We start from the raw sequence: 72089 nt of genomic DNA, 5'->3' as shown, positions 1-72089 counted from the left end.
TGTGCGTCCTTTGCCCTCGTGTTTTGGGGCCGTGCCTCACGCACCGCTCGGCAGTCGCTGCAGTCATTCTTACTTAGCGCCCTCCCGTTTCAGCGTCTGAAAAAAAGTGAATCAGTATTTTCTTTAAATCCGGCCTCAACCTTGTAACTCGATTACTGATTTCTTGTCATAAAGGTCACAGTGCTTGGCAGTTGAAGAGGAGTCACGCAAAGAACTCTAGTCGTATCTGGGGTACCCTAAGGGAACTGAAATCTGGTTTCGCAGAATAGAGCGAATAAGGCCGTAGGAAGGGGGCCAAGGGCAATTACTGTCAGTTATACAAGAACACACACGACTTTACTACTCAAACCAATGCACAGTTCCCTCTTTAAAACAACAAAGATCAATCCAGCTGAGGGCCCAAGTAACTTCTGCAGAATAAGTTTAAATGATTGCTTTTCAAACACCAGGATTTAGAATAGCGGCTGAAAGCCTTACTTAAGTAAAATTATGATATCTTCTCCGCTAAAGGCCGAAATAATATTTCAGACCAGATAAGGAAATTGAAAAGATTATGAATTGGTTTACTAAATTCCCATTTCTTTTCCAAAATTTGACGCAGGGTGAATATTTGGTCTATAGTTGATCTGTTCCTCCGAAAGCCGGCTTGGTAATCCCCCACAATTTCACGAACTCTATTCAAACCCTGACATAATCAGTATTATTAAATCACGTAGGCTGCGATGGGCGGGTCATGTAGCTCGAATGGATGAGGGCAGGGCAGCGCGCAGAGTACTGGTAGGGCACCTAGAAGGAAAACGTCCTGTGGGGAGACCGAGGCGTAGATGAGAGGACAATGTGAAGGCTGATTTGAGGAGCCTAGGTATTGAAGGGGAATGGAAGGAAATAGCCCAAGACGGGGACAGATGACGAAAATACGTTGCTGCAGTAATGGACTCTTGAGTCCGGTATGACCAGTGAGTAAGTAAGTAAGTAAGGAAATTCTTTAAAAGGCAAGCATTTACAAATTACGGCTAAAGGCCGTAGTATGGAAAATTCATGTTAATTCTTCGGCTGAGAGCCCAATTTAAAAAGAAAAATTCTTTACATAGTAAAAGACAGACTTTAAATATAAGCCTGTACACAGTACAACAGAAAAACATCTTAAGAAAACTTGAAGTATCATGTCTGCTGAAGGCCCAAGCAATTACTCAAGAATAATTAAAGACAACCTTGACATAAACATTTACAGAACACGGCTGAAGGCCGTTTCAAGAATTCAAGATAATTAAAGAGAAACCTTACAGACAAGGATTTCCATATTAAAGCCACAAATTCTGAAACAAACACGGCTGAAGGCCTAAACGCAGAGCAACAAGAATTTTAAATGAAACATGGCCGAAGGCCTAATCCTAAAGTCGTTATGAAGTTCGGCTGAAGACCATATACAAAACATAAAACAGACAACATTAATACACGGCTGAAAGCCTGGCATAATACTTGCGACCAAATAAAATGACAATCACAAACAACAAACAGTGGTGCTCAGAAGTGTTCCAAAGGTCGGCCTGGGGAGGAAACTCTAACCACAGTTTAGGTGAGGCAGGCAGCCAAACGTAACACTAAACAATCGAGTTGCAGCAGGACCAACAGACGATTGATGAACGAACCAACCGACTAATCAATTACCTTCCACCCGTCCAACAGCACGACAACCAAAGTACCAGAGAAGTCGAGGTTCGCAGCAGGATTATGTCTTAATAATTGGCGTTTAAACACATCAAGGCACAATAAACACTCAAAGATAAAAGGAGAACAACACCAAGTTGTCGAACTACACGCCGTGCTGGACAGCATCAACACAGCGAGGAAAAGACACTGCCACAAAACTACGGTAACGACCAGGGCAGGTAACTGGAACGTTAACGGCCACAAGGCTGAAGATACCGCTGGTACACTTCACTAATAAATTGTAATCATTTCAAAGGTTAAACACCATACAGGGTGACGCCTGCAAAAATTTTCCGACTCCAACACACCATCACGTTGCTGCTTGCGTGGACAGCCCAGGATGCAACAACCAGTAACCAATGAAGAGATGTCACAATGGTTGAGCTTTTATGACCGGTTCACTGATTATTCAACTCCAATATGCAACTCTAATAGCAGTTCTCGCAGCTAGTGCCACACAACTCCGACACCGCGTGCACGCCGCCAGCGGCCCCGGCCTGAATTCACGCCACAGAGACTTCCTCGCTACTCCACTGCAACCGACCAAATCCCACACCACCATGACAGGGGAATATAACTGCCCCACCAAAGAAGTTACAGCAGTACTAGTATCGATAAACATTGCTGCTGCCGCTGACGGATGCAAGTGAGCAACTCGTTCAGATAGTAACTGAGGCAGGAATAAGACGTCACTCGATAGTGACAAAATGCCCGACAGGAAAAGAGGCGTTAACGCGAGCCGACCACGGCCAGGAACGTTATAGGACCTCTGCCTTTCTTTATGAAAAAGACTTATGAAGCAATCTGAGCAGCCACCATAGATTGTTTACAATTGATCCCAGCTAGTAAAATCATCGTATTATCAACACGAATTAGAAAATTATATGAACAAGGCATCTGCAACATGCGAAAAGTGGCAATAGACATTGGTTAATGAAAAATTTGAGGTCTTCCACATGAATAACAAAACAATTCCACCACATTTCTGTTATACCATAAATCACATAAATTTAAAGATGTTCAATTGAACAGGTAGGGATTACAGTCATGAACTGCCACGCAGAAGGTCGTCGGAAAGAGCAAACGAAAGACGACGTTTTATTGGTATCAGACTTAAATTGTACAAGTTATCTTCCCGGATCTTCTGAGGCGTTGCTGGGTGGTATGGGATCCTTACGAGATAGAACTGGCACAGTTAAATAAAGCGCAGCTCGTTTCTCGTTATTGGTAAGGAGTGCGAGTGTCACGGACAGGGATAAGTTAGTTCGGGTGGCAATCTTTAAAACAATGACGATTTTCGTTGCGGCGAGATGTTTTGACGAAACTTCAATCACCATGTCTCTCCTTCCAATGTCAAAATATATTATTGAGAGTCACCTAGACAGGGAGAAATGTCGTATTACCGCCTTGAGCTGCTAATAAAATCCTTCGTTTACACAACCAATATCAATCGTCCATCGTGATAAAGGAAAGGAAATCAGAGCTCGCACTGCGAGATTTAAGTATTCAGTTTTGTCACCAGCTGGTGGTGAGTGGAACGAGAGAGATATACATCGCAAGCGGTTCTTGCAACCTCTGAGAAACTCTTAATGGTGAATCAGAGAGTAGTTATGTAAATATAATTTAGGGAGCTGGTTTCACACAGATCTTAGATATGTGAGAAATATCGTATTACCGCCTTGAGCTGCTAATAAAATCCTTCGTTTACACAACCAGTATCAGTCGTCTGATCATCATCAGTTTCATAAAAGTATTCACAGCATCATGTTAGCCGAAATATAAAATCATTGCCGGCCGGAGTGGCCGAACGGTTCTAGGCGCTTCAGTCTGGAACCGCACGACCGCTACAGTCGCAGGTTCGAATCCTGCCTCGGGCATGGATGTGTGTGATGTCCTTAGGTTAGTTAGGTTGAAGTAGTTCTAAGTTCTAGGGGACTGATGACCTCAGATGTTAAGTCCCATAGTGCTCAGAGGCATTTTTTTGTATGGTTGCTCCATCCAACGGCGAACAATCATAAAACTTTCCTTTCATCCGTAGTCGAAGCCTCCGTTGAAAGGCGCGGCATTACATCTCTTCCCAAGGCTAGGTGTCACACCGTCTTAGCTGCGTACTTCCTGTGAGTCAAATTACGCGATGTCATGCGTAGATTTCATCTGACCCGTTTGATACTGTGCACTGCCACGCTATCAAATCAGTTTAAATACGGTTTACTAGACTGACTTTGACCGGCAAGACAGGGTTAAACCTCACACTAATCCGCAACCATTATTTAAAAGATCAATATCTAACTACTATAGGGAAACGTCCGCCGGGCTAGCAGTGCAGTCTAACGCACTGCTTCCCGAACGGGAAGGCGTGTCGGTTACCGGCATGAATCCGCCCGGCGGATTAGTGTCGAGATGCGGTGTGCCGGTCAGCCTGTGGATGGTTTTTAAGAAGGTTTTCCATCTGCATCGGCGAATGCGGGCTGGTTCCCCTTATTCCGCCTCATTTACACTATTTCGGCCATTGCTGCGCAAACACTGTCTCCACGTACGCGTACACCATACATACTCTACCACGCAAACATTGGGGTTACACTCTTCTGGAATGAGACGTTCCCGGCGGGGGTCCACTGCGGGCCGAACTGCACAATAAAATGGTTCAAATGGCTCCGAGCACTATGGGACTTAACATTTATGGTCATCAGTCCCCTAGAAATTTGAACTACTTAAACCTAACTAACCTAAGGACATCACACAACACCCAGTCATCACGAGGCAGAGAAAATCCCTGAGCCCGCCGGGAATCGAACCCGTGGACCCGGGCGCGGGAACGACCACGAGCTGCGGACGAACTGCACAATAACCCTAGGTTCAGTGTGGGGCGGCGGTGGGGTGAGTGAACTGCTGTTACCTATTGTGGGGTTGTGTACCACTGAGGGCTATGGCGGGGACGAAGCCTCTCCGTCGTTTCTAGATCCCCAGTTCAATACATACATAAATATATACATACATACATACTATAAGGAAGACATCGAGATCTGAGCACTCAGCTGGAATATGTGCAGTGCTAACAGTTCATACTCAACCTCTCACAGAATCCTAGTATTTTCCGCTTAGTGTACGTATTGTTAAACGGCAGAGACATTAATTAATATATGTCTGAGAAAGGGGCCATTTAGATAATGCTACCTGTGCCTAAGGTGGTTGATATCAGATGTTCAGTTTGGCAATCCGCAGCTCCCGTATATAAATAAGGCAACAGGGGGACTTGGAAGAGACACTTCGCACCGAGATACCAAACTGCCCACGTCAGTCAAACGCCCTTGTTTGTTGTACCTCGTATGATGTCAGAGCTGAACTGACTTGAAGACGTTTTCGATAAAAGCAAGAAGTGAACTTGCGAAGAAGAAACTGTTCGTCTGCCACCCTTAGTGTTGATAAAACCTCGTGGTAAGTGGCAAGATTATTTTCCACTTTTGATGACTAGAAGGCAGGAAGGTAGACCATTTTACTTACAACTTCCCATAGAGGTCATCTCTTAACTGTAATAGTGCTGTTTCCGAAAGGGATATTATTATTATTAGGGATATTATTTTGAGTGTGTGAAATCTTACATAGTATATTAAGAGGTTAAAACCCTAAACTTTTATTTATAATTATAGCTCCTGGGCCCGCTGAATAAATAGCCGTTAGGAAGACTTTCTTTCAGTGAGTACAAACAGTAATGTGGACTTTCAAACCGGAAGTTATAGTCAGTATGTTCCCCATCACTTTCTGGCTGACCGCAGAAATAATGTTCAGGCTCTTGTAAGGAAAAAGGTAGCTGTAAAGCATACACAGACAATTTAGGTGCCTACTATACCGTGACACAAACACCATTTGATTATTTACCCACCACCCTACTGTTGACTAGCTACAGTTTAATTATAACCACCTAGAAATATGTATAAGAGAAACTTGTGCAAACCACATAGAACATTAATGTTGAAAATTCTAAGTTTCATTAATATTCTGACATATGTTATTGTGGAAAACAGTTTAATTTATTCCAAGTCATGTGTTCAATGTGCACTTTACTTACATTTCACGATATCTGAAAATATATTTCTTAATTATAGTCATTTTTATGATTTTCTATTCTTCATGGGAACATGTGCACTCAAAATGGCCCAGTATGACTATATCTGAAAGTAAACATCTGTTGATTCATAATTTTTATCAACTTCATTATGATGTCTTCACATAAAGTCCTACATGAGCCACTGACTGATTTTTCAGTACTTGAAATGTGATACAAACGAAATAGATTTCAATACACGTTTTATTATAAATCTGTTTAATTGTAAATAAAGAAACAGATTATGAGATTTATGTTAAAGTTTATAAACATTGGAGGTGTAACTAAAATATGTTTTCTTTCTTTTTGCATGCTCACATTACTACTGCCGGTTTATCAGGTGAGTTTTGGCTCTTACAGCTTACAACTTTTTATGTATTACTTTACATATTTTTCCCACCTCATAAAAATATTTCTCAAATAGTTATTTGTTGGTGATATATGTAGGTCTTGCTGTATTATGTCACTGAAATAACAATTTTACTTCTTATAAATAAATGACATACATAAATACAATAGAGTATAAAATAGACTCAAAACAGTGATATGAAAGGACTGAGAAATAAGTTGTCAATCGCTGTAACTGGGCAAGTAACTTCTTTACGAACTATGCGAAGAAATTTTGGAAAAATGTAAGTATCACTTAGTAAACTAAGCTACAAAAGTTTCTAACTGTATTTCTGTTGAATGGAAAAGAAAATTACGTAGAATAAAGAAATATCTCATTAAAATTTAGTCAATAAGTCACTATTTAAGTATATATAATCAACTTCAATTTAGTTACAAACGTGGTATTTTACGCCATCAACAAGCAACCCAGCAAAATCAAGTGAGAGTGACAACGTTCTGGAAATATTGCAAACTAATCATATATGGTATGGTGTGAAAGTGTTCTTTAAGTCAAGGTATTGCCATCGAAACACGATTAATACACTGATTCTTATATACACTCAACGCTTGCATGGTTCACAGAGAGTTTTATAAGTTGTTAAGATAAAACTGTAGGTTTTAAGTATTACAACAGAAATATTTATTTTGACTTCGTTATTGTGCTGACAAGTAGTAGTATATCGTAAAATAAAGAACTATGGTGATTTATCATAGTATAGTGGGAATCTAATGATCCGAATACTTGAATTTATATAATGGTAGGCATTAATGAGCATACATTTTCTAAGTTGCATAAAAGAAACGGTTGGTAATACTACTTTTTCATAAAACTGCTTGTGATGTAACAGGTGACGGTACGAATTTGTCTTGCAACCATGCCTTCGTAAAGAGGATAACTTGATGCGGCAATTATCCATCTTGAATCAGGCCAAAGACATTCTGCGAAATTTCAATGAAGAAATTGACGGTAAATTCATCGACAAGCATGATTACATTACACAAAGGATAAGAGGTCACTGTGACTGGCCGAACAGCTGAATCTGCTTTTGGCTGCGGTCAGTCGCCTTCAGGCTGCTGCCTCTGGATTCAGCGGAGGTGGAGAATCTTGTGTGCTGCATGCGACAAGGACTGATGATAATTTTAAAAACATCGGAAATCCGATACAATGGTATTCAGAAAAATATCATTATCGGCTCCAAAAAAGTCGAAAAAACTATCGACATATAGATAGATATATCTACAGGCAAAATATCGAAGTACCTACATAGAAAAACATCGGCTGCACATTGTAAACATACTTCCAGTTATAAGGCTGTATATTTAAGTATGCATTCATTATTAGATATTCTGTACATTAACAAGTTAGTACCCTGACTATCCCTCTTGGAGCAAGAATTCAAAAGATAACGATGTGAGTGGCACAATAAATGGTGTCCGATGGGTCCGTCGTTCGGTTTCGTCACCTATCGGATTTGTCTGGAATACTTCATATCGACTGCCCTGCTTTTTCAGTTTTTCCAATGCCAGAGACCTAGCAGCTGTGTTGTCAAAACTGTTTGGTAAAGCTAAACGTTGCAGTTTTCTATTTGTAGCGCCGATCCCCGATTATGTCAGCATTTCCTCTCACACGTCTCCGTCAACCAAAAAAAAAAAAAAAAAAAACAATCTTGTCACTTACATTTGTGTTGATTATTTTCTGTAGCTGGTTTCCAAGAATGCCGATTTGGAGAAATAGCACACTCGTTGCGTTAAAAATTGGTTTTTATCGTAGCTTTTGTGCAATTTCTTCACATCAGAGATTTTGTTATTTTCACACCGCCAACCCCCCCCCCCACCCCTCCCCTCACACGCCACCCCCCCCCCCCCCCAACAATGAAATTGGACTACTTATTTTGTGTCACTTGTACCTGCTTCCCACAGAGAAAGACTGGATGTGATAAAAGCTCCTTCACATAATGAAAGTATAATTATGTTCAAATAGTTTAAAAAGAACGACTTAAAATATTTACCGAATGTTGTCAAAAAAATATAAATTCTAAATATCGGCACTCGATATTGACATCGTGATATCGATATATCGATATACTGTGGGGGTAGATATCGCCATATGTATCGCTATTCTTCGGGAAACCACCGGTAGATCGGTATTTTATCAACCGTCTTCCATGGAACGCGTCATTTGTCGCTTGTTTCGCCCACGGGCTCGGCTACCTAGGCACCTCCTAATGCACCCGAGGCAGTTGATCCGCTCTCACAGCAGAGTGAGTAGCAGGTAGGAACGCGTTCGTCTCTCTTAAAGTGGAGGTCCGATGTCGAGGCTGATCGTTGACCTCGCTCATTAACTCTGTGAGTGTGCAAGAAATCCCTTCTTTAGCGGATCCGAGCAGGTACACGGGACAAGGGGTTTACTAGTTAGCGGGAGTTCCAACGTCAGGCGCATTATGAGCCCCTTATGCAGACAGCGTTCAGGGCTGGGAAGAAAGCCAATGTGCACTCGATATGTCTGCCGGGAGACTTCATTCGAGATGTGGAGGCCCACTTACCTGCGGCTAATGAGCTTGCAGGGTGCAGTCATCTGCAAGTTGTGGCTCATGTCGGTACCAACAACGCCCTCCTCACTTCATACAGATGGCTGGGATGGCTGGTGGAAGTTGTCAAGGCTGCTGGCCTCACACGTAGGGTGCAAGCAGAGTTCGCAATTTGCAGCATTGCTACCGGAGTTATTGGGGATCCATTGGTTTGGAGCCAAGTGGAGGGTCTCAACCAGAGGATTCGTAAACTCTGTGACGGCCTTGGCTGTAGATTTCTAGACCTTCGGTATCATTTGGGGATTTTTAGGACTCTCCTTGATAGCTCAGGGGCGCAATCCACACAGGAAGCAGCTACTCTGGTAGCAGAGTACTTATGGAGTGCACGTGAGGGATTTTTAGGTTAGTGGGTAGTCTGAAGTATTCTGATGAACACTCGCCAGTCATTATGCAAAAATGGAAGTCATGCCGCATTCAGAGTACAGAGATTTCGATTGTCAAAATTAAATCAGTACGCTGTCGAAATATTCGTAATAAAGTTCCTGAGTTTATTTGCCCTCCAGGAAATTTCTTCCCCTCAGATTATTCTCGGGATTGACATGTGAGTAAAAGCCGAAGTGGAAAGCTGTATTTTCCAAGTAACGGAGCGTGTAGTGGAAAGTCAGATTGGAAGCCATAGGAGAGGAAGTGATCATTGCAGTTGCCAAAAATATCGTCTCTATTGAGGTCAAAGTTGAGTGTGAAAGTTAATTTTCGGATCCTTTCGCTGGCCACCCTATTCCACTGTGACAGTTCTAGAGTCATTCAAAGCACGTCTGTTGTCAGTAGAACGTAAATATCCAGGTCGTCCATTAGGGTTTGATGCGATTTTAGCCTACTGAGTATAGAGTAGGATGTCTATGGATTCATTGCAGGGTGTACAGACAGACGCTTTCTGAAAACTGTCTTGAACAGCTAGTTCGGAAGCCCACACGCAATGGAAGTATCTTAACCTTTTAGCTTCAAATATGTAAGACCTTACAGAAAACGCATGTACAGAAACCGTGGCTAGCGATCATGATGTCATCGAAGCAGCAATGGTTACGAAAGTTAGTAAATCCGTTAAGAAGTATAGGAGAGAGTTTCTACTACAAAGAGCAGATAAGCGTCTCACTTAGTTCCAGTAAGATGGGCACAGAGGAATTATGCCAAAGTTCAATCAGTTTGTAAATCGTGGTCTGGAGAATTATCTGCCTATTAAGTGTATTAAGGACGGATGCGATCCGCGATGTTTTAATAACGAGATCCGGAAAATGTCGAGGCAGCAGTGTCTGCTGCACTCGGTTCGAAAGAAAAGTCACAAATGACAACATGGAAGGTTGATAGAGACTCGAACGTCTGCGAAAATATCTATGCACGAAGCATACAACTACTATTCCCGTCACACCTCAGCAAAGGATCTAGCAGAGGATCCGAGAAAATTCTGGCCCTACGTAAAATCGCTGACTGGGTCTCAGGCTTACATGTAGTCAATTGTTGACCACTCTGGTGTGGCAGTCCAAAATAGCAAAAGGAAAGCTGCGAAAGCTGTAGTTTTAAATTTTACCTTCAAGAAATCTTACATGTTGGAGAATAGTACAAACATGCCATCGTTTGACCATCGAGCAGACTCCCATATGGACAGCATAGTAATAAGCATCCCTGGCGTAGAGAAACAACTAAAGGAGCTGAAAACAAATAAGACACCATGTGCGGATGGAATCCCAATTCTGTCTTTCGAAGAGTACTACACGGCATTGACCCCTTCCATTTATCGTGAATCTGTAGCTCAGGGCAAGAAAGCGCAGGTGACTCCTGTGTATAAGAAGGGCAAAAGAAAATTACAGACCAACATCCTTAACATTGGTTTGCTGCAGAATCCTTGGACATACTCTCAGAATATAACAAATTTTCTTGAGATCAAGAAGCTTATGGACCACGAATCAGCATGACTTAGGAAGAATCGTTTGTGCAAATCTCAGCTTGCCCTTTTCTCACAATATATTTGTGAACAGTGAATGAAGGGCCACAAGCGGATTCTATATTTCTAGATTCCAGGAAAGCGTTTTGCACTGTGCCCATTGCAGGCTATTAAAGAAGGTACGAGAATGGAACAGGTTCACAGATATGTAATTTTCTCGAATATTTCTTAAGTTGTAGTACCGAGTACGTTGTCCGCAACTGCAAGTATTCCTTAGATTCAAGGGTATCGCCAGGAGTACCCTGGAGAACATTGATAGGACGGCTATTGTACTCTATACATATAAATGATGTGGTGCACAGGGTGGGCGGCAATCTCAGGTTGTTTGCTGATGATGTAGTGGTGTATGGTAAGGTGTCGAAGTTGAGTAAGAGGATGCAGGATGACTTAGACGAAATTTCTAGTTGGTGTGACGAATGGCAGCTAGCTCTAAATGTAGGAATATGTACGTTCATACGACTGAGCAGAAAAAACAAGGCCATAATGATTCGATACGGCATTAGTGGTACCCTGCTCGCCAAATTCACGGCATTTATACTGAAGCGCCAAAGAAAGTGGCAGGTTACTGCTGCTACAATGGCAAGTTATCAAGAGTTAAGTGAGTTTGAACGTGGTGTCATAGTCGGCGTTCGAGGAATGGGATAAAGCATCTCCGAGGTAGCGATGAAGTGGGGATTTTCCCGTACGACCACTTCACGAGTATACCGAGAATATCAGGAATCGGCAAAACATCGAACCTCCGACATCGCTGCTGCCGGAAGAAGTCCTGCAAGAACGGGACCAACGACGACTGAAGAGAATCGTACAGTGTGACATAACGACAACTCTTCTGCAAACTGCTGCAGATTTCAATGCAGGGCCATCAACTACTGTCAGCGTGCGAACCGTTCAACGAAACATCGTAGATATGGGCTATCGGATTCGAAGGCCCACTTGTGTACCCTTCATGACAGCACGACAAAAAGTTTTACGCCTCGCCTGGGCCCACCGACACCGACATTGGACTGTTACGGACTGGAAAAATGTTGCCTGGTCGGACAAATCTCTGTTCAGATTGTGTCGAGCGGATGCACGTGTACGTATATGGAGACAACCTCATGAATCTATGGACCCCGCATGTGAACATGGGACTTTCAAGCTGGTGGAGGCTCTGTAATCGTGTGGTGTGTGTGCAGCTGGAGTGATAGCCGACCCCTGACACCTCTAGATATGCCTCTGACAGGTAGCACGTTTCAACCATCCTGTCTGATGACCTGCTTCCATTCATGTCCACTGTGCACTCCGACGGACTCGGGCATTTCCAGCAGTACAATGCGACACCCTACACGTCCATAATTGCTACGGAGTCACTCCAGGAACACTTCCGCTCCCCCAAACTCCGCAGGTACGAACATTATTGAGCATATCTGGGATGCCTTGCAACGTGCCGTTCAGAAGAGATCTCCACCCCTTCGTACTCTTACGGATTTATGGACAGCCCTGTAGGATTCAGGGTGTTATTTCCTTTCACCACTATTTCAGACATTGGTGGAGTCCACGCTACGTCGTGTTGCGGCACTTCTGCGAGCTCGCGGGGGTCCTACACAATATTAAGCAGTTGTACCAGTTTCTTTGGCTCTTCAGTGTAAGAATCTGGACGTAACGTCACAAAGTGACATGAAATGCAATGAGCGGGTAGGACTGTGGCAGGAAAGGCAAATGGTCGACTTCGTTTTATTTGGACAATCTCAGGAACGTGTGGTTCAGCTGTAAAGGAGACGGGATGTAGGGCGGTAGTGGGACCTATTTTTGAGTACTACTCGAGTGTTGGTATCCGTACCAGGTTGGACTAAAGGGAGACATCGTAGCAGTTCAGAGGCGGGCTACTATATTTGCTACTGTTTCGAACAACACGCAAGTGTAACGGGGCTGCTTCGGGAATTCAAAAGGAAATCCCTGGAGGAATTACAAAGTTCTTTCCGAGGAACACAACTGCTAAAATTTAGAGAACCATCATTTGAAGCTGGCTGCACTATGATTCTGTTACCTCCAACATACATTGCGTGCAAAGACCACGAAGATAAAATACGAGAAATTAAGGGCAATTTCCCTCGTTCTGTTTACTAATGAACACGAAAGGAAATGACTAATAAGAGTACGGAGTACCCTCCTCCCGCCTTAATGTGGACTACGGAGTATCGTTGTAGATGTAGATATAGACAAGATATTTCCCTGCTCAATATATGTGAGACAAACACCTAGAAGTTGATGATGAGGACAGTGGGGTGTCATGAATTTCAGTAGCCAAAGAAAGGTCCCTCGGGCTAGAAGAGAAGAATCAACAATATGAGATACCATTTCATAGCCATCGACCAACTGCCACCACATATCGCCATCTACCGTCTTTCCAGCCACGCATGGTACGTTACCACTGCTGGTGTCCGCGGTGAAGTTCCCAGAAACGTCTCATGCACAAATGCAGATGAATCTTCCACCTCTATTCTATCTTCAGTTCAGTTTCTTGTCTTATCTTTTATTGAACTGTACAGCACTGCAGTTTCTAACTCTTTTTATGTTAAATTTTCGCATATTCATAATTACATTATTTCCTGATGTAAATATTTTGGTTGTAATTGAAGCCTATTACATCTCCATCGGGTATCTCTGAAATATTCAAAGTAAATCACATTTCAGCAATATAAGGAGCGAAAAGATATTAATGTGTGGTGTATGTATTCCATTTAAACCTAGGCTGCCTCCTCCATCCCCATGGTAACTAAATTGTAGGTGGCTTCATACCGGTACTGCATATCGCTATTTCCACATTGGAATCCCTTTTGATGCTGACTATCTTACTTTTACGTGTGTCGAGGGCCTGTCTGCTAGCTGATGGCTGAACCCACGAAATTCTTTTATGGAAAAGTTAGTCATTCTGTTAACCTGTTTACCAGCTATAAGGGAAGTGTCTGAGCCTTTGCGCCATTATTGGACGTTTTCATGAACGAGTGCAAAATGAGATTATTTCTGACGTGGACCATCCTACTGTGACGATGTGAAAGAAAAGATGAAGCTGTTAAGTGACCCAGCAATCTATTTACCTCGATAGGAAGCATGAAAGAATTGATAGAAAAAACAAAAACGATAGAGAGTCAAAACCGCGAGGGCATATGGCACTGTCTGCCGTGACAAAGAGAAGACCACATAACGTTGACAAGTGGAACTGCTGTCCTCATCAACTTAGCATTAAAGTCCCACTCATGACAGTAAAAGAGAGTAGTCGGAATAGGTTCATTGTTACTGATGGTTGCAGGAGTCAACCGAAAGGGAAAATGGAAACATACGCTATGGAGAAGAATGGTCTCCTATTGATGCCAATAGATTCCACTGACAGCGTCATATTTGTTAACGCAGTTTGATATTGGGCCAACATTTGTTGTTCTGTGGCCTGTGAAGTATTTGCTGTTGTCAATGCGAACAATCAAGTGCACGTATTCAATTATTTAATATATTTGTTTTGATACTATTTCCATTGTTCCAGTTAATAAAGAATTTTTCAACTCGAATTAGATGCAGTTTTACTAAATACATTTGGAATGTTATGATCATAAAGATATGTAAATGGATCATATATTAGTTTTGGAATAATAACTAAACGAGCTGCGTATTTTCTATATTTTAACTAGAGGCGTTCTTCTCTGCAGGGACTAGATTTGCAAGATGAAATTACAATGACGAGAAGAAAGAGATGTACGGAAGAAACATTCCCTTTACCATGTAGTAAATTTTAAAATAATACGCACGATACAATTTAACTAGTGCATTAATGCGACACTCCTACCCGCCAGGGTAGCCGAGAGCTCTAATGCGCTGCTTTCTGGACTCGGGTAGGCACGCCGGCCTCGGGTCGAATCCGGCTGGCGGATTAACGACGGGGCCGGTATGCTGGCCAGCCTGGATGTGGTTTTTACGCGGTTTTCCACTTCCTGCTAGGTGAATATTGGACTGGTTCCCACAATTTCGGCCTCAGTTACACTACTTGCAGATACTTGAAAAGCGTTCGCATTATTCCATGGCTTACACTAGACACAGACGGCTGGGGTGCACTAAATCCGACCTGAGGTGTTTGGGGTGGCGGCAGGAAGGGCATCTGCCCACCCTCTGCAACTAAGACTGACCAATCAATAGTAACCCGGCCGACCACAAGTTGCAGCGGGAAAAAGGCCGCAAGAAAGAAAGAATGGAATTAATGCGACATTCCTATGATAATATTTCTTGTAATTAATTACCATAAATTCAGTGCGGGACAGAAGTATTTTCCAAAATGGTTTTTCTGCAGACAGCTTTCAAATTATGGAGGTTTCCTAACAAGATCCATTAGGAGTACACTGAATTTTCTTGTACTTCAATAGTAGATTAATCTCTGCATGAAACTCCTTTTGCAATGTTGTGATGGTCATGTTTTGAACTTGAGTTGTTGTATTGCTGTTCACCAATAATTTTGTACATAATAGTGGTTTAGAAAGCAGCAAACAAAAACGAAAAGCACTCATGGTCATACGACGCCACCGCATTAAATACTACTATGTAGGAAGAAGAATACGTAATGAGTTTATATAAATATTACCGTATTGTACTGGATTTGCATTTACTAAACAGATTTTAGCCAATAGCTTAAGATGACATACCTTTTTAGCAGTGTCTGCAGCACTTGTGCAAGACTGAGGAACAATCTTCGCAATTGAAAAACTATTTAGTGAATTCAAACTAATTTGAGCAGTATCTATTTTCTGTCAGCCAATAACACGAAACCGGCTGCCGGTCTCGGCCGGACGCTCGACCAGGAACAGGACATTTGCTCTTACAACATGCACTATCCAGACATGCCTTAGAACCAATCTCACACGATTACTCAGCTTATACCTTTCAGCTATTTCGTACACTTCTGAAATTAACTGAAAGACGCGACTAGTTATCTCACTGGATAAGAGAAAACCCGTGAGGAATAACATTCCTATTTCGAGTCCACGACCGGCACACAGTTTCAATGGCTCAGGAAGGTTCAAAATCACCTTTGAAGGACGAAAGATTATTTTAGATAAGTAAGTCTAAAAACAGAAGTAGCAAAAGATGAGACGTAATAGCGAATAAAAGCGTTTAACGTGGAAGTGTGGAATTTGACTTCGATCAGTGATGTTCGTCTTCATATCTCGGTACTATTTTCCATTTTGGTTTAAAGAGTCTTTTGATTCTGTCGTGAGCCAGATATGGCAGTAGTTTCACAAACTAAAACATAGTCCCGGGCAGAAATAATGTTCCAAAAAGCATAGATAGTGTTTCTTTTGTTAGTTATAATGTTGCAGGTTGCGAAACTAGTTCTCTGTAAACTTGGGGAGAAAATGAGTACCATGATATAAAAATTGTTTTCAGTGACCGAAATCTGTAGCCGGAGGACAAATACACTACTGGCCATTAAAATTGCTATACCAAGAAGAAATTCAGATGATAAACGGGGATTCATTGGACAAATATATTATACTAGAGCTGACATGTAATTAAATTTTCACGCAATTTCGGTGTATAGATCCTGAGAAATCAGTACCCAGAACAACCACCTCTGGCCGTAATAAGGGCCTTGATACGCATGGGCATTGAGTCAAACAGAGCTTGGATGGCGTGTACAGGTACAGCTGCCCACGCAGTTTCAACACGATACCACAGTTCATCAAGAGTAGTGACTGGCGTATTGTGACGAGCCAATTGCTGGGCCAAAATTGACCAGACGTTTTCAATTCGTGACAGATCGGGAGAATGTGCTGCCCAGGGCTGCAGTCGAACATTTTCTGTATCCAGAAAGGCCCGTACAGGACCTGAAACATGCGGTCGTCCTTTTTACTGCTGAAATGTAGGGTTTCGCAGGTATCGAATGAAGGAAAGAGCCACGGGTCATAACACATCTGAAAAGTGACGTCCACAGTTCAAAGTGCCGTCAGTGCAAACAAGAGATGACCGAGGCGTGTAACCAATGGCACCCCATATCATCACGCCGGGTAAAACGCCAGTATGACGATGACGAATACACGCTTCCAATGTCCGTTCACCGCGATGTCTCCAAACACGGATGCGACCATCATAATACTGTAAACAGAATCTGGATTCATCCGAAAAAATGACGTTTTGCCATTCGTGCACCCAGGTTAGTAGATGAGTACACCATCGCAGGCGCACCTGTCTGTGATGCATCGTCAAGGGTAACCGCAGCCATGGCCTCCGAGCTGATAGTCCATGCTGCTGCAAACGTTGTCGAACTGTTCGTGCAGATGGTTGTTGCCTTAGAAACGTCCCGAACCTGTTGACTCAGAGATCGAGACGCGCCGGCCGGAGTGGCCGAGCGGTTCTAGGCCATACAGTCTGGAGCCGCGCGACAGCTACGGTCGCAGTTTCGAATCCTGCCTCGGGCATGGATATGTGTGATGTCCTTAGCTTAGTTAGGTTTAGGTAGTTCTAAGATCTAGGAGACTGATGACCTTAGAAGATAAGTCCCACAGTGCTCAGACCCATTTGAACCATTTTTTTATCGAGATGTGGCTGCACGATCCGTTACAGACTTGTGGATAAGATGCCTGTCATCTCGACTGCTAGTGATACGAGGCCGTTGGGATCCAGCACGGCGTTCCGTATAACCCTCCTGAACCCACCGATTCCATATTCTGCTAACAGCCATTGGATCTCGACCAATGCGAGGAGCAGTGTCGCGATACGATAATACGCAATCGAGATAGGATACAATCCGACCTTTATCAAAGTCGGAAGCGTGATGGTACCCATTTCTCCTCTTTACACGAGGCATCACAACAACGTTTCACCAGACAACGCCGGCCAACTGCTGTGCATGTATGAGAAATCGTATGGAGACTTTCCTCATGTAAGCACGTTGTATCTGTCGCCACCGGCACCAACCTTGTATGAATGCCTTCAAAAGCTAATCATTTGGATATCACCGCATCTTCTTCCTGTCGGTTAAATTTCGCGTCTGTAGCAAGTCATATTCGTGGTGTAGGAATTTTAATGGCCAGTAGCGTACGTTTTTGTGCACACAGACCGGAATAATACAAACACATTTTAAACACATAGAGTTGAGTACTGTATATTACAGGCCTGCCCCTCGGTGCTTCCCCGAGGCCCATTAAACGTAACACGTGTTTCGTGAAATACCGCTGATGCTCCGACAAACGGAGCGCCGTAGTCTACGCTAATGGTTATCTGAGTAACATCCCCCGGAATCCCAGCGGCACACGTTTTGCCGTGCCGCTGCTAAACAATTCTAAACTCTTCACTCCGTGCATTAAACATTCCTCGCAGCCCGGCTGCGCCGCACCTTTACCGCGCACGGGCGCATGGGAGCCGCGGCATTAGGCCGGCCGACTTAAGCCCGACTTCCCCGCAGACACCAGCACTCGCCCTGAAGTGCTCCGGGTCCGCGCTAATCCTGCAATCCACTTACGCAACCGGTTTCAATGGGAGGAGTGGAGGGGGGTGAGGGGGGCGAGGGGGGCGGTCTTTCCGCGGAAAGCTGCATCTGCTGCTCGGAAATAATAATTACCCGCAAAGCCCTGGTCGTTGCCTGTTGTGAAATCGCGCATCATGTGAGGAGGGAACTAAGGTAATACGAATATGAATATTTAGGGAAATGCAGATTGATCCCACGTGTCTGTGTTATGTTAATAAGATCATTAAGCGTCACACAGAAACGTCGTATTGGGTCAATAATATTTATGGTGAAATGTAAGCTGTCTCCAAAAGGTTTAACACACTTCACAGGACTATATCTTCTATGTGAATGAGCAGAAACTCGTGATGAATTTAAAATTACTCATTTTAACTGACTATTCCTCCGTTTCTTGGTAGAAGAACGTTACAAGAACTTAAAAGTACTGTACTGCTTATTTTATACAGATTTAATTTATTGTTTTAACCCGTTTTCGGCTTACAAGGTTAGAACAGACCTACACCATCGGTTATTAACGTTTTCATTAACCTAATGCTCCCAGTTGTTTGGGGAAGATATCCATTCCAAAGAATAATCAAAATCCTGATGAGAGCAGATACTAGAATGAAATTTTCACTATGCAGCGGAGTGTGCGCTGAAATGAAACTTCCTGCCAGATTAAAACTGTGTGCCGGACAGAGACTCGAACTTGGGACCTTTGCATTTCGCGGGCAAGTGCTCTACCAACTGAGAAACATCCCCCAGGCTGTGGCTAAGCCATGTCTCCGCAATATCCTTTCTTCCAGGAGTGCTAGTTCTGCAAGGTTCGCAGGAGAGCTTCTTTGAACTTTGGAAGGTAGGAGACGAGGTACTGGCCGAATTAAAGCTGTGAGGACGGGGCGTGAGTCGTGATTCGGTAGCTCAGTTGGTAGAGCACTTGCCCGCGAAAGGCAAAGGACTCGAGCTCGAGTCTCGGTCCGGCACACAGTTTCAATCTGCTAGGAAGTTCCCCCCCCCCCCCCCCCCCATGAACCATGGACCTTGCCGTTGGTGGGGAGGCTTGCGTGCCTCAGCGATACAGATGGCCGTACCGTAGGTGCAACCACAACGGAGGGGTATCTGTTGAGAGGCCAGACAAACATGTGGTTCCTGAAGAGGGGCAGCAGCCTTTTCAGTAGTTTCAGGGGCAACAGTCTGGATGATTGACTGATCTGGCCTTGTAACATTAACCAAAACGGCCTTGCTGTGCTGGTACTGCAAACGGCTGAAAGCAAGGAGAAACTACAGCCGTAATTTTTCCCGAGGACATGCAACTTTACTATATGATTAAATGATGATGGCGTCCTCTTGGGTAAAATATTCCGGAGGTAAAATAGTCCCCCATTCGGATCTCCGGGCGGGGACTACTCAGGAGGACGTCGTTATCAGGAGAAAGAAAACTGGTGTTCTACGGAGCGGAGCGTGGAATGTCAGATCCCTTAATCGGGCAGGTAGGTTAGAAAATTTAAAAAGGGAAATGGATAGGTTAAAGTTAGATATAGTGGGAATTAGTGAAGTTCGGTGGCAGGAGGAACAAGACTCTTGGTCAGATGATTACAGGGTTATAAATACAAAATCAAATAGGGGTAACGCAGGAGTAGGTTTAATAATGAATAAAAAACTAGGAGTGCGGGTTAGCTACTACAAACAGCATAGTGAACGCATTATTGTGGCCAAGATAGACACAAAGCCCATGCCTACTACAGTAGTACAAGTTTATATGCCAACTAGCTTTGCAGATGATGAAGAAATAGATGAAATGTATGACGAGATACAAGAAATTATTCAGGTAGTGAAGGGAGACGAAAATTTAATAGTCATGGGTGACTGGAATTCGTCAGTAGGAAAAGGGAGAGAAGGAAACATAGTAGGTAAATATGGATTGGGGGGAAGGAATGAAAGAGGAAGCCGCCTTGTAGAATTTTGCACAGAGCATAACTTAATCATAGCTAACACTTGGTTCAAGAATCATAAAAGAAGGTTGTATACCTGGAAGAATCCTGGAGATACTAAAAGGTATCAGATGGATTACATAATGGTAAGACAGAGATTTAGGAACCGGGTTTTAAATTGTAAGACATTTCCTGGGGCAGATGTGGATTCTGACCACAATCTATTGGTTATGAACTGCAGATTGAAACTGAAGAAACTGCAAAAAGGTGGGAATTTAAGGAGATGGGACCTGGATAAAGTGAAAGAACCAGAGGTTGTAGAGAGTTTCAGGGTGAGCATAAGGGAACAATTGACAGGAATGGGGGAAAGAAATACAGTAGAAGAAGAATGGGTAGCTCTGAGGGATGAAGTAGTGAAGGCAGCAGACGATCAAGTAGGTAAAAAGACGAGGGCTAATAGAAATCCTTGGGTAACAGAAGAAATATTGAATTTAAATGATGAAAGGAGAAAATATAAAAATGCAGTAAATAAAGGAGGCAAAAAGGAATACAAACGTCTCAAAAATGATATCGACAGGAAGTGCAAAATGGCTAAGCAGGGATGGTTAGAGGACAAATGTAAGGATGTAGAGGCTTGTCTCACTAGGGGTAAGATAGATACTACCTACAGGAAAATTAAAGAGACCTTTGGAGAGAAGAGAACCACTTTTATGAATATCAAGAGCTCAGATGGCAACCCAGTTCTAAGCAAATAAGGGAAGGCAGAAAGGTGGAAGGAGTATATAGAGGGTTTATACAAGGGCGATGTACTTGAGGACAATATTATGGAAATGGAAGAAGATGTAGATGAAGACGAAATGGGAGATAAGATACTGCGTGAAGAGTTTGACAGAGCACTGAAAGACCTGAGTCGAAACAAGGCCCCAGGAGTAGACAACATTCCATTAGAACTACTGATGCCCTCGGGAGAGCCAGTCATGACAAAACTCTACCATCTGGTGAGCACGATGTATGAGACAGGCGAAATACCCTCAGACTTCAAGAAGAATATAATAATTCCAATCCCAAAGAAAGCAGGTGTTGACAGATCGAACTATCAGTTTAATAAGTCACAGCTACAAAATACTAAAGCGAATTCTTTACAGACGAATGGAAAAACTGGTAGAAGCGGACCTCGGGGAAGATCAGTTTGGATTTCGTAGAAATGTTGGAACACATGACGCAATACTAACCTTACGACTTATCTTAGAAGAAAGATTAAGAAAAGGCAAACCTACGTTTCTAGCATTTGTAGACTTAGAGAAAGCTTTTGACAATGTTAACTGGAATACTCTCTTACAATTTCTGAAGGTGGCAGAGGTAAAATACAGGGAGCGGAAGGCTATTAACAATTTGTACAGAAACCAGATGGCAGTTATAAGAATCGAGGGGCATGAAAGGGAAGCAGTGGTTGGGAAAGGAGTGAGACAGGGTTGTAGCCTCTCCCCGATGTTATTCAATCTGTATATTGAGCAAGCAGTAAAGAAAACAAAAGAAAAATTCGGAGTAGGTATTAAAATTCATGGAGAAGAAGAAAAAACTTTGAGGTTCGCCGATGACATTGTAATTCTGTCAGAGACGGCAAAGGACTTGGAAGAGCAGTTAAACGGAATGGACAGTGTCTTGAAAGGAGGATACAAGATGAACATCAACAAAAGCAAAACGAGGATAATGGAATGCAGTCAAATTAAGTCGGGTGATGCTGAGGGAATTAGATTAGGAAATGAGACACTTAAAGTAGTAAAGGAGTTTTGCTATTTAGGGAGTAAAATAACTGATGATGGTCGAAGTAGAGAGGATATAAACTGTAGACTGGCAATGGCAAGGAAAGCGTTTCTCAAGAAGAGAAATTTGTTAACATCGAGTATAGATTTAAGTGTCAGGAAGTCGTTTCTGAAAGTATTTGTATGGAGTGTAGCCATGTATGGAAGTGAAACATGGACGATAACTAGTTTGGACAAGAAGAGAATAGAAGCTTTCGAAATGTGGTGCTACAGAAGAATGCTGAAGATAAGGTGGGTAGATCACGTAACTAATGAGGAGGTATTGAGTAGGATTGGGGAAAAGAGAAGTTTGTGGCACAACTTGACTAGAAGAAGGGATCGGTTGGTAGGACATGTTTTGAGGCATCAAGAGATCACAAATTTAGCATTGGAGGGCACCGTGGAGGGTAAAAATCGTAGAGGGAGACCAAGAGATGAATACACTAAGCAGATTCAGAAGGATGTAGGTTGCAGTAGGTACTGGGAGATGAAGAAGCTTGCACAGGATAGAGTAGCATGGAGAGCTGCAAACCAGTCTCAGGACTGAAGACCACAACAACAACAGGAAGTTTCAAGAGCAGCTATAGTTATAACCGAATCCTATCGCGCGACTACTTTCGCTTGGTAACGACCGAAAGGAATTTTGACTAAAATGGTAAAAACGAAAAATAGTGAAAATTGGAATAAATAAAGAGAATTTTGTATAATTTTAGATTGCAAATTACTTAAGAACAGTCGCTAGCTCCCAATGTGATCAAAAATTACTGTATGATTATTGATTTTTTATTATTAACTGTTACTGAGTTGTAATCAGGCGCCCGCATCTCGTGGTCGTGCGGTAGCGTTCTCGTTTCCCACGCCCGGGTTCCCGGGTTCGATTCCCGGCGGGGTCAGGAATTTTCTCTGCCTCGTGATGGCTGGGTGTTGTGTGCTGTCCTTAGGTTAGTTAGGTTTAAGTAGTTCTAAGTTCTAGGGGACTTATGACCACAGCAGTTGAGTCCCATAGTGCTCATAGCCATTTGAACATTTTTTTTGTAATCAGGCGAGACCGGAATCAAAAGCAATGATTGGAGCTCAGATATGAAAACGCGGTTAATATCGTGATTTAATGTTAACCGTAAAATAATTGATGCGAAACAGTTCGCATAATGAATAACTTGGCTTTACTATTACTGATTTTAGAAACGCAAATGTCCACAAATGTTTTCTACTATAATAAAGTTCATATATATTTTTTTTTTATGGAAGGATCAGTAATTTTATATGTATATGGACTGGAGTGGCAAGTGAAAATTTGTATCAAGCTCGGAAATCGAACCTGGGTCTCCTGTTTATTAGGCAGGTATGCTTGCCACAAGCCACATAGGGACAATGCTTTACACAACTGCATGTATTAACCTGGCACAACTCACTCTTCGATCAAAATTCTCACTGCCGCCCCAGTTTGCTTTAAATTCCCCCTTACAGCTCTCCATTTTTCTGGAATATTATGTCAGCATCGAACATAAATAGAGGATCCAACCTGAAACCCAGGTTTAGGTACTTATACAAATGAAATGACACAATTTCAGTGATGTTACTGGTATTATACAGATATGATTTGTTATGTATATAGATTGAAGCAGTGAGTGAAAGTTTGCACCAATGCCGGGAATCGAACCTGGGGCCCGTGCTTACTAGGCAGGTTCATTAGCCACTAAGTCACCTTAGCATAAATGTTCACTCAACTGCACAGGTTACTCTGACACGCCTTCCTCCTCTATATACATAAAAAATCATGACTGCATGAGACCAGTGAAGTCTCTGAAATTGTGTCATTTTATTTGTATAAGTAATTTTACACTGCACTGTTAAGTAATTTGCAAATGTGGGCAGCGTTTGCAATGCACACATAAAACATAAATTATTCTGAAGTAATATTTTGTCAGCATTCATTTAAATTATACTTTTACTCTTTTACTGATAGTCGTTATTTTTTTTCTCAGTTTGCACTTTTTTATTTTAGTTACCGAAATTAAACAGACTCATTACTTTCATTATTCTACTGTTCCTTCGCTGCTGTTATTCTGGGAGTCAATAAAGATGATGGGATAGGAAGATGCTAGGTAAATGAGTGAAGTACAGTTAATAAACACTACAACAGATGCCGCACTAAACACTCTGTCATTCATATAACAAAGATACTACGCAGACTAGCCTTGTACAATCTAAAAAAGAAACTGGTCTGATCTTACTTTGACGAATTCTGCTAGTTCGATGTAAGGCATTGTATGGCAACAGGCTCTTTTTTACCGTCGCTCCACGTAAGAAGTTTGGGACCGCAATACTCGTCTTCAGTATTAATTTCTGTAGATGACAATGTACTGTGCCTATTCACAACCACATAACATGCCTGGCGATATATTAAAATTCTTCCAGTTTATTCCTTACATTTCCACGCACTGGGTCTACACTTGAGTCCTTGTCGCTAGAAAATCTGTCTTCAGTGACTACTTCTGTCCGACTCCACGTTTATGCTCCCAGCAACAATATTCCTTACTTAAAACGTGTTCTTTGGCTCTAGACAATAGAAAACTTCCTTGAGTAGGCCAGCCCTTTAACTAAACCATAATTAGAATGTTGTAACTATTTCGTTTCAATTAATTCCTTAACATTTAATTATATGATAACATTAATAAAATAAGGTAGGGTACATATGACAGAAATTATATCACAGTTACATTATGGATACAGAATTAACTGTGCGAAAAGTTTATTAGGCACTGTGTTGTTGAGTTTCAAGGCCATCATCAGGCTGTCAATAGTGTTTGTAAACAACATTGGAAAAGATATTACAGATCTAGATCAAGGCACAAACACACACTAAATGATGTCTTTGACAATGTGGTGATAATGAAATTTAAACTGAGCGATAAATAAATATGGAGGGAACAAACGGGATAAAGATTAACTATTAACTGCAGAACCATGCCTATGTGAGTGTACATTAATAAAGAGACACAAAAAGAAATAAAACAAAATTTTTACTTGAGAAGGCTACTGCAAGAGGTATTACACATAAAGAGTGACACAGAAACCTTTTAAAAGAAAAAATTAATAATTGTAACTAAAGAACATATGGTCTACGTAAGCAGTCTGAATAATGTAAACGTAAATGAATAAATGCAGGAAAATGAACAAATATGAGGAGGCACACACAGTAAATGTCATATTTGACACATGATGATATTGCAATGTAAAAAAGGTAAGTAGTTAAACAATATATCAATACAAAGGGAGACACGGTACTCGAAAACAGTGCCTTTGTAACAGTATACATCAAATAAACAAACCAAATAAAATGAAATTAGTACCTGTTGAGACAACTTCAAGAGTTATTAAATATGGAAAGTGATACAAAAACCTCTTGAAAGAAAGAATCGGCAACTATAACTACAGAATTTATAGAGCACATAGACAATTTCAGTAAAATAAAAGAAATGAGTGGCTATGGAAAAAGAAGGAATATGAAGGAAAAGGTAGGGTGAGAAGTAACGGAAAACTGAGAGTGTTTTTTGAAGTTTAAAAAGACTGAAAGTATTAAGCGATGGTAGGTCTTTTAAGATTAGGTCTGTGGGCCTGATGTTTGTTGATTTTTTTTTATTTTTACATTGTGTTTATTTAATAATGTAAACTGTTAAGTAGTTTAATGTTACTGTTGCTCCATTTCACCCCATTTATCTTTATTTATGGTGCAACCTTTCAATTTTTAAATTCCACTACCATTTCATTGTCAGGGTTCTCATTTATTATGTGCTTGTGCTTCAATCTAGACGCACAATATGTTTTCCACTGTTGTTTACAAACATTGTAAAATCCGTGACAACAATAGTCAGTTTAAGTCTGATGATAGCCTTGTAAGCCAAAAACCAGTTAACACAATAAATTAATCCTGTAGAACACAAGCAACAGAGAGCTTTTCGTTTGTTAATTAAATTACTCATTGGACTAAATGTTAATACAAGATGTTGTCTGTTACATTAACTGACATAGACACTTTGTGTGGGACTACACATTTATGTTTGGGATCAAAGTTTTGATTTATCTTTCAAAATTTTTTTTATACTGAAAACTAATTTTGTAGTGGTGTTGATCAGAGACATCTATACTGTGTCAGAGGGGCGTTATGGCTTTTGCAGCACATATTTCGGCGTTAATAAGGCATGACTAGCTAGTTTGCATACAATCGTTGAGATTTACAGTTCTGCATCTTCCCGTCAGCCTCAGGTGATGCCTCGTGCCAGTGACGTGGTGGAATTACGCTGACTCCCGTTGTCGAGACGGCTGGCTCGTCGCCAAGGCTGTTCCTCCAGCAGTACAGTTGATGTCTTGGAGGCTGCTGTCTAACAGTCTGCAGGTGAAGCTGTAGCATGAGGTTATGGGCTACACTGTTAGAGCATCCGCAGTACCACTCTGGAACATGACGATGATCTGCGATAACCCATTACGATGAACTGTACTGCCGGAAATTCTATGGTCAGCTGATCCTGGCTCCACCGGACAGGTAGGCCCTTGAAACCTGGAAGTGATTGTAGGGATGATCAGGAACAGAGGCATCAGATGGTGCTCTAACCCAGCAGTAAAGACGATGTTAGTGTGACAAGCACCGTGAGATGTACTGGTGTTGGCAGATCTTCAGTCTCCCCATCGACGATGTAGTAGACAGTGGCCAATGTCGAGTTTCGTGAGTGGCAGGTCATGGTTACTTGGATATTCTCGTCTCAAAAACATCAGGGAAGAATGTTTACGAGAAAAGTTCAAACACCCAACACAGTATGCCATTTTACAGTGATAACCACTCAACTGAGTGCTTCAGGACGAATGCCTAGGATCCTAATGACCAACTGAACTCTGAGGTGGAGAACTGCAGTATTTACGGAGACAGGCGGGAGGTAATGACGTAGAGCGCTGTTCATCAGGGCAGAACGTGGTCCATTTATTTACTAGCGAGCAGCGGTGCTCGTTCGGTGTTGTTTGATTAACGACTTGTTACAGGCTAGTGGCTGTACTGTCAAGTCTCTGAAATGTGTTATTGCATTCAGGGTAAAGCCTGTTGCTCCATGCAACAAACGCTAAAGAATGTAATCTGCCTTTCTCTCTCTCAGTTGACATTTTGCTCAAAGTGTTACTGGTATCCGGGGTGATGATGTAGCAACGTGTGGAAATGTACGCGACTGATTTACAGTGTTCGTTTAAAAAAAAAAAAAAAAAAAAAAAAAGCATGAACTTAAAGGAATATTTTCTTCTCCTATGTCTGCCTGCTTAGCTGGGTGGTAACGTGCTAGCCTCCCATGCAAGTGCCCGGGTTCGATTCCCGTTGCCCTAATCATCATTTGACCATCACCGGCGCACAAGTCGTCCGATCTTGAGTCAAATGAAATAAGACCTGCACTGGGCGGCCGAACATCCCGCGTTAGCGATGTCATATGTTTATTTCCATTTTTTTCTTCTCCTATTTGCATTTATGGTGAAACTATTTTGAGAAAATGGAATACATGTGTTCCAGAGGGGAGGGAGTAACTTGCGCACTGACAGACATAAAATTAAAGTATGTAAAGAGAGTAATTATTCATGTATCATCCTGTCACGTGATGAATATGTGACAGAGATATTCAACAATGTATCAGGCAGGGAGGGACGGCTGTACAAAAATTAAATTCTCTATTTGGTATTCAAGGATGAACACAAAGGTTGAAATGCGGTTATAAAAATTCGTCGTGAACCAACAACAACGTAGTTTTGGGAACTCACAGTAAGAAATAAATAAAAAGTAACGTAAAGTTTTAGAAATGGACCACTGGAAAATGTAAGCAATGAAGAAATAAGAGAAAAAAAACCAGACCTATTACGGTATTACGTACCGAACAGAAAAAAAGACAGCTTCAACTGTTAGGGAACGCCGTAAGAATGGAAAAAGACAGATGACCAAACAGAGCACTTACATGACAGCCACGTGGAAGAAAAAAAAAGTGGAAGTCCGTGTAAAGTGTGGCCAACGGGCATCCAAGAAGCAATGGGAAGCAATGGAGAAAACAGGAACAGAAGAGGATGAAGAAGAAAGATGAGATTGAGGCGTTTGGCGATTGAGATGTGCAGTGCGGCGACTGCCGTAGGACTCTCGCTAAGAAGAAGAAATTTTTAATGTCTCCTCCATGAGAAGCACGAAAGGCATCCAAAACATAGCAAACTCTTTCTATAGCTTAGCGAGTAGGTTCAAGAGTTACTGCACATACTGCTGCTACGCGACATCTCTGCTAGAGAGTTCTAGTACCTGCATTGAGAAGATGTGCGCTCCTGCTACGTTCTGATGCAATCATCAGCTCAGTATAAGTATGAGCTGTTGAAAATGACTGAAGATAGAAGTTAGTATAGACAACAAACAAAATATGTGTGAGCTTTGACTGATACGCTTTCTACTCTTATGAAGTCGGATGACTTCTTGTGAAATACGCTGTACTAAAATATGATGCTATAAACTATTATGTGTTTGTTTGATGTGCAATTGCAACGTTAGTCTTTTAACTGATGTGTTGGCTTTAAAGGTATCTGGAAGTGGGAAAGTAATTTCGTACCTCAACACCAAAGCATAAAGCTCGGCGTGGAAGAGTCAATTTTGCACAACTAGATAGTTAGTTACCAGTTAACGGACATCTCTACATTAATGGACGAGAACTTCTGCAAAGGCACTAGTGAAACAGCTTTCCTTTGCGAAAATACGAGTTCACAGAAATCAGCTTCACAAGGTAATAGGCTTCTAAGGAGCATGACATTTGTCTTAAGCTAATTAGATACACCAGGGAAAGTTCAATCTGGGTGCCCGGACAGGGATTTTAACAGTTGTCCTGGCAAACTCGTGATAAAGGCCTAACAATTGGAATCCCTTGTCAGGTATGCCAACGTCTCTTTTTAATTCCAGTGAACGCCTATTTTAAGATAAAAATCAATATGAAGGAAAATAATGGGTAATTAAATAAGGTCAAGGGTTCAGACATATACAAAGATTGTCAACGTACACTACTATACAAAACAATTGAAGCTGCCAGAAGGAATGGCCGAATGTCCGTGTAATTTTGTACGATTGAACGTTATGCAAAAGATTAGAGTTGCAGTTCTCTGTGACAAATAGAACAGTACCCAAGGTGCACTACTGTTGATTGTGGTCAGTGTTATTGCCAGGTCTGATAAGACACATAAGGGGTGTAAGGAGTGCCAGATGACTGTGTAGGACAGAAAGATGCTGCGTACAGGTATGAGACAGCGGTATCAGCACCTGACAGAGATTGAAAGCAGCTCTACGTATGATCAGCTGGCCGAATCGTGCACCTTCAATTTTGTGGGGCATTCGGCGGTGAAGTGAACTGATGTTAGACTGCTTGAGAAAGTGTGGGCAGATATGCCTGTCAACAAGGCCCCATTCGACCACCGCAAAAGAGGATCGTCGTGTTATGCACCAGTCAGTTCATAAGCCCTTCACATCTGGACCTGAGGACAAATAATGGTGTCCCTGCAACATTCTGCGTCATCCCGCACCATTGGTCAGAGACCTGCAGCAGATGGACTAAGGAATTACCCTCCATACGTAGGCAGCCACTAACACAAACGGCCTTGTTTGGAGTGGTACCGTTATCGCGAAGCATGGCCTCCTGGTGAATGATTTGCCGTTGTGTTCTGTGATGTTTCATGGTTCTTCATTATCCAGGATGATCATCATGTTACTTCTCGGGCCAAGCGTCGCAGCTTGGCTCCCATCAGTTCTCATGGATTCATATTGAAATGGTACAGTGTTGTTGTGGTCGTCAGTCCTGCGACTGGTTTGATGCAGCTCTCCATGCTACTCTATCCTGTGCAAGCTTTTTCATCTCCCAGTACCTACTGCAACCTACATCCTTCTGAAGCTGCTTAGTGTATTCATCTCTTGGTCTCCCTCTACGATTTTTACCCTCCACGCTGCCCTCCAATACTAAATTGGTGATCCCTTGATGCCTCAGAACATGTCCTACCAACCGATCCCTTCTTCTGGTCAAGTTGTGCCACAAACTTCTCTTCTCCCCAATCCTATTCAATACTTCCTCATTAGTTATGTGATCAACCCATCTAATCTTCAGCATTCTTCTGTAGCACCACATTTCGAAAGCTTCTATCCTCTTCTTGTCCAAACTATTTACCGTCCATGTTTCACTTCCATACATGGCTACACTCCATACGAATACTTTCAGAAATGACTTCCTGACACTTAAATCAATACTGGATGTTAACAAATTTCTCTTCTTCAGAAACGCTTTCCTTGCATTGCCAGCCTACATTTTATATCCTCTCTACTTCGACCATCATCAGTTATTTTGCTCCCCAAATAGCAAAACTCCTTTACTACTTTAAGTGCCTCATTTCCTAATCTAATTCCCTCAGCATCACCCGACTTAATTAGACTACATTCCATTATCCTTGTTTTGCTTTTGTTGATGTTCATCTTATATCCTCCTTTCAAGACACTGTCCATTCCATTCAACTGCTCTTCCAAGTCCTTTGCTGTCTCTGACAGAATTACAATGTCATCGACGAACCTCAAAGTTTTTATTTCTTCTCCATGAATTTTAATACCTACTCCGAATTTTTCTTTTGTTTCCTTTACTGCTTGCTCAATATACAGATTGAACAACATCGGGGAGAGGCTACAACCACTGCTTCCCTTTCATGTCCCTCGACTCTTATAACTGCCATCTGGTTTCTGTACAAATTGTAAATAGCCTTTCGCTCCCTGTATTTTACCCCTGCCACCTTTAGAATTTGAAAGAAAGTATTCCAGTCAACATTGTCAAAAGCTTTCTCTACGTCTACAAATGCTAGAAATGTGGGTTTGCCTTTCCTTAATCTTTCTTCTAAGATAAGTCGTAAGGTCAGTATTGCCTCACGTGTTCCAGTGTTTCTACGGAATCCAAACTGATCTTCCCCGAGGTTGGCTTCTACTAGTTTTTCCATTCGTCTGTAAAGAATTCGTGTTAGTATTTTGCAGCTGTGACTTATTAAGCTGATAGTTCGGTAATTTTCACATCTGTCAACACCTGCTTTCTTTGGGATTGGAATTATTATATTCTTCTTGAAGTCTGAGGGTATTTCGCCTGTTTCATACATCTTGCTCACCAGATGGTAGAGTTTTGTGAGGACTGGCTCTCCCACGGCCGTCAGTAGTTCCAATGGAATATTGTCTACTCCGGGGGCCTTGTTTCGACTCAGGTCTTTCAGTGCTCTATCAAACTCTTCACACAGTATCATATCTCCCATTTCATCTTCATCTACATCCTCTTCCATTTCCATAATATTGTCCTCAAGTACATCGCCCTTGTATAGACCCTCTATATACTCCTTCCACCTTTCTGCTTTCCCTTCTTTGCTTAGAACTGGGTTTCCATCTGAGCTCTTGATATTCATACAAGTCGTTCTCTTATCTCCAAAGGTCTCTTTAATTTTCCTGTAGGTGGTATCTATCTTACCCCTAGTGAGACAGGCCTCTACATCCTTACATTTGTCCTCTAGCCATCCCTGCTTAGCCATTTTGCACTTCCTGTCGATCTCATTTTTGAGACGTTTGTATTCCTTTTTGCCTGTTTCACTTACTGCATTTTTATATTTTCTCCTTTCATCAATTAAATTCAATATTTCTTCTGTTACCCAAGGATTTCTACTAGCCCTCGTCTTTTTACCTACTTGATCCTCTGCTGCCTTCACTACTTCATCCCTCAAAGCTACCCATCCTTCTTCTACTGTATTTATTTCCCCCATTCCTGTCAATTGCTCCCTTATGCTCTCCCTGAATCTCTGTACAACCTCTGGTTCTTTTAGTTCATCCAGGTCCCATCTCCTTAAATTCCCACCTTTTTGCAGTTTCTTCAGTTTTAATCTACAGGTCATAACCAATAGATTGTGGTCAGAGTCCACATCTGCCCCTGGAAATGTCTTACAATTTAAAACCTGGTTCCTAAATCTCTGTCTTACCATTATATAATCTATCTGATACCTTTTAGTATCTCCAGGGTTCTTCCATGTATACAACCTTCTTCCATGATTCTTAAACCAAGTGTTAGTTATGATTATGTTGTGCTCTGTGTAAAATTCGACCAGGCGGCTTCCTCTTTCATTTCTGTCCCCCAATCCATATTCACCTACTATGTTTCCTTCTCTCCCTTTTCCTACACTCGAATTCCAGTCACCCATGACTATTAAATTTTCGTCTCCCTTCACAATCTGAATAATTTCTTTTATTTCATCATACATTTCTTCAATTTCTTCGTCATCTGCAGAGCTAGTCGGCATATAAACTTGTACTACTGTAGTAGGTGTGGGCTTCGTATCTATCTTGGTACAGTAGCAAAAGTAAAAATGCAGCATTTATATGATGTGCTCCATGGTGTGAAAAAGATTGTTTTTCATTTTTCTACTGTACTTATTTACCTCTGTGGTCTAAAATAATGGACATAGTTCATATAAAGAGGATTTGATTTTTAATTTTTGACTTAAAAATTAGATTTTTATGTTTTCTTAATTTAAACAACTTTTATGAACAGTCTTTCATTAAACATCGATAGTTAAGAATTTGTATTTGAAATGGAAACAGGAATTTCGCAGCCAGTATATAATTAAAAGCAAGAAGACGTACATTACTCATAAAAAATGATGAGTTTCATAATTACGAGATGTAGGCATTTCAAATTGAACGAGAAAAAAATAATATTGGGGAGATTTGAACTAGTGCATGAATATTCGCATATGGTTCTTACTCAATTACGTAACCGGCTGCGCTTCTCACGTTCGAAGTTCAAAATGGTTCAAATGGCTCTGAGCACTATGGGACCCAACTTCTAAGTTCATCAGTCCCCTAGAACTTAGAACTACTTAAACCTAACTAACCTAAGGACATTACACACATCCATGCCCGAGGCAGGATTCGAATCTGCGACCGTAGCGGCCGCGCGGTTCCAGACTGTAGCGCCTTTAACCGCTTGGCCACCACGGCCGGCACGTTCGAAGTGGATTTATTTATCAACTGCAGTATATAGAACGCTGGGAAAACTTGAAAACCGATTATCTCCGTAAATTTATGAAAAACATTAAGAACAGCCTATTTCTCGGCACTTTTTAACCGTGTTCCACGCGCTTGTTTCGCTACTGAACAGAAAGTAGTCTCAGCCATTTTCAGACTGCATACTGCAATTAGAGCACAACGCTGCAGAGGCTGTGACTGTACACGATTTCTAAAATAAAAGCTACGTAGCTAAAGCGCGATTAAGAAAAACGTTGACGGCTGTTAATACATTTGAATATCTTAAAGTTTCATTTAACGTAACTTAGTAATAAGGTATCTAGTACATAAGTAGGACATACTTCCAAGAGTGTAACAACACCAGTGTACGTGTGCTACGGCTTCTGACCAATCATCGCGTTTGTGTTTGTTTACCTCAGGTTTATTCTTACGATGAACGGATTATAGTCTTGGGATCATGAGTTGTAGGAACAATGAGGCGTGACTCAAGGTCACAGATGGTTGTAACTGAGGATACACTGATGGGACAACGGCACGTCACGAGCGTCGTCACGTGTTTCCCTCCTGCGGCAGTATCAAGGTGCTATTTTTCAGGAGGATAACACTCGTCCAACCGTGGAACGTGTCCCCATAAACTTTTTGCGCGTCGTTAAGTTACTCCTGTGATCAACAAGATCCCCAGATTAGTCCTGTTAGCAGACGTGTGTAACCAGCTCGGATATCAACTCCATCCCATTTACAGTATATTAAAGACCAATTACAAGAGTTCTCCGTCATCTTATCTCAGGAGAGCGGGTGAAACTCCCATATGATAGACTTACGAATCGCTGTCCTCATCCAGGCGGTCATAATGACGTTGGCTTGATTTTATAATCACTGAAATAACATCACCTACTCTCCCAACCCGTGGAGTTTTATTTCGTTTCCTCCTCCCTTTCTGGGTATTTCACCTTTTTTGGCAGTCCATATTTCATTACGGGTTCAGAAAAGTCGATCTCAGTTTTATTCTCTTCTCATTTCATTGAAAATGATCATTGTTGTGGCGGAATTGCTTGCAATGTTACATTGTGAAGCGATATTGTAATCGTAATAACTGAAATTCTTTTATTTGGTTTCAGTCAGGGACTTGTGGACCACGCTATGCGTGAAAAAGGGCATTTCACAATTATTTTGGGGTTTCTCTGTAATAAATCATCCATCGCCACGAGCATTCTCTGCAAGAAAAGCGCTATGGGTTATGGTGCGGTATACCTTTCAGATTTTCAAGACGTTCGTTCCTAAGAGAGTCAACCAATATACGGGGGTTGGAACTCTAATAGTGCCAACTATTCATTTACAGGTCGTACAAAATAGATACGTGCTTCAAAGTTTTACTGACCTTCAAAGTAGTCACCATCATTGTGTAAAACCCCGTTGGCAGTGATGTGGAAGTCGTAGGATACTCTTAGCAGTGCCAGTTGTGTTGACAGTTCGAGCAGCGCGAACTATTGCCGGACATATTTGTAGCAGTTCTGAAGCGAATGCTGTGAAGTGTTCCCTTCAGGTTAGAAATCGAGTTGAACTCACGAGGGCTTAAGTCAGGGGAGTGCAGTAGGTGGTACAGTACTTAGCAGCCCCATCAGTCAAACAATTCAGTAGCCGCTTGCACTGTACGTGCTTGAGCATTCTCCCGTCCAAAATGATGGTCAGGTCCTGCAGAAAGTGTCATCACTTCTGTCTCTAAGCTGGGCATAGGTTTGTTCCAAAAATGAACAGCATAGATGGATGTATGCTTATTGTGTATCTGAATGACTGTCGTGAATAGACGTAGGGCTTCGAAATAGGGGGATGATAAATATAAAAAGTGGTCAAAGCTTTCGGCAGAAATTACGTCAGATAAATTTCCTGCTCCAGTATGCATCAGTACATACAACCTAACTCTGCTAGAATACGCAGGGCGCCAATGACAGAAGAATTGATAGATGCGCCCGTTAGCTGGTTTGCAGGCCTCTCCAGGGATGTTTATGACTGCGCGCAAAAACACTGGCGGAGGGCGCATGTTATCACGTTAGTGAGCCCTGGCGGCATGTAATTAGCACTCGTAACCGAAATCTGCTTAACATTTGACATTCGGCGCGATAATCCACGTGCACTCCACGCACGAGTCACATCGATGCACATATTAACTCCATGGAACCCACCGCTACTGGACGCTTCGGTGGCTATTTATGAGGGTTTATAACCGTGCAACATTAATAAAGCCGCTTTTTCATTTGTCGAGGTATTTGTGTAAATTCTTCAATTGGCGATTGCGCTACAACGGATACCATTAACGCGCCGAGGTAACTGTCAATCCACGCTAGTGGGTCAGTGGGAGATTTCTCTAATTTGACATATTTTCCTGTGTAGTAAGCGGGCAACCATGCGCTTCGTATATGCCAGACTTCAGGTCCCTTCTTTAATTTCCTACTGTACGGACTTACAAACCTTAGAGTCTGAGGAAAAACAGCATATAGTCATTCACTCCTTCTAATATGTATGTCGATGGCATTGATGTAGAGGATATGTTAATAATCTGCTTGCAATGCTTTCGCAGATAATAAAGTGAATACACTTGAATGACAGCACCATTTTCAACAGAAGATATGCGTTCTGAAGAAAGTGCCATTTGGACTACAAACTGAATTATCTAGCGCAAAGAACTGAAAGCTAACATAGATCTCTTTAATTGAAGAAGGCTTTCTATGGATGTGCTAATGTATTTATAATTTCTCCATTCGTTCGGTCGGCGTGTGTAATTATCATTTCTTTGTCCTTAAGCCAAGTTCTGTTATACGTAAGGCTTTCTACAGCTCTTAAGCATTACCCACATTCGGCCAGCAGGCCATTTGCTACATCGTTTCTTTGGTTTCTGAGTAGAATAACATTAGCGGTAAGGTGAAAAATATACCATACCCTGCCTCTCTGCATCAAAATTATTAAGGATGACATTCTGAGGTTTCTGTTTTTTCTTTCTATTAATTGACTTCCATTTTACTTTGTGATATCAAAATGATTTTCGTCCGACAGATCTTCAGATTTTTTTGTCTTTGTTGTGTATATTATTCTACTTAGCAGTTTAGTTTTCAGAAGTGGCATGGCAGATAATGTTGACATTTATCCGCAGTAGCCCCGCTTTCTGATTACAAATGTGACGCTGTCACTAGCTTTAATATTATCACTGAGTTCTTGTACTTCTTCATCTTCTTCTTCCTGGCCTTTTTCATCATCCTCTCCCTCATCTGAGAGAATTTACTGCAATTGCCTAAGCAAATTGACAAGGGATTGAGGAAAGAGAATGTCTGGAAATATGACCACTTGGCGGAAATAGATCCTTGGCAGAAAATATTTCCACCCTTGAGACAATGCGCAAATTTTCGAGTTTCTTTCACTGTATTTTCAAGATATGTCGTTTTCTTCCTTTTTACGGTAAGAACCAAGTAGCATAGCCATCTCTCTTTTGTGAGTTCCCAAGAGACGGAGCTTCTTTCCTGTATAATTTCGAATCCTGATGCTTTGAAGTTTAGTCTCCCTCTAAGTGGAAAGATATGAAGTACTTCTCCGTACTTTATAAAGTCTCTCGTCTAAATGTTAATTACGTTCTCTCCCTGCTGTCTGGATAAAGCTAAGTGCACTATATATCTGCGGTCTGTAAACTCTCTCTCCTTGTGATATATGCTTTTTCCTCTGTAATTTTTAATTTTATCTCTGCAGCGAGAGTACGTAGTGTCCAAACATCAAGTGTTGACAACGAACCGCAGTGTTGCAGGTGAATCTGAGACGAACAATTTGATATAAGACAACTGTGATGTATTAAGACAGGAAATAATCTCATATTGGCTACAAAAGGCACAAGGCATGCGCGGCACGCAACATTTTTTAACCTTTCTCTTTCTTATACGACAGGCTTTCGTTAACACTAGTAAGCTAACCTATCGTGTGAGAAACATGAAAGAAAAAACGTTTGAACAAGTTATGCAAAAACTAATTACATTTTCGATTCGATCTATGCTTAACACTTACAAGCAGATTTTTCTCGTAGTAATAAGCCCAGAGAAACAAAACGATTTAATAGTCAAGTTCACGATGTCTAAATTCACGAAGTTATGAGGTCAGTTTTGTCGGCTAGTTTGGATTGTTTGTGGATTGATGGAAAACGATTGTCTTATATGAAACTATGCGTCTCGACTACACCTCCACTACTGTGGAAAGTTGTACACAGTTATCATTTACAAATTTTATACGCTTTCTAATATTTAAAAACATGGTTTATGTAACAACGAAGACAATGTAAATTTTGGAAAAAACATTCTGGCGAGAACAGAGCTACAATGGTTTGAGAAGCGTCACATCGAACTCGCGTTAACGTCTTGACATCAAAATTCACCTGATGTGAAACTGAAGGAGATCTTTTAGTATGCTGTCAGGCGCCTGCTTCGCACCCATATTTCAGTGGTACTTAATTTGCGGGGATTACATGACCTGTTCGTACATATCTGGTGTCACACACCTCCGGAAATATATGAAGGACTTATAGAATCCGTGTCGCTCAAAATCGCTTATGTTTTGACCAATACACTATATAGCAAGTTGTCATGAAGTTCAAAACGTGTTTTCAGATGAATGAATGACTTGCTTGTGCCAGTTTCGGAACGCTGAACTAGTGGAGCAGAAAATAGGCATGTTGAAGCCAGGTCCTTTGGCATACATGGATAATTTGGATTTTGCTGTTTTTTAAGAATAGTTGAATATGAGAAAAGAACCGCTATAGAATGATGAAAGAAGGAATAAGGTTTAATCTTCTATTGATTATGAGGTGATGAGAAATGGAGCGAAATCTCGGGCAGGTCAAAGCTAGGAAAGACAATAGGACTTGAGCGTTTCAGATAAACCAGCCTGAAATTCGCTCTAATCAGGATTACTCGACAGAGATTTGACATCCACTCCACGCCGACGTGAGTTAAGTACGCCAACCCATTCCACCTCACCTTCTATGAACCACAAGAATAGTATTTAAACAGCGATGCCTGAAAGGCAGTGTCTACGGTAGTAGTCTACTCGAATACCGGTGGCAGAGGATTTCCTCACTTAAGAAACTCGATGTTTGTTGACGGGTTGTTTGTTGATGACTGCAATGTAGCTGCTCGCAGTCGGCGTCGACGTCTTGTGTCTTGCTTCCCGTTGCTGCTGAGCCAAGAGGTTCGCTACCAGCTCTTCACGCTCGTCCCTTGAGAAACCAGTCAGTGGTTCACACACATTAGTCACTACGATTTACAAAATTGTTTAGGCTTTCGCAGCCAGTTGTCGACAAACTACCTGTTGACTTCTGTCTCGGGCCATTCAGCCGACGTTCGTTTCATGAGTTTTCAGGCGTACTTAACTCACAGCGCTAACAATGGGACAAATACACAACTCGTAGAACAACATTCGCAATATCTGTAAGCAGAACTTTAAGGTATTACTACGTCATAATAAAGTAAACTGCCAGAACTGACACTATGTATGTAACGTCACAAATTTGAACTAAATAGTACAAACCAAAGTATGTACATATTCCAGGCCACTGAAAATCCCTCACAGACCATAATGGCGAAACTTGTAAAGCACAAAAATTATATTTCATTCACTTGTATTGAGACGGACCAAAAGTAAAAATTATCAACATTCTGTAATAGCAGAGTCACATCCAGTTTAACACACATAGATTTATCAGTAAGTAATTTTTGTCTTCTGGTGTTGTAGCTGAGGACATAACTACTCATATAAAATGACAATTAATTGTTTATGTATCGTTATTGAATAGTTGTACCGAGGTGGTGTGGCTCGAATGTCTCACTTGCAGAAGTGTAGTAAAATATTCTCGGGTTTCTTGTCATTTCCGCTTCTGTCCGCAGAGAGTACTTGAAATCTCAGAACCTATGTTTTCTTCTTCCATTTTCCGGTGAATATTTCTAATTTACGCGGCAAGAAACCCGGGTAAATTTTATAATACTGACAAGTCATGAAAACCGTCATTTGCATGTTCTTGGAGAGATCTCTAAAACTTTACTGCAGATAAACACTACGTAATATTCTGACATATGTCTGAGTTTATAAACGGTACGTTACTGTAGTACAGTATGTAGGAAACTATAAGCCACTAATGAAGTATAAAATATGTAAGATACGTCAAGCAGTTGATTTATTTGCTCCCAGAATTAGCCATTCTGTGAAAAGTAAAAGTTAATGAACCACATGCACTTTTATTTTCACCATGTATGGTCTTCTACCAACATCAGGAAGACGGACAAAAGGCACCACCCTACATGTAATGACCACTTTTTCTACTCCGACTAGTTTTGTTTGAGATCTTTTTTAAAGACGTCTTCCAAATGGTTTGAGCTGACCATCTTTTCATATGTTGAGCAAACATTTTCATCCCTACCTCAGTACTACACCGACAACTTCCAGATCTGTGGTATTCTACTCTATGTTTACTATTTACTAATTTTCCATTCTAGCTGTCGTTCAGCGCAATGTTTTCTATTACCAGATGTTGTGTATTCTCTGAAACTTGTCCTTTCTTGTATTCATGGCCTTACATGTCTTTCCTTGCCTATTGTTTATAATGCTTCAGCATTTCGTGTGTCATTTCCAAATTCAGTTTTCAACAGTTTTTTTATAGCACCGCGTTCCAAACTCTTTCAGTTTCGTCTTCATTAGACATCTGTTAATCCACGTTTAACTTTCTCATCGAGATACATCACGCGGCATGTGGGATGGTGCAGACGTCACAATCGTTGGTAAATATCTACCGTGGATAACAGGTAATACTGCATGTAATTCTTGCTTTAGATTTACACGAAGTATATTCGTTATGGTTCAAATGGCTCTGAGCACTATGCGACTTAACTTCTGAGGTCATCAGTCGCCTAGAACTTATACTTACTGAAACCTAACTAACCTGAGGACAGCACACACATCCATGCCCGAGATAGGATTCGAACCTGCGACCGTAGCGGTATATTCATTATAATCTGATCCTAATTCAGATATACGTTCACTTCTTAATTTATAACACCATCAACTAACAATATTACCATAAATTTCAGAAATCTGCTGTTCTTATATATTGCCACTTTTCACTACCAAAAACTTTACAGAACTCGCATCCTTATGAATATTCGCTAAATGTTGCTGGTGTGAGCAAGGAGAGGGTAGGCGGTTATACAATCTCTCTTCACCACATCTTACCACAGTGTCTTAAGCTAAATCCCAAAACTCTCAGCGGTATATCACGGAGTGAACTGTCATGGGAATTCCTCTGTCGGATCCAGACGCTGCGGACTACGGCTACGCGAACGGTTCTAGGCGCTACAGTCTGGTACCGTGCGACCGCTACGGTCGCAGGTTCGAATCCTGCTTCGGGAATGGATGTGTGTGATGTCCTTAGGTTAGTTAGGTTTAAGTAGTTCTAAGTTCTAGGGGACTGATGACCACAGCAGTTAAGTCCCATAGTGCTCAGAGCCATTTGAACCATTTGAACTACGACCAGGTCGTTCTGTTCCTTTCATCCCACACTCATCCAAAACAACACAAGCACAACTCTACACTAATACTCATCATCGTCATCAAAGCCAAAGTGATACCTCATGATGAGTGAATTTCTGCTGTTAATAATATATCGGTTACCCAACGCTAGATTTAATCTCTTATGTGTACATACGGACTTCATATCAGACAATTCCATCCCGTGATGATTTTAAATTCTGAGTCGGTTTGCGATGTATTAATACCACAACGTAGGTTTTATAAATAGTAAACCATTTCTACCCGTTACCTCACGTTTTACGGCCGACGTGAATTTACAATTTAGTATTTAAATTTTTTCTCCATACCAATCGTTTTTCTGTTGCTTTTGTAACGAAAGTGTTTTGTCTCTGCATTTCTCTACTATAAGACTACCGGTTGAAGACATATTTTGGGACAAAGTTACTTTCTGAAGTTCTTGTTTTCAAATGTGGTCTACTCTTAAGCTGTGTAATGATTCAAAGTCAGAAAAGTGTGATTAGTCACACAGTGTTTTCTTCATTCGCTAGTTTCCGGTGCTTCAGTTATGAACTCAGTATTTCATACATAAAAATCAGCGTTCTACGCAAGAGCAATAAATGGCGACGGCGCAGCTGTCGAATACACACCTCGAAAAAGGTAAAACATATACTTCTTTTATCCACATAGCGCTTCTAACTGCCTTCGTCTTACAATTGCTACGCTGATGCAACACATCCTCTATTTTTCTTAATGCATACAACTGAGAATATGTTAAATCTGTGACCTTTATTGTAAACAGGGGGTAAAGTTCATTAGTCGTTTCCGCTCTACTGCTACTCTCAAAATTAATCGATGAAGGAGACTCGTGTTATCTGGGCAACATCGCAGAACCCAGGACGCAAATTATGTACTGGGCGTGCTTGCATTCTAAAGTGTTCTCCAGTTATTAAGTTGTCTGTGAATGGAAGACAGACTTTCTTTCAGAGCGAGGAACTTTTAAAACTTGATGGGGACCTTCCCAGTTCGGAGTCTTCACTTCCTTCCCGTGCGCAGAACTTTGCATCCATTCTCTACTGGGCGGAGTGTCTTGACTTTTCCCAGCTTTCCGTACGCCTTCGTGTTCCTCAGGTTGCTCTCGTCATCACATGAGTGCAATATTAATAACGTTGAGAATTCCGAAACTAGCTCAAGTTACACGAATGTTCGGGGAAGCGTCTCGTAAATACTTTAAGTCATACTGCGGTGTGCCTACATAAATATACTGCTTGTAGTCGGATGATACATAGCGGGCGTTGGCCGAGTAATGAAAATTAGGCATATGTAAATGTTTCGGAATAATAAAGACTTACTATCATCGACTTCATCATCAGCCATTTAACTTCTCCTGCTGGACTAAAGTTGCCTATAGACTTTCTGTAGGTGTTCAACTACACTGATGTTCTTTACTGTTCATCTTTCATAGACCATCAGTTAGATTTTTCTCTTATCTTTTGTAATCCAATAAATAATTTTATGGTTCACACGCAATATTGCTACACTGCCTGACAAAAAATGTGAGGCACTCAGAAGATGAGGTAGTAACGAAATAAAACTTAATAAGTTGAGAGACTAATCAATGTTACTTTAGTACACGATCATGAACATTGCTGTTAGCAGCAACCATACTTCCCACTTTGGAAGTACACAGCCAGTCAGTTACAAACTTTTATTTAATTTTAGAGTTCAGTTACGTTTCGCAATGGCCTTGCCGTAGTGGATACACCGATTCCCGTCAGATCACTGAAGTTAAGCGCTGTCGGCCGTTGCCGGCACTTGGATGGGTGACCATCTGGTCTGCCATGTGCTGTGGCCATTTTTCGGGGTTCACTCAGCCTCGTGATGCCACTTGACGAGCTACTCGAACGAAAAGTAGCGGCTCCGGTCAATGAAAACCAACGTAACGACCGGGAGAGCGGTGTGCTGACCACGCGCCCCTCTTATCTACATCCCTGTCTGAGAATGACACGGCGCTCGGATGGTCCCGATGGGCCACTTGTGGCCTGAAGACGGAGTGCTTGCTTTTTGAGTTAGGTTTCGAAAAGGCTAATGGTATCTTACTCAGAAGAACAAGAAATTACCTTAAAAAAATTAAGTAATATCAACAAATGATATCTTACGCCCAGTTGTGACTGTAAAAGTATTACAATTCCAAAGTGGAAAATAAAAGCAATTGTCACTCTGATTCAATTGCATAAAACATGTTACATTAATCGTGAGCTGAGGCGCACAAATCACGTGCAGACAATAAGATTGATTGAATTTTCTCATTTTGAGAGTACTGTAGAGCGGTATGTTTTAATTGTAAAACACCATTCAACATTCAAGATGCCATAAAATACTTCTTTATTTAAGTCAACCTATCTTAAATGACCTTGCTGTCATCTGCAGGACTTAACATTTTTTTGTTAAATTTTTTGTTGTAAAACATGTTCATTTTACGCTGAAACTTATGAATAAGATGTCAAGCGTATAAACATCAGCACAGTATGAAAGTTTCTCATGACTAAAATATTTAATAACGTAAAGCACTTTAGGCAGAGGGCAATGTCCGTATACTTGTTGCTCACAGATGCTTGTTACGTTATACAAACACGGTACACAATACCACATCTGCTATTCTGGACCTATTCTAAACAGCGCGAATCCACTTTAAATGGCGTAAAAGGTAAACTGCTTTAAATATTTACTGTTTAAAATAAAGACGCATTTTATGCGATTTTGGCTGTTGAACGGTTTTTTTTGAAATTTCATTGACTTAAGATACTTTAGCGGTTACAAAAGCGGATCAAGTCTACAAGGAACTTAGCAGTATCGTAGAATGAGCCGAATTATCAAACCGACGTAGAATCCACTCTGGCATCGAAGCATGCACACATTCCCTTGAGACGGCTTCCTCGAGCAAACTGGCTCGCAACTGTGGCAACCAGTCCTTAAGGTCCCCAACTCTGGCACTGGGACAAAAATGGCGACCAGGCTGCTCTCGCATTCCTTCTATTGGGGACAGGTCTGGGAGTACCTCGCCATCATCCAGACAGTGGACATGGCACCAAGATAGGGTCGCATGACAGGTAAAACATGATGGCGCAGGACGAACCCACTCTGGCCTCAAAGCATTCTCTGATTCTGTTGAGGCAGCTGCCTCAGGCAGACTGGCCCACAGCTGTGGCAACTGGTCATTGATGTCCCCAACTCTGGCTCTGGGACAAAAGTGGCGTCTACGCTGCTCTCGCATTCCTTCTATTGGTGACAGGTCTGGGAGTACCTCGCCATCATCCAGACAGTGGACATGGCACAAAGATAGGGTCGCATGAGAGGTAAAACATGAGGGCGCAGGACGTGGAACCCACTCTGGCCTCAAAGCATTCTCTGATTCTGTTGAGACAGCTGCCTCAGGCAAACTGGCCCACAGCTGTGGCAACTGGTCATTGATGTCCCCAACTCTGGCTCTGGGACAAAAGTGGCGTCTACGCTGCTCTCGCATTCCTTCTATTGGTGACAGGTCTGGGAGTACCTCGCCATCATCCAGACAGTGGACATGGCACAAAGATAGGGTCGCATGAGAGGTAAACCATGAGGGCGCAGGACGTGGAACCCACTCTGACCTCAAAGCATTCTTTGATTCTGTTGAGACAGCTGCCTCAGGCAAACTGGCCCACAGCTGTGGCAACTGGTCCTTGATGTCCCCAACTCTGGCTCTGGGACAAAAGTGGCGTCTACGCTGCTCTCGCATTCCTTCTATTGGTGACAGGTCTGGGAGTACCTCGCCATCATCCAGACATTGGACATGGCACAAAGATAGGGTCGCATGAGAGGTAAACCATGAGGGCGCAGGACGTGGAACCCACTCTGGCCTCAAAGCATTCTCTTATTCTGTTGAGACAGCTGCCTCAGGCAAACTGGCCTACAGCTGCGGCTACTGGTCCTTGATTTTGTCGACTCTGGTATTGGGACAAAAGTGTTGTCTACGCTGCTCTCGCATTCCTTCTATTGGTGACAGGTCTGGGAGTACCTCGCCATCATCCAGACAGTGGACATGACACCAAGATAGGGTCGCATGATAGGCAAAACAGGAGGGAGCAGGACGTAGAACCCTTTCTGGCCTCAAAGCATTCTCTGATTCTGTTGAGACAGCTGCCTCAGGCAAACTGGCCCACAGCTGCACAGCTGTGGCAACTGGTCCTTGATGTCCCCAACTCTGGCGCTGGGACAAAAGTGGCGTCTACGCTGCTCTCGCATTCCTTCTATTGGTGACAGGTTGGGAGTACCTCGCCATCATACAGACAGTGGACATGGCACAAAGATAGGGTCGCATGAGAGGTAAAACATGAGGACGCAGGATGACTAGACGTTCAGTTGTGCCGACAGAGATCCCTAATTCACTAACGGCCGTGACCTGAAGTCACACCCTATAGCTCCCCACTCCATGACGCCAGGAGGGACACCCGCCCGTTGTGTCTCTCGAAGACATTGGGAGAATGGGACCCCTCCCTAGGTCGCCACCAGGGTAGTGCAGAATCGTGATTCTTTTCAGTGAGACGCCATCCATCAGCACGCCATACTTCCCAGTATCGGCACCACTCCAAACGCAGCCGTTATTGTTTTGTTAACCACAGTCCGGCTGCTGCGGGTCTCCGACCAATGACGCGTTATGACTCAAAGTGTTGCATGGAGTCCATTACTTGTTCTCGAAAGGCAGGGCGCAGATGTGACGGAGTTTCGATGTGTGTGGTACACAATAGGACAATAGTCCTTTGTGTTGGTCGGACATAGTCGACCGAAACCTTGCCAACGAGTACAGTTGCCCTCACGTTGAATACCTCACAAAACTAGATACTGCGCATTGTCACCAGCTTGCCAAATAGTTACGCAGTGAGGGCCCATTCAGAAACTTGTCAGGTGCTGCTAATGTTGTTCCATTTGAGTACGCGGCATTTTTGGGTCGTTTTCACAGTGATCACTGAACGCTGTTCACGCTACTTACATACCCTTCCAGGCATGGTAACAAAACAAAATCCGAACAGTAGTAATGCACTCTAGTGGCCGTTTTACCTGCCACAGAAAATAGCATTTCTGATCACTTACGTAGCTTATAATGTCCCCGAAATTACACTGACGTCCGATCATGTCTTCTACGTGCTTCACTTTCTTTGTCACGCGGTCTATATGCTCCTCAGAACTCCACTTCTTTCTCAAAATCATCATAATTGTGTGTTCCACTCCACTCTGTTTCCTCACACATAAACTCTTATAGAGTTTATAACCATCTGACAGTAACTTTAACACAAATGACCACATATTAATTCATCATAATGCTGTGTTCTCTCAATGTTAGAATCCGTTTTTTCACAAATAGGTAAGTACTTCTTTTGGTATGTTGCTGCCAAATGAATCAAAGACAATTTTTTTTATTTTTGGGTTTAAGTAACTCTTAGTAACTCATAACATCGATCTGTTTGTTGCTGAGCTACCCTGAGTAAGACGCCGCCTCACCATTCTCAAGGACTAAGTCAACTGAGTAGCTGAGTTATCCAGCCTCAAGGTCACCTTTCGCCGGAATGAATACAGTGAGGCAGAACACAGAAGCCCTTTACGCTGTCGACAAACCGTGAGTTGGACAACTGCTGAAAAAACTGATGTGGAACCTAAGTAGACAGCCTTTTTGTATCACGTAGGAAGCATTTCCACAGAACCGGTTATACTTTGCAGAAACACCGAGGTAAGTTGGATTTTAGGCTGCCGCTTAAGATTACGGCATTTTAAGGCGCTGTTATCATCGAGTACAGATGTAAGTGTCAGGACATCCTTTCTGAAAGTATATGTATGGAACGTAGCCATGTATGGATGTGAAACATGGACCATAAATAGTGTAGACAAGAAAAGAATAGAAGCTTTCGAAATCTGGCGCTACAGAAGAATGCTGAAGATTAGATAGGTAGATCACGTAATTAAAAGAAAGGAATCGCCGATGTCAGAAAAGCAGCAACTGCTCGTGCAAAGACCTGGGAGCTTCCACAGAAAATTAAAGTTACGCATCTGCTGGAACAGTGACTGCGTGGCGTACTACCGATTGCTTCTGCGAGGTGTAATCACCTCTGCTGACATTTATTGTTAACAACTTGCAGACAGGATTCAGGTACAACGACCAGGAAGGCTGTGTTAAGTCATACTACTCCACCTACGATAAAGCCCGTCAGCATTGTGCTGGACTCACAAACGATACGATTCATACTAAAATGTAAACTTTCACGGCCGGAAATATCTTGTTCATTATAATTATCCGGGCTGTTATGCCGTGGTCGGTTGATGAATTCTGAGGTGATTCCCAACGTTTCGTCTCCGACTGCGGGAGACATCTTCAAGGGGGTCCGTAGCTTGATGGAAGGTCCAACACACACACTGGCTCGCTACTGCCTGCCGCTAAATTCCGTGTCCGCGCGCCCCAGCGCCGCGGCGTGACGTCACGTGTTTTGAAAACGTCAGTGCATTTGGCCGCTGTCCGTCGCCGTCGATCGCCGTTGCCATCACCCAGTAGTGGACGAGTGGTACACATCTTCTTTAACACCGGCATCCATATACCGTTTAATTTGACGCCCTCCTCCTTTCGGTTGAAATTATTAGGGTGTTTAACGATTTCGATTGCCTCCCTGTAGAGCCTTTCGTAGTATCCGCTCGTGGCCGCTAGTACTTGCGTCTCCTCGAAACGAATATTGTGGTTCCATGGCTGGAAAGCATGCTCCGCAACAGCTGATCGTTCCGTTTCTCCTCTTCCACAATTTCCCTTGTGCTCTTCCAAACATTTAGAAACAGTTCCTTTGGTGGTACCCACATAAACATCACCACAGCTGCATGGGATCCTATACACTCCAGATTTTTCCAATGGTTTGCGAGCGTCCTTGGCAGGCCTAAGGTATTCCTGTATCTTCCTGGTGGGCTTGTAAATGACGGTAATATTCCGCTTCGTCAAGATCCTCCCTATTCTTTCCGTTACATTTTTAACAAACGGCAGGAAAACCTTAGATTTTGCAGTAGCCTGTACGTCAGTATGATTTCTGCGTGGCTGCCTCAACGCACGTTTTATTTCGGCGGACGAATATCCGTTCTTCGTTAGTGCATTGTGGAGATGTTCCATCTCAGCGTCGAGCAAGTCAGGTTCACAAATATTTCTAGCTCTGTCCGCTAACGTCTTCATAACACCCCGCTTCTGTTGCGGGTGGTGGTTCGAATCCCGGTGCAAATAACGGTCCGTGTGTGTGGGTTTGCGGTACACTGAGTGGCCCAAACTACCATTTTTGTTTCTAAACACAAGCACATCGAGGAAATGTAGTTTGCCGTCTACCACCTCCTCCATAGTGAACTGAATTCTTGAGTTTATACTGTTCAGATGTTCGTGGAACCGGCTTAGTTCCTCCCTACCATTTCTCCACAACACAAACGTGTCATCCACGTATCGGAACCATACATTTGGTTTCTTGCTGGCAGTACGTAAGGCCTGTTCTTCGAATTTCTCCATAAAGAAGTTTGCAATTACGGGACTTAGCGGGCTTCCCATTGCCACGCCATCCGTTTGCTCATAAAACTGATCATTCCACTTGAAGCATGTAGTCGTCAAACAACACTTAAACAGCTCTAAAATATCGGCAGGAAAAATTCGATCCAGCTGTTCCAGTACATCATTAAATGGAACCATGGTAAACAGCGATACCACATCGAAGCTGACCAATATGTCCTCCGGCTGGACCACTATGCCATTCAATCTGCAGTTTCATGCAAACTGCACCTCAAAATTACTATACATTAAATCAATATATTATTTCTAAAGACGAGTTGGTATAGGTTTTTTTTTTTTTTTTTTTTGTTTACTGAATCAGAGTCCCCGCAAAATCTTTACTTTAAGAAAGAGAATCGTTGTTCATACCAAATGCTCTGTTCTATAGTTTAGCTTCGGACTTGCAATTTGTCCATAGTGTTATATCCACTTCTATTGGCACGAAAGCGTGCAAAAGCTCTTAAAGCTTTGAAAATAAAACAAACGTTATTAACATTCTACATGTTCGTTCTTCACGTGTGCATATTTAAATCACAACATAGTCACCGTGGCGACGAACGCATTTTTCCCGACATGAGACCGATTTGTTGAGACCGTCACTGTAGGATAATGAGCTCTGTTGATGGAGCCACAACCTCACCTATGCTTGAACAAATTCATCACTATCCAAGTGAATTCATGGAGAGTATTCGTAAAGTTTTCGAAACAGATGAAAATCTGGTGGTTCCAAGTCGGGACTGTATGGATGATGAAGGCGCCACTGCTCCATGTACGGAAGAACTCTTCGAATTCGAAACTCAATTACAGCAAGATGTTTCTGAAGCACCGATATATATATGTTTCACTTCGCCATGTTACACGCTGTATTTCAGACCCCTAAAGTGGCAGACGGCTGCACATACGTAGACTTGAAGGATAAAAGTGCATAAAGTTAAGAACGTTTGTTTTATTTACAAAACTTCAAGCGCTTTGACACAAAAAGGTAAGAGGCATCATCTTTCGCCCCGCTCTCGTAGTTTCTCCATTTAATCTACTGCATAAAAAATAAATATATAAAACCGCAGTGCAAAGAGAGACGAAAATTTAATTCGAACTGCAACTTCCTGGCAGATTAAAACTGTGTGCCGGATCGAGACTCGAACTCGAGATCTTTGCCTTTCGCGGGTAAGTGCGCTACCATCTGAGCTAATCAAGTACGACTCCTGAACAGTCTTCACAACATCAATTCCTCCGGTATCTCTTCTCCTACCTTCCAAACTTCGTAGAAGCTCTCTTGCAGACCTAGCAAAACAGGCACTCCTGGAAGAAAGGCTACTGCGGAGACGTGGCTTAGGCACAGCCTGGGGGATGTTTACGGAATGAACTAATTAAGGAAATGAAATCCATCCACGGCGGAGAAATTTTTAAAAAATTCGTCGTTGTTTATAGGTTATCACAAAGGTGCGACCTTTATCCTGTAGGATTAATATTCTGCAATATTCTCTTCATAAGTGGTTCGTCGATTCGACGCGAGATGTTCGCCTTAGTCTGGTGGCAGCAGGTGAAAGAGAATGGTTGTGTGTTACGATGAAACTTTGCGAGGTGCCGGGGCTAGAAGTGTATTTAACACTAAATTCTTCTAGAATCCACATATGTAAATGATGCTCTAAGCGCCCCCCCTATTCTAACTCCGACTTTTGCTGTTGCACAAGGATAAAAAAAATACGCGAACTGACTCTAATCAACCCTGCCAGTGGAGTAGAAGAGAGTTTGGCACCTGCAATAATTTAATTTGATAAATAAGTTAAATAAACGAAGGTTTCACTAACATAGTGAGGAATGATAGGGTTGCTCTACCGATTAACAGAATGAAAGTTTTGTCCAAAATAACAATATGATTTATTAAGACTAAACACAAAATAATAAACAAAAACACTTGAAACCTTTACAATACATCAAATTGACTCAAATTGGATACTCAAACAAACGCTGTGAATGTGAAGTTGTCCCTAAACTAGATTGTGAGGATTATGACGAAGTGGTATGTGGAGCCAATTCCTTGCAACTCAAATCTTAAGAGAAAACACACAGCCAACCCAACATTAATTGCTGCTACTCAAGACAGAACAATATTAGAAAAAGACGAACAGGCGCGCTCTGCTGAGCTCTAATTATCACCTAGGAAAATCCCTATCTGCCGGTGCTGCGGACATACATTACCAAACTGTCTTCTTAACTGCAAGAACACGATCTGGCGTACCGCAGGCGATGGCTGGTTGCTTCGACGTCCTCGACCGAAAGCCGAGAGCCGACTACCCAGAGCACCCGTACAATGCCGAACACCGAACATTCCCGCCCCCACGACAGTGGCCGTGGTAAAACGTTCCAATCAGCAACTCGAAAACCGGCGGAAAATTCCACTCCATTGCCGGAGCACTACCATTCCACCAATGGAGATTCTTGGCGCCAATTTCTGCGCTGATTTTGCTACGTCACGGAGCTATGCCCTGAGCAAGCCAATCACAGTTACTATTTTGCAGAAAGCGCGGGAATTTTCCCGCCACAACTGCCTTGGTACACAAGTCATTCCCACGCCTCGCTGGTAGCCCGCCAGAAAGTGTTTTCGCTAAGATTCTGCGAAGTAACGGAACCTCTAGCCCAGCCGCTACTTCAGACCCCTCCAGGCATGTCTTTTGACAATGTCGGCATCTGCAAAGCATTCACTCAACTTCCTCACACCCGTCGGCTTAGCAGAGCCCGCCTGTCACTGGACCACCCGGGTGACGAGAGATGCTGCGTGGGAAGTCTGCGTGTGAAGGAATAGCAACTTTTCACCGCATGCAATTAGAGAGGAGAATCGTAAGATAGAAATATGAGAGGGGGCTCATGCCACCTCTCATTGCCCCTACGCCATTTTAGATTGTAATTGGTGAGCGGTTGGCTCACTTAGGAGCAAGGTAGTGAGTCAATCGCCCAAGAACAATCTTACAAACTGACTCCACATGCCGCACTCTATAAAAGAATCACTGCAACCGAAAAATGCAGCTCATAGAGGGAGGATTATTTATGATGTAGCCAACTTCACCTTCTTAATATGGAACACTAACACTCACATCACACATCCATACCCAGGGAGCCCCTTCCAAACACCGATTCACACAGACATTCACGCTCTAAATGTGGCCTGGACATGTGAGCCAAATATGGAGCAGTTTATTCTTTACAATCAGAGTTGGAGTGCTCCGCAATTAAATGCCCAAGATTTTACCACAATTTGAATCATGAAACTAACCTGAACTCACTCACATGATACTATTTAAGTTAACAATCTCTTTGTGAGCTGTCAGAATCTAGTTACAACCTCCGATTCATTCTGTCTCCCTGCAGCAAGAATAACCTTTACAAAATGTTGCCTGAACTGATGGTCCATTCACAATGACAGTGGTGGTATCTGCTTCAGTTTATGGGGACTTCAGGCACACTGTTTGCATACACACAACAATAAATACAAAATACAAAAAAAACATGGTGCGGAGAACAATACAGTAATTTGTAATAAGAATTACAGTGTAAAACACAACCACATACCAGGTATAACATACATTACAAAAACAACACTAGAGAAAGAAATTTAAGAAAGAAAAGAAAGAAAAAAAAAACAAGGTTCATGGGGCAACAATTTGTGCGTGCACATTGCACAATGTTCACGACTGTGCTGAGAATGAGGCACTAAATCACATTGTTAGAAATATTCGAAGCACTTCACAAATTACACATTACTGACAGCACATAGGGCTAAACGTCGGGTGTTGTTGCTACGCTGTTGCAACGGCAATAGGGTATGCTGGAGCATCTGCAGTACTCTGTTGAGATTGGATCAAGACCCACGCATATGATGATGGCAATATGGTAGGAAGACACAGTGATAGACTCTCCTCACGTCGATTAATTGTCTCTGAGGTCTACTTGTTGGGATACATCACTAGTCTAGGCCTCTTCTCTCGCTGGACAGTACTTTATGTTTCCCAATATTGCAATTCGACGAGGGATGATGGCATGTGGAGTGACTCCTCAAGTGTGTGAGGTCATCCTTACAGGATCGAACTAGGAGCGACGATTGCTAAAACTGCTCTCTAATAGAGAGGAGAAGTTAGAAATGAGACCATACATTTGTTAGTGTGGCACGATACTGCTTTGTGTATGCAGATCGGCCAATGCTAGTGAGTTGTAAAAACCCAAACAGGTGAGTATATAGCGTCCCTTTCTGTCCTGAGGCACATGGGGCGCAGGTTCTGACACGATATGTGATCTTCTTCGTGTACTCACGACAACGTGGTCTGCCGCAGGGAATCCCTCCAAACGGCTGCTGCGTCCGGAGAGCTAGCAGGCTGTCGCGTGTGGGTCGCGTGTCAGTGTCAACGGCCAGCCTCACTTTCGCTTGTGGCCCGGCGAGGATCCTGCGTAATCCCTCAGGTATACGGCCCGGTGACTGTCAGCTTGTAGGACCGGATGTTCTCGCGCCCTTCACGTCAGGTAGCGCGCTGACGCTTTCTTCTTGCAGGTAGCCGATGACCTCCGGCTGACCTCTGCATTGCCACGATCCCCGTCATCTGCACAATTCTTACAAAAATCTTATGCCTAACTTTTCCCCATGACCTTCTATGTTATAATAAATTTACATCACGATACATTGATGGTCTGTCATTTCAGACACTCTAATTTTAATTTTATAGTTATTTATCTGTAGCTATCATAACAAAAATCACGGAAATAATTTATCTTGATATTTGTGTAGAGACCGATCTCACTATTGTACATGGTGTGTGACGCTATATTGGATGAAGAACTAAATGTGCAGGCCCACACTAATATTACTATTAATTATATAGATCGACAGTAGACATGCTCAAGAATTAACTACCATTTGCCAACGATCTACATTCTATGTCTTTTAATTCAATTATGTTGTTATGCCGGTCTAAGTTTTACTGTGCTATAAGGAACATGCAACTATGCTACTTTCGCTCGCCCGTCGTCCCTCCATCTCGGGTCTGTGGTTTGGTGACCTGAAAAATAGCATCTCAACAGGCGCGCGCCACACTTGTGGTAGAAAACCCCCACAATAATAATCTAGTTATTGTTAAATCCTACAGTTTAACTTATCCTAGTATATCGTACTTTCCCTTTTATTTATTTATTTATTTTATTTTTTTTTATTTTTTTTGTTTCTTTACCTTATACAATACTCTTACATAATTCCTGTTACGCTGAGATGTCTCGCTGCTCGCCGCTATTGACGACAGTGATGTGCGCGCCGTACGACATGGCCTCCGAGTTCTCACTACGCCTCACTGAAACTCCAGAGACTGGGTTAGCCATGGCTATACAAGACAATAAATTTATAGTTGCAACTTCTTTTTCTATGTTATGCAGTATTCGCGATCAAAGCACACCTTTCCAGAGGCAATGTAATATGACCAAGCCAGGACTGGTTCCTGTTGAGGATTCCGTCGCCTACCACACATCAGCTACACAGTATGTCACGAATTTCCAAGTATAATTCCTTGGTTACTCATCTGTGACAGTCACGTGCAGCACGCTTAATCCCCAACCGTCACATTGGCATGGTAGGCTTTATGCCTGCATTTCTACCGTCTAGGCCCTAGGGCACCATTGGAGTCAAACGCTCACAGGTTCACCCCGACTTGCAAGACAACGATGCTGGCGCAGCTCTGCAAAAACTATACTGCCCATATTCATCCTCGAAATCACGCAATATACTACAATCCTGAAACGCACTGACGTGTGCCTGCAAGCAATGGTATGAACGTCTCACGAACTGGTTGTGGCCGCTATGGAGCGTATCACGACATCCCCGAACGCTTCTAGGAGCACGTTCTTGTATGCGCCCGTTTGTGCGACATCTCCTCTTTCATCAATATCCCTCAACATGGATACTAGACAGGAAAGGACGAAAACATTGCTCATGGAATGGTAGTGCCTCCTACTCCATCAACATTGTAAGTCGCGAACAAAAAAAAAAAAAAAAAAAAAAAAAGGTAGCAGCCGTAAATTCTTTTACAAGACAACGCAGCGTGTTAATACTTTAACAATCTTAATCTATTAATGCAACGATTATTGTTCCCCGAAGAAAGATTCATATATTTGCCTATTCTACTATGTACACCACTTAAACTACTATTATTCCACGAACTTCTTTGTGTGAGAGATGTGGTGGAGTCCTATGGACTAGCGCCAATTCCTTTGCAAACTCCCCCTCCTCTGACGTGCATTAGGATTTGCAGGTCTAATTTCAATCCCCTGGTTCTCCTGTGGTCCTTGATTTCGCTCTCTCCAGTTACGGTCGCTTTGCCGTTCGTTATTCCTCCTGTCCCAGATTCCATCTCTAGATTGACCCTGTTCCCTGACGTTCTGGTTTCCGTGTCTCTGGTTTCCATAATCTTGAATTGCGTAACCTTGATTTCCGTAACCCTCGTTTCTTAACTGACGAGCGCGATTATGCGATCTGTTGTCGTCTGCCCTTGCTGGCCCGTGGTATTTGTTATTTTGCACCTTCTTCCTGTCCTTTGCGTCTTGTTTATCGAAGACTACTTCGAGTTCGCGCAATAGACTCTTGAATGCTTCTATGTCAGATCCACACTTGCCGACAAGTATCTGTTGATACCTAACAGGCAATTTGGAAAAACAAAATTTGATGATTTCTCCCTTGCTATATGGACTATCTAAAAATTGATTCTTCTTGAGTAAATCATCAAAAAATTTGGTTGCGTTCCTTTGCCCGGACACTTCCAGTTCAGGACAAAATATTATTTCCTCTTTAATCCTGTCTTGCGTTTCCTTTGACCAGTAGATCCCCAGGAACGCATCAACAAATTCCTGATAAGTCTGACACGTCGCTGCCACACCCCGCATCTTTTCCGCGGCTTGGCCTTCGATGTGTCCACACATGAATTCTAATTTTGCCAGGGTTGGCCATGATGACGGTAATGAATTTGTAAACTGCATCACCCAGCTCTTGGGATGCATCGACCCTCCATTATCTCTGAACTTCTGGAATTTTAGTATCGACAGGAAGTGATTGTGATCAAAATCCTGTCCGATCCTCGCACTGGAATTGTCACTCGTTTCCGATACTTGCACGTCTGCTGAGTGTCCTGATCTATCTTGCTGATAACTGTGATGTGCTACCTCTGTATCACAGTGGCAGTGGCACTCAGAATTCACTCTCCTAAGTGGGCTACAATTATTGGAGCTATTACTAGGTGTTTCTGCGTGTGCACTGTTAGTTCCGCACTCTGTCACTGGGCTAGAGCACGGCGGGCTTTTCCTCGGAGAAACAATTCTGTGTACTCCATCATTGGAATCCGAACGCGCAGTGCTCGTGTGCCCGTTTCGCTCTAGTTTTGCTATCCGACTCTCTACTTCCTTCATTCGTTTCGTGATGTTCGTAACCGCAATATTACCTTGGGTTTTTAAGAACGCTAGGGATTTTGAGTGGGCTTGTGTCGCACGTCGCAAGCGACCTGCGAGTTGGAAGTTACTTTTGCGATTTTCATTGCCCCTGTTGCTGCCGTTTTGGCTAGGCCTGCTACTTTTTGTGCTACCCTTGACATTTGTTTTGCTTCTCCACATTCTTTCTTTATTGTTAGTAATTCCCCACGAATTTCTCCTATATGCGAAATTATAGTCTGAGTGTCCTTCTTACGCTGTTTCTCATCTTCTTCTTTCATTGATCGTAGGAAGCTCAGTATTGGGTTAATGTCATCTTTTTGATCCTCGTCACACATGGGTGATGTAACTCTGGACACCTGGGCGCTAGAGCTCTGACGTGACCGAGCTGGCCACTGCCTGCTCTCGTTCGTTTGATTATGAACTTCTGCTGCCGTCTCGACCTGTGTGCCTGTCTCTGTTTCATCCTCTACCTCACTATCATAATCACAGTCGCGACGTTTCTCTAAGATCGCGTCCAAATCACCGTCCTCATCAATGACCCTGTCGTCCTGTCCTGCTAAAAATGTGCCCATCTCACCTCCGAACCTATCCCCATCAGCAACGTGCCCCTTATCCATTATAGTATCCACTTTTGTTTTAGCTTCGCTCACTAATAGTCGTGCCTTACTTCTCGTGATCACTCATGAGAAACAAAATTTATCTAAAATATACAGTAAAAATAATCTACTACCTGTAGTTTTACATATAGACATAAAATTTCAACAACGCTGTTCCAACGCTGTAATTACAAACACAATTTGATGTGGTACAGAAACCGCACACAAATCCGACAAAGTGCGATGTGGTACAGACACCACATCAACGAAACACAAAAAAAACAATGAACAAAAAAAATATATACACTGAAAACAAAAACTGTAATCCTGCGCCGCTACTTAAAACTAATCACGGAACTACAAGAAAAACAAGTTGGGTATTAATCATTAAAAAAAAGTAGAGAAAAAAAATTTGAATGTTCCTACTAAGAATCCCGTTTGCTTATCAGTGATTCACAGGAAAGATCCGAGGCTAAGGGTCGCCATTTTATGCGAGGTGCCGGGGCTAGAAGTGTATTTAACACTAAATTCTTCTAGAATCCACATATGTAAATGATGCTCTAAGCCCCCCCCCCCCCCTATTCTAACTCCGACTTTTGCTGTTGCACAAGGATAAAAAAAATACACGAACTGACTCTAATCAACCCTGTCAGTGGAGTAGAAGAGAGTTTGGCACCTGCAATAATTTAATTTGATAAATAAGTTAAATAAACGAAGGTTTCATTAACATAGTGAGGAATGAGAGGGTTGCTCTACCGATTAACAGAATGAAAGTTTTGTCCAAAATAACAATACGATTTATTAAGACTAAACACAAAATAATAAACAAAAACACTTGAAACCTTTACAATACATCAAATTGACTCTAATTGGATACTCAAACAAACGCTGTGAATGTGAAGTTGTCCCTAAACTAGATTGTGAGGATTATGACGAAGTGGTATGTGGAGCCAATTCCTTGCAACTCAAATCTTAAGAGAAAACACACAGCCAACCCAACATTAATTGCTGCTACTCAAGACAGAACAATGTTAGAAAAAGACGAACAGGTGCGCTCTGCTGTGCTCTGATTATCACCTAGGAAAATCCCTGTCTGCCGGTGCTGCGGTTATACATTACCAAACTGTCTTCTTAACTGCAAGAACACGATCTGGCGTACCGCAGGCGATGGCTGGTTGCTTCGACGTCCTCGACCGAAAGCCGAGAGCCGACTACCCAGAGCACCCGTACAATGCCGAACACCGAACATTCCCGCCCCCACGACAGTGGCCGTGGTAAAACGTTGCAATCAGCAACTCGAAAACCGGCGGAAAATTCCACTCCATTGCCGGAGCACTACCATTCCACCAATGGAGATTTTTGGCGCCAATTTCTGCGCTGACTTTGCTACGTCACGGAGCTATGCCCTGAGCAAGCCAATCACAATTACTATTTTGCAGAAAGCGCGGGAATTTTCCAGCCACAACTGCCTGGGTACACAAGTCATTCCCACGCCTCGCCGGTAGCCCGCCAGAAAGTGTTTTCGCTAAGATTCTGCGAAGTAACGGAACCTCTATCCCAGCCGCTACTTCAGACCCCTCCGGGGGTGTCTTTTGACAATGTCGGCATCTGCAAAGCATTCACTCGACTTCCTCACACCCGTCGGCTTAGCAGAGCCCGCCTGTCACCGGACCACCCGGGTGACGAGAGACGCTGCGTGGGAAGTCCGCGTGTGAAGGAATAGCAACTTTTCACCGCATGCAATTAGAGAGGAGAATCGTAAGATAGAAATATGAGAGGGGGCTCATGCCACCTCTCAACTTTTTTTTTTAAATTTGTAGATAGAGGAGAGTCAAGCTGTGAATACATTTAAGACGATACTATTCCTCTCTTGCTCTGTCAGTTATTTCTATTCATACTTAATTTGTACAAATACAGCTGTTACTTCACTTAAATATCAGATTTATATGCCGGACTGACTTGCTCAAGCCCATGACCAGAAAGAAGCTGGAGATATTTGCATGAACTACAGTACTGGTCCTGTTACAGATTTACTTGCTCAAAATAGTGAAAATCAATGTTCACTACTTTTAAGAAAAATAACGACAATTTCGGCTTATAATTTATTCGAAAGGTTTCTCGTGAGCGGCTGCAGTTGAAAGTTAGTTATAGGTTTGAAGTCCTTGGAACAAACCTCTAAAAAGAGGACGACCACATATAGAGTGTGAACAAGTGTAGAACATGTTACAATGAACAGCCAGAACATTATGACCATCTACATAGAAGCCGGTATGTCCACCACTGACATGGATAACAGCGGCGACGCGCCGTGGCACGGAATCAGTGAGACCTTGGTAGGTCGCTGGAGGGAGTTGGCACCACACCTGCACACACAGATCACCTCATTCTCATAGGTTCCGGGGAGGGGTGGCTGAGCTCTGACGCCACGTTCAATCACTTCCCACCCAGAAGCGTTCGATCGGGATCAGATTTGGAGAGTTCTGTGAGGGGGCGGGGGGGGGGGGTGGGGGGGCAGCACATCAATTGGAACTCGCCACTGAGTTCCTCGAACCACTCCATTACACTCCTGGCCTTGTGACACGGCGCATTATCTTGTTGAAAAATTCCTCTGACGCCTGAAAACAGGATCGTCATGAAGAGGAGTATGTGGTGTGCAACCAGGGTACAATACTCCTTGGCCGTCATGGTGGACAGACAGGGTAGGGAATGAGGAAGTTCTCCGTAGAATCGGTGAGGAAAGGAATATATGGAAGAAACTGACAGGACGAAGGGACAGACCGGTAGGACATCTATTAAGACAACGCGGTAAAACTTCTATGGTACTAAAGGGAACTGTAGAGGATAAAAGCTGTAGAGGAAGACAGAGACTGGAATACATCCAGAAAATAATAGCGAACATAGGTTATAACTTCTACTCTGAGATGAAGATGTGTTTGTGGCGGGTCGCTACAAACTAGAAAGAAGACTGATGACTCAAAAAAGAGTAAATAAATAAAACATTACATTATACTCCAGTATATCCTGCTGCCTTGTGAAAGGGCCATAATTAACTCGCAGTCGGGCAGATTGCGGGAGGTGTGCGAGAGAAATGAATCTCAAGTTGTGGAGGAGAATATTTCTTATGACCTGCAGGGAAAAGAGAGTAACCCCACTCCTGACACATTAAAACGTGTCGAATCTATCTTCCTCCCACAGTCCTGCTCAGAATCATCGTATTTTTTATTTCATCCGTCCACAGAACTTAACGCACATTTCTTCACTATCCTATCAGAAACTCTCGAAACATACATTCCCTGAAATTTCTGTCTCGTGCTATACTCGTCGCCTGTGTTCAATAGTGTTGAAGGTGCAGTAGAAATTGTTTCGTCATGAGTCCCCTCTATGTTGCCTGTACTGTCATTCTACAACTTCTATTCTGCTGGTATATTTTGGACATTGAAGACAGCTCTTTGCAGAAACGAAAATATCATGCTGTTTGTGCGGTGTTTCTTGAATGTTTCATGCAAGACGATGTACTTTTATTTTCTTCTGCCAAAACTTTCATCGTCGGTAAAGCACCTATTACATTATGGCCACCGACATGCTATCCATATAAACCCGTCTAGACAATAGCCGCATCGCCTTGCGAGGAATGACTGCTAGTCAGACGCATACACGCTGTACGTAGTATCGGTGAGCGTCCTGTCCTTGTGTAGAATGGGAGGGCGCGCTATCTGAGTTTGACCGATGGCAAATAGCGATGGCTCGGAGGCTCGGTAGGAGCATTTCGGAAACTGCACGACTTGTGAGGTGTTCGAGGAGTGATGTGGTGCGTGTCACCAACACATGACGAAACCTAGGTGAAATCACGTCCAGACGTCGTGGAGTTCGGTGACCACCCCTTATTACAGATGTCGAACATCGTAGGCTATGCAGACTGGTAAAACAATAACAGATCGCAAAAAGCGGCTTAACTAACGTCAAACTTTAATGCTGGGAAATGTACAAGTGTGTCTGAACACACAGTGCACCGAACACTCCTAGCGATGAGCCTCCGCATCCGGTGACCCGTGCACCCGCCAATGCTAACTCCACGACATCGGCAACTACGACTGAAATGGGCACGTGACCATCGGCATTGGCCGTTGACGCAGTGGCTTGCCATTCCGTGGTCTGATGAATCCCGATACCTTCTTCACCATGGTTATAGGAGGGCGCGATTCCGTCATCTTCCAGGGGAAGAGCTGCAACACGGAGAAAAGCTAGTGGCGGCTCCATTATGCTTTGGGGAATATTCACATGGGCATCCATGGTTTCAGTGTAGCTCGTGGAACCCACCACGACGGTCTAGGTGTATCGAACACTGGTTGCACATCACGCACACCGCTTCATGACGATCATGTTTCCCGATGACAGAGGCAGTATTCAGGAAGGTAATGCGCCACATCATAAGACCAAGTGTGTGATGGGGTGGCTCGAGGAACACAGTGGCGCGTTCCAGTTGATGTGCTGGCACCGTAACTTGCCAGATCTGAACCCGATCGAACACATCTGGGACGAGATTAAACATCGCGTCAAAGCTCATCGCCCCTTCCCTGAATTTACGGAATTTAGATGTCCTGTGTGTATTGATGTGGTGCTAACTCTCTCCAGAGACCTACCAAAATCTCATTGCTTCCGTACCACGACGTGTCGCTGCTGTTTATCGTGTGTCGAAGGGGGACGTACCGCCTACTGGGTATGTGGCTGTGATGTTCTGGCCGATCGCTGTATTTTCTTATTTTTAACTTGACGCATACGTCTCCGTTTACTGGAAAACTTTATCTGTCCATTTTTTGACTTCATTCATCAAATCAGACCTCACACTGAGCTAATTTTCAGACTCGCTATTCAGCAACATGGTCTGGTCCCAAGATTACGCTGACCGTTTCAAATTCTCCCTCCCTCTGGTGAGTAGTGGGTGGCAGAGATAGTCTGCCTATGCAGTGACCTCAGTTTCGGGAAAAACACCTCTGGAATGTGCCGCTGTGGTGTCAGCGGGAAACTGTTGTTACCAGATTGACGACATAGCTGGTTGGATATGTCTGACCAAGTCCTCCCTCTCAGTATCATTACCTCACGCAGGGAATAACTTCCGTCTTCCGTGGTACTAGTGGGAGCCACAGATTGCGCAGTTTGTAGAGGAAGACTGGGGTAAGGATATATGACTAAATACACTCTATCTCCGAATACGATACCAGGTGCTTTCACCAAATTTCGCTCCCCTAAGTAGGGGGTTGCCTGTATTCATGGCATATAATGTACAGTTCCTATTTTCTTTACTGAAGAAAACCTCGAACTTTCATTAACCTGAAACTCTACTTTCTGTCATGCCTAACGCTTTAACCTTGAACGTATGCATGCGTTCTCAGCATTGTTGAACGATACCAAGAAGCGTTTGTTCTGACAAGTTTTTTTTATGAATTGTTGTTTGGAGAGCCCCTTCTGCACTGCGTAGTAAAGTGCAGAATCGAATTTTTCCCCAAGATGTAGACGTTACTATCAAGCAGATTTCGGAATCATGGTTGTACGGCATGCAGAAGCGACAAACGATCGCGCGAATTCGAGGAAGTATGAAGACAGGCAAGTGAATATTTGGAGGCGGCCAAAGGACAAAGGACGTCTGAAATATACGAAGGCGACTAGTAAAGCTTTAAGTGGCCGACGGAGTGGACGTTTCGAAAATACTGAATTGGAAACAGCGAGACATGTAAAGAAGAAACGGCAGTTTCCCGCGATGTCATAGGAAATAAAGCAAGAGAACTAGCACATGAACACGGTGTCCAATTTAAAGCTAGCTATGGGTAGTATACAAAGACAATTCGACGAAATGAACTTGTGCTATGACGTCAAATATCTCTTTCTCAGCGTCTTCCAGTACCGTATGCGAAGTTGGTCGAGAGTCAGTGACACGTTATAAGACTGAGAAATGAACATGCTTATCTCTTAGGGCCAATCGGAAACGCTGACGAGACTTCTGTTTGCTTCAACTTTCTATACAGTACAACAGTTGTAGGGAAAGGTGCCAAAAGTGTTTTGGTTTGCAATACGGGCAATGAACGAAGATGTGACTTTATGTAATCTCAGTAGTACAACTACATCAAAGGAAAAGCTGCCGGCTGGTATCTTACTTCGCTGCAATGCAAAATGATGGATGACTTGTGAGTTGGCTCCGTATAGTCTGCAGTAGGAAGCCAGGTGCTCTTCTAAAGAATCGTAGGATGTTGATCCTTGATACTTTCAAGGGACTTCTGACACTTGCAGTCGGAAGGCAGAAATTCTGAAATTAAACGTAGATCTTGTCGTCATTCAAGAAGATCTGGCTTCGCAATTGCAAGTGTCAGACACGGTGGTGAATAAGCCTTTTAAAGAGAATCGGAAGGAGCAGTTGGCTACCTAAAGGTTGTCTAGCCCCAACCCCTACCAGGAAGTTGATAAAGCCTGCCGTATCTGTAATTACGGAATGGATCCAGACTGCTTCGACACGGATATCCGGTTAATCAACTGTGAGCAGCTTTAAGACGTGTTGTGTAACGAATGCATTAGATGTGAGTGAATTAGCCTAGTTGGGGAAGAAATGCAAAATAAGCAAGACAGTGACAGTGACAAGATTCTGCTGACCATTCCATTGAAGAGTACTATTGGCACCTGTATCTGACCAAGGGAAGTCGTTCCTGATTTTATTTCCCTTGTACAGGTAGTTTCACCGTCTGATTCACTTACTTGTAATAACGTAAATATATGCTTTTCTGTAATTCTTTGTTGAACAATTGAGGGCGTGGGTGGGGGTGTGGGCTGAGGGTAGTCTTGCATTCTGAATCGTCTTGGATTTTAAGTTATAGGGTAACTGAAGATGATGGGTCTAAGTGCTGTACTGTAAGATGAAAAAGTACAGGAAAGGAAATGGTGGCATAAAACCAGTCAGAAGATTGATGATCCTGAAATGATGAGTCAAATCACGGTATTCGCCCAATATATTAATACAAGGGCTATTAGGAAAGTAAGGTCCGATCGGTAGTGAAATTGAAACCACTGTTGAAACCAAAAATGTTCTATTTTCAGAAGTTAGCTACATAGTTGCCGCTCCGACTTAGAGATTTGTCGTAGCGTTGTACCAACTTGTCAATACCCACGTTAAAGACGGCAGTCACCTGTGCTTTCCGCCGATTCTCCACACTGGCCTATGGCTCGTTGTCCTTGCCAAAATGTTATCTTCATAGCCAGTGGTTCATGTGAGAGATTAAACTCAAGGCAGAGCAAATTAAGGGCTGTATTGTGTGAGATAAAACAATTCCTATCGAAAGCGCTATAGGAGCATCTTCATTGTCCCTACAGAGTTCGGCCGAGAGCTGTCATAAAGAAGGAATGCGAAACTGTTGAGCGGGCTGCGTGTCAACAGGTGAAATTGCCGACCGGGCTCTCATATTTGTTGGGAGACACTTTTATCTAGGCATCTCCATGTGATTACTGTGCTCTCAGAAATGAAAATACCTAGGTCACGTGATCAGCAGGCATACTGAGAGACATTGCCTAACACATCTGTGCGAAGTTTCATCGGATTTTCACTGTGGATTAAATTTCGCACTCGATTGGACCCAACTTTGCGAATAGCTCTCGAAGACAATGTTCTGTTAAACGCCATAAAATCACTGGAAACATTGCCATGCTTGGGGACAGTTTAAAGTCGCCCGAGTTTTGTCGACAGTTGATGACAACGTGTATAAGAAATAAGCACATGCAGGAGGGCGTGTGATTAGAGGCAGTAGCCGTACATAACACGACGTCAATCTCTTTTAAATCCAGCTTGAGCGATGGCAGCTTACCCACCCCATCCCCCAGCATTCCTATCGCCGCCCCGCGTCCACATACCCTTTTATTAAAGGAGACCCCGATATACGCCCTGCAAACGCCTGTAAACCAGAGCTCGGATATCGAGTCACGTCCGAGACATCAAGTTTTTATGAGTCTTGCGGAGCGAGACCGGCCTGTCGCAGTCGCCGGATGCGCTAAGCATTCGACGCAAACATTGTTTCATGGCGCAATTTCGTTCCGGTTGGCGCTGCAGATTGTGATCGGGGATAAAGTGGGGGGGGGGGGAGGGGGGAGGTAGAATGAGTGGAAAGGGGTGGGGGGTGGGGGACATGGGATAGAAAGGGGTGCGGCACGTCACGCCAAACACATTTAACCGGATCAGATGCGTGTGTCGGATAGCGGCTTCCATATCACTGATTGCCTCGCGGAGCAAATGAACATCCGATAACTACCCATATGCACCATTGCATTAGGCGTCACATTAGACTGATGTGAAATTATGTCGTCGGGGGAAATAAAATACGGCTATTCCGTTCTTGTTCGCCCCGTCACTCTTGCTGTTGCAGTGTCAACAGCCTTACACTCAGTGGAATGGACCGTAGGTTATGTCATTCGGTTTTCACATTACCGGCTGGATGCATATTGATTTCTGAGTCTGATACGGCAGATATACGCACTAACTACATGCACGAATTGAAAAGAAAACAGTAATGTCGAAAATCGTTATGCTATGAGATGTGCTACCACTAGCATTTCCTCTTGTTACTAATCATTTTCAGGTAAGAGCAGTTTTTCAATTACAGTATTTCTATCCGTAAGTGTGATTGAATTTTCTCATTTTGGGAAGACAAAAGGAGTGATTTGTTTTACTCGCTTGGCTGTTGAATGCAACAGTCAAGATTACATAAATACACTCCTGGAAATTGAAATAAGAACACCGTGCATTCATTGTCCCAGTAAGGGGAAACTTTATTGACACATTCCTGGGGTCAGATACATCACATGATCACGCTGACAGAACCACAGGCACATAGACACAGGCAACAGAGCACGCACAATGTCGGCACTAGTACAGTGTATATCCACCTTTCGCAGCAATGCAGGCTGCTATTCTCCCATGGAGACGATCGTAGAGATGCTGGATGTAGTCCTGTGGAACGGCTTGCCATGCCATTTCCACCTGGCGCCTCAGTTGGACCAGCGTTCGTGCTGGACGTGCAGACCGCGTGAGACGACGCTTCATCCAGTCCCAAACATGCTCAATGGGGGACAGATCCGGAGATCTTGCTGGCCAGGGTAGTTGACTTACACCTTCTAGAGCACGTTGGGTGGCACGGGATACATGCTGACGTGCATTGTCCTGTTGGAACAGCAAGTTCCCTTGCCGGTCTAGGAATGGTAGAACGATGGGTTCGATGACGGTTTGGATGGACCGTGCACTATTCAGTGTCCCCTCGACGATCACCAGTGGTGTACGGCCAGTGTAGGAGATCGCTCCCCACACCATGATGCCGGGTGTTGGCCCTGTGTGCCTCGGTCGTATGCAGTCCTGATTGTGGCGCTCACCTGCACGGCGCCAAACACGCATACGACCATCATTGGCACCAAGGCAGAAGCGACTCTCATCGCTGAAGACGACACGTCTCCATTCGTCCCTCCATTCACGCCTGTCGCGACACCACTGGAGGCGGGCTGCACGATCTTGGGGCGTGAGCGGAAGACGGCCTAACGGTGTGCGGGACCGTAGCCCAGCTTCATGGAGACGGTTGCGAATGGTCCTCGCCGATACCCCAGGAGCAACAGTGTCCCTAATTTGCTGGAAAGTGGCGGTGCGGTCCCCTACGGCACTGTGTAGGATCCTACGGTCTTGGCGTGCATCCGTGCGTCGCTGTGGTCCGGTCCCAGGTCGACGGGCACGTGCACCTTCCGCCGACCACTGGCGACAACATCGATGTACTGTGGAGACCTCACGCCCCACGTGTTGAGCAATTCGGCGGTACGTCCACCCGGCCTCCCGCATGCCCACTATACGCCCTCGCTCAAAGTCCGTCAACTGCACATACGGTTCACGTCCACGCTGTCGCGGCATGCTACCAGTGTTAAAGACTGCGATGGAGCTCCGTATGCCACGGCAAACTGGCTGACACTGACGGCGGCGGTGCACAAATGCTGCGCAGCTAGCGCCATTCGACGGCCAACACCGCGGTTCCTGGTGTGTCCGCTGTGCCGTGCGTGTGATCATTGCTTGTACAGCCCTCTCGCAGTGTCCGGAGCAAGTATGGTGGGTCTGACACACCGGTGTCAATGTGTTCTTTTTTCCATTTCCAGGAGTGTATTTCTTTATTTGAAACAACCGGTTTCAACAGACTTTGTTGTCATCTTCAGGTCTCAAAAATCTTTTTCTTGTGAAACGTGTTCATTTAATGTGTTGGAGCTCACCCAAAGCTGCCAAGTGGACAAAAATCAGCACTTTTTAAAGACTTGCATTAACTGAAATATTGAAAACATAAAGCCATAATTCGACAGTGTCTTGGTGACATTTTGCAGCAGGAGAATGCTCGTCCGCTCACGGTACATGTCTCTATGCACTGCCAGCGTTGTTCTGTGGTACTCTCGCGACCAGCAATATCGCCAGATCTGTCTCCGATGGTCTTGTGTGGGACCAGTTCGGATGTCAGCTCTGTCGTAGTACCAGCGTCTCGCATATCAAGGATCAGCTACAACAGCTGTGGGCTAGTTTAACTTCAGGAGAGACAACATGAGTACTAGAAAGATAATCCAACCACCAGAAGAGGTGTAACTTCATACTGATAAGTGGCCGCACACTTTCAAATTCTCCGTAAATTTGTAGTAATCCACATAACATCGCGTACCATATCGACCACTGAAGTTTCGTTTAGTTTCCTCCTGCCCTTCTGAGTGCATCTTTTTTTTTTTTTTTTTGTCAGTCAGATTTTCCAGCCTCATTTAAACCGCTTCTCGCGTACGTCTAGCTTACCCATACCAGTACTTACGCAACTTTTCGACTAATCGACGCTTTATTAAAGGCAGATCTGTTCGTCAGTTTTAAATTTTGAATATTTTAATCTTATCTTTATGATTTTAATGTTGCAATATTACTACTACTACGTAGTCCACCGTAGCTTTCAGTTCCAACACCAGAGTGCAGGTGTGACTAAATTCTGAACGCCTCTTTTGGCTTGATCAGCTATTCTGTACTTCCGAAAAGTCACCGTGTAACGTATTAAGTTGCCTGTAGTTGTGTGCGATATATGTTTAGGATTAGTAGTTTACTTTCCTAGTATTTCTCTAACACGATTTTCTTTCTTATTCTCTGATAACGACAAACTGTGAAATCTGAAGCTGTCATATTACTATTTGTGTTAAATAAATAATCAAGATTGTCGAGCCGGCTGTTTCGACAAGCAGCTTTGTTCACAAAGAGGAGGGAAAAATTGGAGAGAGGAGGGAGGTTCGATCTGAGTGAGCTGCGGACAAATATATGGAAGACACAGTTATTATTAGAGAAGGTTAGAAGATACATCATTAACTCTTCTTTGAAGTTGGAAAGAATGTTTTATGGAAGGAAATGATTTTGAGAAAACTGTGTTATGTAGTGGTGTATTGAGGATTTTGCTTTCTTTAGATCGAGTATCACGGCTGCACTGTTTAGATAGTAGTAATATATTGACTGAGCACACCGTGGAGCAAAGAGGGGTTGTGATAGTTTGTATGCTTGCTTGTAGGCATGACAGTTGTTCGTAGGTAAGAGTGATACCGTCGAAATACTGAACATCGTAAACGTATTTCACACAGGGGTTCATCACCAGTTCCAGACGGCTCACCACCATAGTAGTAGGTAGGGAGAAGTTGTGATTGTATGACTTTCTCCTTACCTCGAGAGGAAATATTTGATGTTTCTGTAGTGCATGGAGAGAAGCTGAATCCTTTTACAGACTGGAGTTGTGTGGTCAGTCCAGTCTGAATGATGACCCAAAATTATTTCCCAGTTCTTTGCCAAACAAGAAAGGATTGGATCCACCGACACGTTAAAAAGAGCTAGATTCAAACACACTGCTGTCCAATATTAAAGCAACAAATCACTAGTCCACCCTCCTATGTCCAATTCACGATATAATCGTACAAACTGTCAACATATGCCCGTACGATCGTGTTCTGGACGGTAGATGGCATTCTGATAAACGGATAACCACGCCAATAATGACATCAGGGCATCTGTCAAACGGGATGGAGTTTGCCAGGTAGTCCAACATCTACAATCGCTGTGTACAGAGTCACGGACGGTGCTGTATGGCCAGAGGAAACGCCTACCCAGTTCTCTGCGGCGGAGGACCGTCGGAAGAATGGAAGCAGGACAGTCGCGAATTGATGTGGCCCGATGGCTTAATATGAATCGTTCTGCGGTTTTTTGGATGTGGTGACAGTTTATAGAGATCGAAACTGCATCCCGAAGACATGGTGGTGCCGATCACGTGTAACATCAGGAAGAGGGAACCGTTATTAGGCTGCAAGGGCATAACGGTGTCAGCTTAGCTTTGCATGCCAGCTGCATTCTGACAACTTAGCATCCACTATATGTGTTGTGGAGAGGCAAACGGTGTACAGAAGGCTACATCAGAGTGGTCTTTACTGTCGGAGACCTGCTGTATGTGTACCTCTGACGCGTCTTCACAGAAGAGAGGTCTGGAGTGGAGCCGTCAACATGCCACCTGGACGATCGAACAATGGGCCAAGTTGATCTGGACAGTGATTATCGACGGATTCGCATCTGGAGGGAACTTGGAACACGATTTCGGTTCAAATGGTTCAAATGGCTCTGAGCACTGTGGGACTTAACTTCTGAGGTCATCAGTCCCCTGGAACTTAGACTTGCTTAAACCTAACTAACCTAAGGACATCACACACATCCATGCCCGAGGCAGGATCCGAACCTGCGACCGTAGCGGTCACGCGGTTCCAGACTGTAGCGCCTAGAACCGCACGGCCACCACGGCCGGAAACATGATTTCGGGATCCAGACATTGTGGAAAGAGACCGATATCGAGGATGATGTTGTGGGCAGGGGTTATGTTGACCACTCGAACACCTCTTCATGAAATTGTACTATTAAATGGGCAAGTAATAACTGCTGTCACATACCGTGACGAGATATTGTGACATCATGTGCGCTTGTTGCGAGTTGCTGTGGACCCAGACTTCGCACTGTTGGACGACAATGCTCGATCTCTCAGAGCACGCGTGCTTGATGTTTTCTTGGAAACGGAAGATATTGAGCGGAGGGCTTGGCCTAATCGTTCTCCTGGTTTGAATTCCGTAGAGCACGTCTGGGAAGCACAAGGGACACGGGCTGCATCACGTCAGCATCCACCGACCACTCTCCAAGACCATCGATGCAGGAAGGATGGACGTTATTGCTTAAACATGAGATTGACTAAATCATTCACGTCATTCCTCGTAGTTTTTTAGTCCAGTATTGCTGCCAGCCGTAGTCACACCCCATACTGAGAGCATAAACCAATCGTCGGAATGCGTGTGTAAATCCATTAAGTTGGGTGAAACTTTTGTCTACTGTTATGCATTTTTCAATGGTTTATGTTCTGTATTCTTTATACTGTTTCTACTTTACTGTCGCCTGATTATACGGTTTTGTGACTAAATTTGCAAAATTTTGGTTAGTTGCTTTAATTTTGGGCACCAGTGTAAACATGTAGCCACCCAGACGCCGTGTTTCCATGATTTCCCTAAACCGCTCAAGGTCAGAGATACTCTTTTGAAAAGCCTGTGGTCGATTTATTTCCTAATCTGAGCACTATGCTAGACTGTGTGCGCCTTTAAAGATATTGTCGTTCATCGGGGATACAAATTCTAATCTTCAAATGGTTCAAATGGCTCTGAGCACTATGGGACTTAACATCTGGCTCGGAGCACTTAGAGCTACTTAAACCTAACTAACCTAAGGACGTCACCCTCATCCATGACCGAGGCAGGATTCGAACGTGCGACCGTAGCGGTCGCGAGGCCCCGGACTGAAGCGCCTACAATCGCTCGGACACAACGGCCGGCTTTCAATCTTTCTTCTCCACAGTTAAGAACGCAGTACTATGACGTCAGACATACTTCTGTAGTTATAGGGAACGAAGTATTGATGCTGTTTGAGTGACGACGGCAGCTTTACGTTTGCTTATTGCAGAGGCACGGGCTTACCTCGATCGAAACTTGCCCTTGTTTATGCCGCGATTCCGTACTGAGCTGTTAGTCGATTCGATCTTTTTTTCAAGAAGGACCTCATAGCGGATGCCACGCAGTGCCTCCGCGCCCTTCAGAGAAGTGCTGAAACATTCAGACGGCGGTATATGCGGCAAGGGCGACTGAATAATAAAGAGGCCCGCCAACGAGCTATTATGCTGATCAGATGAGCGGGATTACCAAACTTAACGAACTGAGTTGTGGGCCGCATATGCAAGCAATGATTTATCGTGCGCGGCTGACGCAAGCAGATGTCGCGAACGGCCAGGCACGAAGCAAGCTAATTAGCAATCTACAAATCACGCACTCCGCCTATAAAAGTGTCGTTCCTGTCGATCATCAGACTCTAGTTACAAATTATTTATTATGATCAGTATTTATGCCTTCTACAAGTCAAGTTGTCCAAAATGGTAATAATTCATATTCTTAGCTGATAGCATAAAGGAAAAGGGAACCAAAAAGATCCTCTTTCGATATTTTCAGATTACGATCATCATGGAGATCTGTGAATCAAGTACTTTCACCAGTAATCAGTATTTACCTTTTTGGTTAATTTTTAGTATATATTGATCCACAAACGAAACAAATTCTGAGAGTAGACTATTTTTTCCATGTTCAGGATATATTTAATTTATAATCTCTCTTGCGTATTCGCAAGTAACCTAGCTAAAAACAAAAAAGATGTAATAGTTCAATGGTCATTGTAATGAAACGTGGATTGGTGTCTGAGATTTTTATTGATTATTGTGGAAGTCGCGTGATAATGTAACGTGGAACACACTTCTTCACATTCGGGGGAGAAGAACAAAGACTCAGGTCGTCGCTCTTCCACAGAACCTCGAATCGTTCGATCATAGGTACGGCGAGTGGTAAGATTTTTCCTGCGCCATCACCCAACGAATCACAGAGTTCACATCTACATCTACATCATACTCCGCAAGCCATCTAATAGTGTGTGGCGAAGGATACTTTCGGTACCTCTATCTCATCCCTCCAAACCTGTCCAATCGCGAATAGTGGGTGGGAAGAAGGATTGTCCGTAAGCCTCTGTATTGGCTGTTATTTCTCCAATTCTCACGTCGTGTTCATTACTCGAGATGTATTTGGGGAGAAATAATATGTTGTCCGACTCCTCTTGAAAAGCGCTGTCCCGAAATTTCAATAGTAACGCCAGCTAAACGATCCCATGACGAAACCTGACGCAGATAGAGGAACAATACTCAAGAATCAGTCGAACAAGCGCCTTATAAGCCACTTCTTTCTTCGATGAGTTACATTACTTTAAGATTCTTCCGATGAATCTGAGTCTAGTGTCTGCTTTTCCCACCTACTTTCTCCTCCGTTTGCGAAAATATTCTGTTACCGCCTACATAGGGATAAATGTTCATCATAATAAAGTTGGAGAAATCAGAGTTAACACAGAAAGAGTTAAGAGCTCGATATTCCAGGGCGCCGTTCGAGAGTGGAACAGTAGAGAAATAGCTTGAAGGCGGTTCGATCAAACCTCTGCCAGGCACTTTATTGTGATTTGGAGGGTAATCATATAGATGTAGTTGTAGTGCCATTTTCCCTGCAAAAGATAATACCACATTCCCTGCAAAATTTTGTGGTAGTTAAATAATTACGACCTTCGTAGTCATCCAAAAGTGGCAGCACCTTTCTGACTTCAGTTGGCTTCACATGCTTCATGAAGCGTGAATCTTCCTGTCGCATCCATCCAGAGCCGTTGGCTATTCCAACACAGTCTTCGGGACAAGCTTAAATAAAATACTCATGAAACGTTTCTCTAAGAAATATGAACGTAGGCGGA

This window comes from Schistocerca serialis, chromosome 1 (genome assembly GCF_023864345.2).
Source record: "Schistocerca serialis cubense isolate TAMUIC-IGC-003099 chromosome 1, iqSchSeri2.2, whole genome shotgun sequence".
In the NCBI taxonomy this organism is placed as follows: Eukaryota; Metazoa; Arthropoda; class Insecta; order Orthoptera; family Acrididae; genus Schistocerca; species Schistocerca serialis.
This window is presented reverse-complemented; position numbering follows the sequence as displayed.